The sequence below is a fragment of the Prionailurus bengalensis genome, chromosome D4, assembly GCF_016509475.1.
Source record: "Prionailurus bengalensis isolate Pbe53 chromosome D4, Fcat_Pben_1.1_paternal_pri, whole genome shotgun sequence".
NCBI lineage: Eukaryota > Metazoa > Chordata > Mammalia > Carnivora > Felidae > Prionailurus > Prionailurus bengalensis.
In genome coordinates, this window is record NC_057359.1 from 15,151,630 (window position 1) to 15,223,718 (window position 72,089).

At 39.2% G+C, this 72,089-nt stretch overlaps 1 protein-coding gene and 1 pseudogene across 1 annotated transcript; one reads left to right on the forward strand and one right to left on the reverse strand.

Annotated features, from left to right (window-relative positions):
- The first annotated feature begins 9,675 nt into the window (after window positions 1-9,675).
- Window positions 9,676-54,712, forward strand: LOC122475144 (annotated as a pseudogene).
- Window positions 54,713-66,599: 11,887 nt separating this feature from the next.
- Window positions 66,600-67,720, reverse strand: LOC122474604 (ATP synthase F(0) complex subunit C2, mitochondrial-like). Its single transcript, XM_043565570.1, has one exon. The coding sequence runs from the start codon at window positions 67,332-67,334 to the stop codon at window positions 66,708-66,710; it is 627 nt and encodes a 208-aa protein (XP_043421505.1). The 5' UTR covers window positions 67,335-67,720; the 3' UTR covers window positions 66,600-66,707.
- Window positions 67,721-72,089: the final 4,369 nt, after the last annotated feature.

Below are 72,089 nucleotides of genomic sequence, written 5' to 3' on the forward strand. Positions count from 1 at the left end.
CTTACCTGAGTTAGCAGGATTCTTGCTGCAAGTGTACTATGCTAAATGAAGACAGGGCTGAGGACAAGGCCCAGTCAAAAAGAAGGTTCAGAGAAGATGTGAAGAACATTTGTGCACTGTTTATGGAAATGCATACTGGTGCAGCTACTTTCAAAAACAGCGTGGAGGTTCTTCAAAAACTAAAAAGGAACCTATCATATGAACCAGTAATTCCACTATGAGGGATTTATTTACCCAAAGAGTATGAAAACACATCATTTGGAATGATATCTGCACCCCTATGTTTCATTGCAGTACTATTTATCGCAGACAAATTGTGGAATCGACCCAAGTGTCCATGGATGGATGACTAGATAAAGAAGATGTGGTATATATCCCAGTGGAATATTATTCATCCACAAAAAGAATGAAATCTTACCATTTGCAACAACATGTTGCAAAGCTAGAGGGTGTAACGCTAAGCAAAGTAAGTCAGAGACAAATATCCCATGATTTCACTCAAAGTCGAATTTCATGAGAAGCAAAACAAAGGAACAAAAGAAAAAGGAGACAAACCAGAACACAGAGTCTTAATACAGAGAACAAGCTGACAGTTACCAGAGGGGGGTGTGGGGGGATGGGTGAAACAGGTGCAGGGGATCAAGAGCACAGGTATCACTGTGAGCACTGTGTAATGTACAGACTTGTTGAATCACTACATTGCTGAAACGAACATAACATTGTATGTCAACGACACCAGAATTAATGTTTTCAATTTAATAGTAAAAAGAGAGAGAAGGTTCAGAGGAGACTAATTATCGTTTGGTCAAGGAGCGTCTTTCAATCATATGCTCAATTTCTTTAGGAACTGCTATTCTGTCCTCCACAGCTGCTGGCGCTGTTTCATATTCCCACCAGTGATGCACAGGAAGTTCCAATTTCCCCACAACCTTGACCACAGGTGTCATTTCCTGGGATTTTTTGTTCTGCACTTGTAACAGCAGCCCTAATGGGTGTGAAGTGATACCATACTGTTGTTTTGATTTTCATGTCTCTGACAATTAATGCTGTTGAGGATGTCTCTCCTGCTTTTTGGCCATTTGTGTGTCTTCTTTGGAGAAAGGTCTATCCAAGTCCTTTGTCCATCTTTTTCTCTTGGATTGTTGTTTTTGTTGAGTTGTAGACGTTTTTTAAATATATTCTGGATATTAATTCCTTGTCAGGCATGTGATTTGCAAGTATTTTCTCCCTTTAGTGAGTCCCATATAGTTAATTAGCTTCTCCCATACAGTTAATCAAAGTACTAAATTAACCAGAAAGTCACATTTCTAAACTACCTGAGAGATCATTGTATGTTAATATCTGTATTCTGGAGTTTTGAATATCAGATTCTAAAGTTTATCTGATGTGAACAGCTTCATATTGAATATTGCTGTGATGATGAAAACTTACTAGCCGATTGATTTTATTTCTTTGCCATGGTACCGCATGTTAGATATAGGATATATTAGGCTAATAAACAACATCACAGGCCAATATGTGTGATTGCAATTTATTTGTCAAGTCTGAAATGAGAAATTAAAAAGAAACTCATTAGGGCAGCCTTCATTTTCAACGTGTACAATTTTTATATGTAATTTTTTACCCTGGTAATATGAAATGTATCAGAATGAAAAATATTTTGCAGTGTTTGAAGGCAAATGCTTGTGCTTTGTGGAAATTGAGACCAAGGAAAAAGTTTATCCCACAGTGTGGGTGCAGAATATCCCACAGACCAAGCGTTGTCTATCTGAGGGCAAAATTAATTGTTCAATTCCTGCACAGAAAATTGGATTTTCTAGGAATGAAGTAGGTGCTGTTAAATTAAAATTTATATTTTATTACATTCTAGTGAAATATAGAAGAAAAAGTTCTTCCTTTCAGGGTGAATCATTATGAGTAAAGAAGTGTAGGAATTTGGTAATACTTGATGTTTTTAAGAAAAGAAAAGTTTCTTGTGTTGTGGGATAAGAACCCTCCTTTCTCCTTTCTATAAATCATCCGTTTTAAATGGATACATGATAAAATTCAACACATGATTTTATTTCTTTTTTAAAAAGTTATTTATTTATTTTGAGAGAGTGAGAGAGAGAGAGAGAGAGAGAAAGAGAGAGAGAGGGAGAGAGAGAGGGAGAGAGATTATGAGTGGGGAAGGGGAAGAGAGATTGGGAGAGAGAGAATCCCAAGCAGGCTCCATGCTGTCAGCACAGAGCCTGATGCGGGGCTCGAACTCAGGAACCATGAGATCATGAACTGAGCCAAAAAGAGTCTGACGCTTAACTGACTGAGCCACCCAGGTGCCCCTCAGCATGTGATTTTCAATACTGCATTTCTTCATGGCAACACTGTGAGAGTAGTCACAGTATTACTCATAATAGCAATCACAGCTATCATCAGTTAGAAGCTTACTATAAACCAGGCACGTGACACACACTTTTCTAATTACCGTAGCAAACTGTATATGAGAAAAGAAATGTAGGTTCAGGGGCGCCTGGGTGGCTCAGTCGGCTGAGCGTCCGACTTCGGCTCAGGTCATGATCTCACCATTTGGGAGTTCGAGCCCCGCGTCAGGCTCTGTGCTGACAGCTCGGAGCCTGGAGCCTGCTTTGGATTCTATGTCTCCCCCTCTCTCTGCCCCTCCCCTGCTCATGCTCTGTCTCTCTCTATCTCTCAATAATGAATAAACGTTTAAAAACATTAAAAAAAAAAGAAATGTAGGTTCAGAAAGGACAGGTGAGTTACTCAGCTAGGACCATGCTCTATTCCCTCGTCTCTAGCCTTTGACATTAGAAATCTTTTATTTCTTTTTGATGTCAGCATGTCTCCCACCTGTGCATAACTGGACAATTCCTTGATTACGTTTGCGCGTTCCCCTCCAGGACTTATGCCCTCAAAGACAAGGGATCCACTTTCCTCCCTGCTGCTGGGAGGTCATGTCAGAGTAGCTAGCTGGCCATGTCAGGGTTCATGCTACGTGTATCAGCCCCGTTTTCTGGGAAGGTTTGCAACCCACCAACTTGGTATCTTCGAGTAATGTTGAGGATTGTATCATTAGCAATCAGAATAACGCAAATAGGAGTAAAGCAGGCAAAAACAAGTAAATAAGTAGAGTAAGTACAGAAATGCACATACAGATTATAAAAGGTGACGTGTAAAAACATTATTAACAAATCAAAAGTAGATTTTGACATTTTGAAATTAACAGAATGACATACACACGCTGTAAACAAGTTTGATCAATGCAGCGAAGTATGAAGAAGTAAATATTTTCTCCAATTCCTTTAGGAACAGGTAAGAATATGCTTCCAGATACCATGTCTTTGTGAATATGTGTGCGTGCTTGGTTGTGTATGTATAATTTTATAGAGATAATTTCTTCCTAGTGCATGTGGTGTGGTGTCCAGTTTTGTACTAAGCAATATGGTGTAAACCTCTTCCATGGTTATAAATATTGAGTTACTACTACACCTTCTAGGGATGCAAAGTAGTCCTCATATGGAATGTTATACTGAAGGAAATTTAGGTGATTTCAGAATTTTCCCTGTCATCATGTGATTAGCATCTTTGTGCACACATTTTAAGTCCTTGGCTGATTATCTCTTTATGACAAATCCAAAGAAGTTGGCTGTCTGGGTCCAAGGATCGAAGCGTGATGTCGCAGTATGCAACCAGAAGCCACTCTGTTAGAAAAGTAGAAATGCGTTATTAGCTGCTTTGACTGCTTTGCCAAACTTTATACTCAAATACTTGTAATAAGTGATATATAAGCCCACTTTTGTATTTTCCTGTGGTACCTTATTGAATCGGTATAGGGTTTTAGTGAACAAAATGAGGCTCTCCTAAGGCTACACGGTCCTTTTTTGCTGATGACACTCGGTTGTCTAACACAGGCACCAACTACAACTGCTTTTGTGAGCCACAGCCATCAACTGGCCTCAGAGGTCCCCGATAGGCGTCCAGTCATCTACCAACAGGCTGCAAATACGTGCTCAACTAGGGCATCTCAGACTCTAAGAGGGATTGTTGGCTAATAAAATGATCTGCGGAATCCTTAGCTTCTGATCGCGGACTCAGTCAGATTGAAATACCAGGTTTTGGCACTACTAATATCCCATGTACGTCTCTCTAAGAAGGTGTCGTTCCAAGGAGTCTGGACTGGGTATCAAAATAGAAGTGTAGAGCTCATATTTTACTGCTTCTTTTTCCTATATCTGGTAGCCCTCAAATGGTTATCATGAAGTTAATTTTTCATCATTTCCTGTGCTGTTTCTTACCAGCAAGGAAACGGTTGGATCGTGGCAGAAGCAAAGAAACTCAAGCAGGCACCATCTGCTATATTTCATCCACAGATGGTTACCTTTAGTGTATCCACCAAATTCCATTGCATTTATCAAAATGGGTAGCAAGTCAATTTTATTCTATATTATATGTGCACCTAGAAAAGAGATTTAAGCTACTTTTCTGAGAAAGTGCCAATGTAGGTGGCCTATATTTGAGACTTCTTGGATACCTCATACTCACTGTCAAGAACACTGCTTGTGTGTGTGTAGGAGGGTATTTACGTGCATAGTGGCCGTGGGGTGGGCTTGGGTGCACGAAGGTGTGATCAGATGGAGGGACAATGTTAAAAAGTAATGTAAGTCTTCTGTATCGATACAGACATTTGTGCCTGTAGGATTGTGGCTTTTATGATTGTAATTTTGATAAGACAAAAAAAGAAGCCTTAAAGTTTCTAGTTTTTTAAGGAAGTTTTTAAATGTCACTTTCTCTAGAAAATATCTTCCTATTTTAAACTTTGAATGCGAGATGCGTAATCCTCCTGGGATGGTAGGAGTCCAGACCTGCCCAGCAGAGTTGACTTTAGGAAACAGTCACTTTATAAAAATGCTAAATATCCCTACATGGCCAGGACTGACCAAAAGATGATATGCTATTTGTCACAAATTCCCATGTAGTGGTTTTCGATTGGCTTCCCTGGAAAGATTTTGAATGGAAATTTCTACATAGAAGTCTTGCTGAGGAGAACTGCCCGAAGATGCATTTGCAAGGAAGGGAGGAAAAACAGATTCGGGCAGAAGAGGAGCTTGAATCATAATGTATGTGCAGCTGAACCAACGTCTCAGTGGATCCTCCTGGGAGTGATGGAGTAGGAATGAGACTTTGCAGCTGTCCTGAGCGAGTCAAAGCAGTAGGGTGTCTGTTTCTCGACACCAGTCAGTCACTAGCTGCAGCCTCCTGGAAGAGAGGGAAGCCCAGAGTTAGGGGATTTCCTGAAACCAAGGGCGAAATTGTCTGGAGAGCTATCATCCGCAGAAATTCCCCAGTGACTGCTGAGATGTGTGTGTTGACCCCGAAGAGCAGATCTGGGTGATACGGTAGCCACTACAACAATCAAGAAAGAGAAAAGAGAGCAAGCCAGAGCAGGTCTCATAGAATCAAGTGAGCCCTGAAGATTAAAGTGGCATTTTTCAGGTCCACAATGTGGAGCTTAAGGACGTACCAGGCCAAGGAAATGGTAAAAACTGGAGAGACAGGGGTAAACCTTTGGATGTGTGAAGAATTCTCTCATTCACACCACACATAGGTGTTGAGCCTCTCCTATCTTCTAGACAAAATCCTAACAGACAAAGAGAAAGCAGACATAACACGAAACGTAAGGGAGTAAACAGCAAAAGATGACACTGGAAAGACAGATGAAGTCACAGGTGGTATTGAAGGGCATGCACTCTGCAGGCCGACTGGAAGTTAAGGAAATAATACGATCACATTCATCTATCTGGAAGCTGATTGGACCATTGGAGTGGGACCTGGTTGGGGAGAGACTGGAGACAAGACCACTCCTCGTGAGTGAATTATACTCCCAGCCTGCTCTCCTTTTTTACAGCTGAGCCTTCTTTTCTGCGCAGTGAAATTATGGAGAGCCAAATATTTACCGTCTCAGCTTCTCTTATAGTAACGAGACTTAAGCAGATGTCTGCTTGTGGTTTCTGAGAAACTTACTGTTTCTTAAATGTTAGAATTGTACAGGTGTGGCTGACATGGTGGTTCTCCTTGTCGTTTTGAATATGGATGTGATGGCTACAGCTGCAGTAGCCTTATAGCAACCAAAAGAAAAAGACCAGAGTGGTAGAGATATCACCCCAACTCTCATGGAGTTGTTGAACCAGTGGAAGCAGCCACTTACCTTTAGGCAACTTGTTATATCAGAAATATAAATCCTCTTTATTTAAGCCATTCTAAAGTTCCTGTTGTTGTACTGGCTGCTAACTGCGGTCTTGGCTAATATAGAAAGCTGTCATAATAGTTGACAAGGATTGGGGCACCTGGGTGGCTCAATCGGTTGAGCATCCAACTTTGGCTCAGGTCATGACCTCACAGTTCCTGAGTTCGAGCCCTGCATCGGGCTCCATGCTGACAACTCGGAGCCTGGAGCCTGCTTCAGATTCTGTGTCTCCCTCTCTCGCTCCTCCTCCCCTGGCTCGTGCTCTCTCTCTCTCTCTCAAAAATAAATAAACATTAAAAAATAGTTGACAAAAGATTAAAAGGGACCAGATCTAGTTAATGGCAATTGGGAATAAAGATGCCAGGACAGTGAGAAATATATAGGTGGCCAAATTTGTAAGGCCAGGCCACTAGTTGTGGGGTATGAGAGAGTAAAGATTTAGGAATCATTTGGAGGTTCTGGCTTAGGAAGCCAGGTTCTAGGCTTACCTTCCACCATTTTATATCTCACTTCATTTCTTAACCATGCCAAGTTCTGTTAAATATCTCTACTTTTCAAATGTTTTTCTCTGCTTAGCATCTCTTCCCATTTATGCTTTAAATTTATGTCAAATATCACCATTTCCATGTGAAAGGGCGGGCCTACGCCAGCCGACTCCATCTTGTTCTGTGTCCTTCACCTTGACCACACCTCCTCCCCTTGAGTAAACCCTCCCTCACCTGCCGGACCCTTCCCCAGGACCCCTCCCCAGCCAATCGGCTGAGGCCATAGCCATTACCTCACCAACTGCCCCCAGGCCCCAATAAAACCTTTGTCCTTTTGAAACTCGCTCTTTCCCTGGTATCTCAGCGCTGCGTCGGTGCAGGTAGGGGATTGAGCTCGAGCTAGCTCGAATAAAGGCTCTTTGCTTTTGCATCGGACTCGGCTCCCTAGTGGTCTTTGGGGATCACAAATTCTGGGCATAACACATGAAGCGCCCCCTCCTCGTAATACCTAAGGGTATAACATTCCTTTTCTGTGAATAGAAGCTACCGTTTTCTGAATGATGACTGCGTACCAAGTATTAAGTGTTTTGCAGCTATTAAATACTTTTTATTCTTTTGACAAACCTCTAAGGGAAGTACTGTTTGAAGTCCTCATTTCACTGATAAGGGCTACTGAGGTAGAGAGAGATTTTTTAAGTGTTCCCATTTATGAGCCCATGAGATAACAGAGCTTGTATTTGAACCCCAGAAATACGGATTCAGAGACTCTGCTAAGCTGCTTCTCATAGGGAACATAATAAAAATAAATAGAATCTGAATGGCCTGATTATAATTCTTTGATCGTGGGGCAACGGTAATGATTGTGATATCGCATCGGCGGTGGGTTGACTAGTGGCCTTCACAGAGATATGTCCATACCCTAGAACTTGTGAATGTGACGTCATTTGGAAAAATGATCTTTGTAAATGTCATTAAGGATCTCAAGTTGAAATCACTCTGGTTATTCACCTGAGCCCTAAATCCAATGACAAGTGTCCTTGTAAAAGACACACAGAGGAAAAACTGAGAAAAACAGGGCCATGCAAAGACAGAGGCAGAGATTGGAGTGATGCAGCTATAAACCAAGGAGTACCTGGAGCCACCAGAAGCTGGACGAGGCGAAGCGAAATTCCCTCTTAGAGCCTTTAGGAGGAGCCAAGTCCTACTAACACATTGATTTCAGACACGTGGGCTCCAGACTACGCATTAACAAATATCTGTTGCTGTAAACCATCACATGTGTGGAAATTTGTGACAGGATTCCCAGGAAACTAACACACAACCCATGGCCATTTAGGGCAAGGGTGGATCTGATATCCTACAGCCTAATTTGGAGGAGAAGCCCTAGTATCCTAAGGGGTTTCCTCTTGCATTAGGAAGTCATAGCGGTAAAGGTTGGTGTCGTTAGCGGTAGAAGCGTCAGATTTCAGCTGTAGATTTCTCCAGGATAAGGTGGTATCATCAGAGGTAGGGGCACAAACACTAGAGCTGTACTAGTTGGGTTCAAATCTCTTTGTCCACCACTTGCACGCTGTTACCTTGAGCAAAGTTTGCAGCTTCTCTGTGCCTCAGCATTTGTCATCTGTCGAACAGAGAAAAAATAGCAGTTCCGCCTGATCTTGGTTATAAGAAGTAACTGAAATAATACAAAAAGATCTTTAAAATATCTATTTTTTTTGTAAGCTCACAAGGAACATTAACTGCCACAATTATTACTTTGGAATGGATTTTCCTCTCAACTAATGGAAATACAAGGTGATTCTCATTATCTTCTCCTAGCAAACCTTTCAATTAACACATTGTCAAGCAACTATTTTCAGTTGTCTATAATATGGGTACTTGCACAAGGAATTTGATACGACTACATAATATCTATACATTAATCCAATGTGGGGTTAATTATATTAGAGAAGATGATACTTCACAGAGAAACATTAGGAGCAAAAATATTTTGTTTTGTTTTTTCAGTAGCTAAGTATGAGATGATTAAAATCCAATTAATACAGCTTCTGCAAGAAGGTCAGAAAATTCGTATGGTTTGTTAGCCCTTGTCCAGTTATTTACTATATGACTTTTAGAGTTTAGATATTTAGAAATCTCTAATATTTTGTGAATGTCAATATGTAAGTCAGAGCCTGAAAGATACTCTTGAGGGAATATGTCAGGTTTAGCATTCAATTTGGGGGCTTGCTTTCTTCCCTGTGTGAGAAAGTACTGGCTACCAATGATCATTCTCGGACTTTTTTGTTAAAAGCTGACCTTGAGGGTCACCTGAGGTGACTCGGTTGAGCGTCTGACTTCGCCTCAGGTCGTGATCTCATGATTTGTGATATCGAGCCCACATCGAGCTCTGTGCTGACAGCTCAGAGCTTGGAGCCTGCTTCGGATTCTGTGTCTCCCTCTCTCTTTCTGCCTCTCCCCCACTCACTCTCTCTCTCTCTCTCTCTCTCTTTCTCAAAAATAAATAAACATTAAAAAACTGACCTCAAAAATAAGTGACCTTGAAACTTCTAATATTTACTTAGCCCAAAATTTCAAAGCTTAAAAAAAAAACTCTATTATGTATTAAGTTGCAGACATCTTGGCAGAAAGATGTCCCTAAACCACAGATTGTTTACCTTGTCACAGGTAGAAAAAGCAGGCTTTAGGTAGAAAAACTGGTCTTTATCCAGGTTCGGGAAAAATGCCTTAACAGGAATATTTTCTCCAACCAAAGTTACGAATATCATACTCATAAATTAACCGTTCTCGTTGTGGAAATACAAATCTGTCTGGTTGGTAAAGACTTCCAAGAGCCTTCCCAACCCACCTGAGAAAGAGAACCTACATTTCCTGGATTTTTTATTTCATTCATCTTCCCACCCTCACGATGGCACATTCTCCTGATTTCCAGAACCTCACAGCAAAGCAATGCTTCTGTTCCCTCCTCTTTCTTCCTCCCTGCCCCTTGCCTTTCTGCTACAAGTCTTCCAACCTACCCTGCTCATCACCAGCAATTTAAAAATGATTATTAGTCTTTCCATGCTCCCTGTCCTGCCCTGCTTTTTTCCAAGATTAATTTCTATCCTACCCTCTTACCAGAACCCATTGTTCCAGATGCAGCCCCTCTCCCATCACTTGCTGAACTTTCCAGGCTTCCGAGGCCCAAGTCTGCCTGCAGAGTCCTTCCCATCCCTCCCTCCCTCCAGCTCTCAAACGCCCTAATCCAGCTCTGGACCCCTCTCCACACAGGTCCACCCCTCACTCTCTCTTCCTGGAATGTTCTCCCCCAGGCTTTCCCAAGGCCTGGTGTTGTTGCTGTGACCAGAGTGTTCCTGTTTCCTAGGATACACCGGGTTTTCCTCAAAATCTTCTCTGTCTTTTGATTCCTCTGCCAGATACCTCACACTGATGGGCAAGATTTCTGGGCATAGGTGAGCCTTCGAAACTACACTGTAATTTGGCTGAATGGATTTGTTGATCTCCTTAGCGGGTTGTTTTCCCCTAAAAGAGGTCCTCAACCTAGAATGTCCTTTAGTCATCTTGAAGAGCTTTTTGGAATGCATCCACCCCAAGATGCATGGGACGTGGACATTGCTAGGGTTTAACAGCTCCTGAGGGAGGGCTCTTCTCTAAGGAGGTAGAGTTCACCTTGAACGTTTGATGGTGCAGTAGCCCAGCTTTAGGAGGCTTCACATCCCCTGTCCTCGTCCCTAGTTCACCCCAAAACAATAGGAACAGAATGTGCCTTCAGAGCTTTCCAAGAAAGTTGCAGGGAAAGTTGGCAATGTGTCTGGGCTTGGTAAACTGCTAAAAAGGACTTGATAAAAGAAACTAGAAGGGCCCAAGCTGAAAAAGAATTCAGGGTGATCACGGAACAGTTACTTACATTTTTCAATGAACTGTTAACTGCCCTGGAAACCGGCAACATAACATTGCTGGGCAGTTAACCCCGTGCATCACACCTGAACTTCTGCTCCCTCTTCCCTTCTAGCTTTGATTGCTGAAGGTTGGAGCTGGCCTTGGAAGCCTTCCAGTCCGAAGGGACCATTTTACAGATGAGAAAACTGAGGCCAAGAGAGATCATAATTTAACATGAGATTCACAGATCCATAAGGGAAGAAAGAGTGAAGAAACAGTCATCTTTCTGAGGGTCCAACGTTCTTCCAGGCACACCCACTTCTCACCATTTAGGAGTCTACTTTGGAAATGCTGCTGAAAATTGTCAAGGTAAGAAATTGCATTCGTAAAAAAAGCAAGTGCTAGAGGTAATCAGTGATTCACTGTTAAACTAAAAAAAAAAATGGGGAATAAATGGGAAAAGTGACTCTACCTCTCCAAGCCTCTCTGTAGCAGGATGATACATTACCTCCCAGAGGTACGAATTGGAAAAGACAGTGCGCATTTAGTACTTAGTTCCGGACCTGCCACAGGGAAAAGGACAATAAATGGTTGTAGAAACAGGAGAGGTTTTGCAAAATCAGCCCGTTGCAAAGCAGAAACACAATGAAGATCTCACTGCATTCTTTCTGAACGGAGACAAAAGGGGAGTTTTGCAAATTGTAGCTGCTGCATTGATTACAGACTCAGTTTTCTCTTCTTAGTTTAAACGCATATTTGGGTTCTTGTTCCCTCACCTCCACCCCCATTAAAAAGGAAGCTGATCTTGTGACGCCTGGATGGCTCAGTCAGTTAAGCATAGGATTCTTGATTTCAGCTCAGGTCACGATCTCACAGTTTGTGAGTTTGAGCCCCACACTGGGCTCCACACTGACAGCACGGAGCCTGCTTGAGAGTCTGTCTCTCCCTTTCTCTGCCCCTGCCCTGCTCATGCTCTCTCTCTCTCTCTCTCAAAATAAATACATAAAACTTATTTAAAAAATTAAAAAAAATAAGTTGAAGCGCGCCTGGGTTGCTCAATCGGTTGAGCGTCTGTCTTCAGCTCAGGTCATGATCTCACAATCTGAGTTTGAGCCCCGCGTTGGACTCTGTGCTGACAGCTCAGAGCCTGGAGCCTGGTTCAGATTCTGTGTCTCCCTCTCTCTCTGCCCCTCCCCCCACTCATGCTCTGTCTCTCTCACTATCAAAAAATGGATAAATGTTAAAAAAATTTTTTTTTAAAAAGAAGAAATCAAGTGCTGGCTTATTCAAAAATCGAAGAGAAATGGATATTAACACTGATCAGTGAGTATACTGCCCATCGGTGTTATTTGTCTCAGTAATTTGAGAAGTGTGAACAGTTTCACTGCTTTCTTTCCAGGGAAAGGGGGTTTGTATTCTCTAATTACCATAAAATGCAACAGCTAATTAGCCAATAAAAATATTCTGCATGTTGGAACGCCTGAGTGGCTCAGTCGGTTAAGCATCCAACTTCAGCTCAGGTCATGATTTGGTGGGTCATGATCAGGTTTGTGGGTTCGAGCCCCGCTTCCGGTGCTGTGCTGACAGCTCAGAGCCTGGAGCCTCCTTCAGCTTCTGTGTTTCCCTCTCTCTCTGCCGTTCCCCTCCTCACACTCTGCACCTCTCTCTGTCTCTCTCTCAAAAATAAATAAACATTAAAACAATATTCTGCATGTGTATGAAACTTTTCTTTCGTTAGGACTCTCTTGGTGGCAAATAACAGAAATCAATCTTAGCTGTTTAAGCAGGAAAGAATTGGACCCAAGGACAAGATCTTATGAAGGTACTAGAGGCAGGCAGTGGATGCAAGGTCATGAGGCCATTCGTGTTTTTAATTTTTCAGACCTGCTTTCACCAGTTTCTCAAAGCCTCCCAGTGGGTGAAAGGTCCCCAAATCTTATCTTTGGACTTGAAGTTTATAGATCTAGCTGCCCAAAGAGAGGGTGATCATTCACAGTGTCAGTTCCAAATTCCTAAGGAAAGTTCATCTTGGGTCAGTAGCCCATCCTTGGATCAATCACCCTTGTCTATGTGGCAGGTCACGGAGCAGAAAGATAGCTTCAGAAAACCACCTTTACAAGCAGGCTGGGAAGTCCAAGGATGGGCTATCTAACAACCAATTAGATATTCACTACATGACTTATAATTCACCAAGTACATTTTAATAATAATTTAATTTGGTTCTCAAAGGATGACAGATTCGCTCTGTATGAAATTCTCGATATCACTTTCCACTTCATCATTTTATTTTTGTTGATCTAATGAAATTTGGTTTTATATTTTTAGTGCCTGACCTGGAGTGGGAGAGGTTCAGTAAATGGTTGTTCAAAGAAAGTATGACTCATTCTGCGGGATACTTAGATGAGAAAACTGAGACACCCTTAGGTTAAGTGACAAGACAAAGGTCCCCCAGTCAATGAGTCAGCTCCTATAGTCTCCATCCCGTTCCCAATGACCGCACTGCCTTGTACATTGAATCGTCCTCTTCTTCTCTCATGTCAGTGACTGACATGGAAAGGTTCAGGCTGGTGGTGAGAAGAGGGACAAAGACGTAGCACATTTTACAAGAATTTGATTTTGCTCTCTTAGTGCATCAGTTAAGAATGTCTTTCAATGAACTACAAAGAGTCTGTACTCTTCCTTTAAATGTTTCAAGAAAGAAAGACTACTTAGTCTCTGCTTAGGATAGAAAAACTTAGGTTTATGCTCTTAACTCTTTAGTGCTTTCTTTCTGAAAATGATATCCAAGTGACATGGCAATCACTCCTGGGGAGGTGGCTACTTGTACCATAACTTTGGCAATGGTTTTGTTTTTGTAAGACCACCAGGGAGCAAGGGGAGAAAGCAGGTGTCTCCTCCTGGATCATGGTCCTTTCCCATCATAGGGAATCTTCTGCAGTATGGAAACTATCCTTACTTTACATTCATGGAAATGAGAAAGAAATATGGAGATGTCTTTCTCATCAAACTTGGCCTGGTGCCTGTCCTGGTAGTGAATGGGATGAAAATGGTGAGGCAGGCACTACCTCAAGGATGGACCGTGTTTTGCAGACCAACCCAACATGCATGCATGTTCTTTGCTGGCAGAAAGACAGAGTCTTTCATTTTCAATTATGGAGAGAGTTGGAGGCTTTATTAGAAAGTTGCCCCTAATGCTTTCTGAACTTTTACTAAAACAGAAAAAAAAAAAAAGTCCTCCACTGTCTTTGCTTACCCGAGGATCGGGTCATCAAGAAGTTTCTGAGCTGGTAAAAGTCTTTGCAGAGTTGACTTCCAAGAATGGCAGCTTTGCCCCCAGAAGTATTATCACACGTGCGGGGCCAATGTTCTCCGTGCCCTTTGCTTTGGCAGGAGATGTGACAGCAGTGATGTGATGAGGAGTTTCTTAGAATAGATAAAATGATCACTTACTCAAGATCTGCAGTGAAGTTAATCCTGCTGATTTCGTACGTTTCCATTACCTTCCACTATGAATTATAAATGCACCTCAGGAGGTTTATCAGGCCCTGGATCAGTCTATGGTACCACATGATCATCTTATTACATATGATAATGTAAGGATTTAAATTCATGCCAGGATGAGGGTTTTGGTGAAAAGTAAATGATAATGGTGAGATACACTGAGTACCCAGAAAGTTGTATGTATTCTTCCTTGGTTCTTCCACTATAATTTTTCTAAAGTGAACCTTACCCAAACTAGGAGTAAATGCGAGGTTTGGTCAGTGAGATCATAGGGGAGTATTACTTGGTTCTCATGTAGGGACCCTAAGAAGAGCTCTGAATTCTTTGAGAACTCAGAAAATTTTCCCAGTTGGGTGTATAAGGCGGAGACTTGAATTGTGAATCTATAATTGGCTGATAAATGATGCCCAACAATGGAGATGAGTTCCTTGGAGAAATGAAGTAATGATTTAGTTTCTCCCATTTTACATCTGAAACTATGAGGTCTCAGGGGCACCTGGGTGGCGCAGTCGGTTAAGTGTCCGACTTCAGCCAGGTCACGATCTCGCGGTCTGTGAGTTCGAGCCCCGCGTCAGGCTCTGGGCTGATGGCTCAGAGCCTGGAGCCTGTTTCCGATTCTGTGTCTCCCTCTCTCTCTGCCCCTCCCCCGTTCATGCTCTGTCTCTCTCTGTCCCAAAAATAAATAAACGTTGAAAAAAAAAATTAAAAAAAAAAACTATGAGGTCTCAGACTTAAAGTTATCAGCGTATTATTTCAGAAGGTGATTTAAATAGTCACAAAGATTATTCAACAGGAAGCTTCCAATTTACTCTTAAACCCTACTTGAGTTCCCTGACTACATACAAACAAATTTTGAGATTGTAATACAGGCAGAAGTGGATCTTTCTTATGAGCCAGTGAAATCTTTGTTGGCCCAATCTGATGGTCCACACAAGAGTAAGACATCTCTTAAAATACATATGCATTAGAAAGAATCCTAGTTCTCAGGGTCCGATTTGCTAAGATGAGGGCATCAGGGAAAAAAAAAAACATAAAAAGGCAGATAATTGAGTAAATGAAGAAGTGTGAAGAATAAAGTCCCCCTCCAGTTAAAAAAAGAGACAGAAAAAATAAATAACCAGAAAACAATCTGTTTCAAGGTACCAGCCGGAATTTTAGATCAGGTACAGTAAGTAAATGAATTTCTTAAGTTCATACATTTTTCTCTTCTTCCCTAATAGGCTTCAGCCCCATGTCTTTCTGTATGGTGATAACAGTTAACTCCTTACAATAAATAGATGTGAAAATCTCTTATTATAATTCATTGTCTAGCAATTTCTCTGAAGTAAGTTAACCTGTAATTTTTATAAGTGTGCTTCCAAACGTAGTACTTTTTAAAAAACTTTTTAAATGTTTTTATTTATTTTTGAGAGAGAGAGAAAGAGAGAGCACAAGTGGGGGAAGGGCAGAGAGAAAGCACAAGTGGAGGAGGGCCAGAGAGAGAGGGAGACACAGAATCCGAAGCAGGCTCCAGGCTCCGAGCTGTCACCACAGAGCTCCACGTTGGGCTCGAACTCACACACCGCGAGATCGTGACCTGAGCCGAAGTCGGATGCTTAACCAACTGAGCCACCCAGGCACCCCTGTTTTGTTTTTTGTAATGACTGAAATACGCTTCCAGGAGAAAATGGAGTTTGGTAACTTTTCTATTTTATACTCTCAAGATTGAGCGCTACCATTGACCAGCAAAATTGGTTGCAGGCCTAAAATGATGTACTTATATTCCTTATATTTCCTAAGCTAATTAGGTTCATTCAAGTTCTGTGGTGCTATCACCCTTCATGGGTGATGTGGAATGTAGTTGGAGGTAAATAATCATGCTAAGGTTTGACCCCTCAGGACGACATCCAAGCCATTGCCGATGCCCTGGTTAACGCATGCCACAATGACTGTGCTACCACCGAAACAGCCATCTTAACTGATGCTGAAATCATAAGCACTGTGAATGAGCTCTTTGGAGCTGCTAGGTAGGAGCATTTGTCAATATGGAAGGCAAATAAAGATTAATTGCGATTTTTTTGTCAACCACTGTTCACGGTTCAGAGCCCTTTTTCGATACTGGCCATTTCATATAGCTGATCTCACTGTGTAAACCATTTGGTATTATGCCTTTTTCCCAAGTCATTCAGAAAACTACGTGTTCTACTCAAGAGTAGAGACTTGAGTTAACATAATCCCCAGTTCTAGTGCATTATATCGTTCAGGCAACGCCTGGCTGTGTTTTCTGGTTGGTTATCTCATTTCCCCACCCCCCACTTCCAGGACTTTCCCCAACCCACTGGCATTTATTCTTAACCTGTGTAAAACGTTGTTTTTGTTTGTTTTACGCATTGTTTTATTTTTTGTAACGTTTATTCATTTTTGAGAGACAGAGAGTGCAAGTGGGGGAGGGGCAGAGAGAGACACACACACAGAGAATCTGAAGCAGGCTCCAGGCTCTGAGCTGTCAGACAAAGCCTGACGCGGGGCTTGAACTCGAAGTAAGGGCCAGCGGACTGAGCCACCCAGGCGCCCTGTTTTATGCATTCTTGTAGAATAGGCTTTCTATTGCCATGTATTACCATCTATTCTTATATTATCGTGACCTTTAATTTATGTAAGTGCCCTTTTATTTACATCTCAATCTATTTCTAACTTTTTCATGAAGCCCTATATTTCTGAGAGCCAATTATGATTGCCAGGTGTATTTCTCATGTGTTGTTTCTAATGGTTACATAATATTCCATGGCATGCACCCCCCACATTTTCTCCATCTGCTGTTTTGGGGATGGATACCTGCATCGTTTGCAAATTTCAGCCTGCACAGATAATGCTGATATTGAATATCTTGCTAATGCTAAAATGACCATCTTTATACATCAGTTTTTGCCTCCTTTTGAATTATAGCCTTATGCTAAGAAGCAAACTTTCTGGCTCATCTAATAAAATGAGTCTTGAGTTTTTTTATACAGAGTACCAAAATCCTTTTCAGAAGGATTGTACTAGTCTACACTGTTACCATACTACTATCATTCCTACATTTCATAGTTAGTTTTTAAAATCATTCTTACCTATCAAATTTCTTATAAGTTCTATTAGGTATTAGACTGCAGGAAGCAAATTCTCTTAACATTACAACAAAGAATACTAAAGATGTTTTAGCCGTTTAATTAAAAAAAATTTTAATGTTTATTTATTTTTGAGAGGGGGGAGAGGGGCAGCGAGAGAGGGAGACACAGAATCCGAAGCAGGCTCCAGGCTCTGAACTGTCAGCACAGAGCCCGATGAGGGGCTTGAACCCACAAACTGTGAGATCATGACCTGAGCCAAAGGGGGATACTTAACCAACTGAGCCACTCAGGCGCCCCTTAGCAGTTTAATTTTAGATGTAATATTCTTCAAATTCATTTCTTCCTTTCTTCTTTCTACCATACTTACTGGCAATTTGGTTTATTTTTTTCTAGGGTCTACACAATTATGTTCCTAAATATTCTTTGCAAACAGAAGCATTTGTTTTGATATGCATTATTTTTCATCATGCAAAGAGACTAGCTCCTCTTCCCCATATATATATACATATATATATATGTGTATATATATACACACACATATATATATACACACATATATATACATATATATGTGTATATATGTGTATAATTGTGTATACATATACATATATATACATATATATGTATGTATGTATATATAATTTTGATCTTGATTTAAATTTGATGGGTATATATGTATATACATATATATTTGATGGCTATATATATATATATATATATATACATGTGATCATGCTGTGCTTAGCATTTCTTCCGCTATCTGATGTTAAATATTAATGTTAGCATTTGTGAGGTCATAGCAATGCCTTCAACATATTAAATGCTCAATATGTTGCACAGGTACAAGAAAAAGAATAAATTACTAACTTGACAACAAGTGGAAGATGTATCAATCGATGAAAGAATGAAGATTTATAAAGAAGTCATATTATTATTACAGTAAGAAAAAGACATTAAACATTGTGAGTTGTGGGAGGCAGCTTAGGGGTGGGCTGTTTGAATTTATGGGATGTGTTGCAATGTTGTATTTTGCTTTCCTGTAGTACTAAGTGGATGCTGCTATGAATGGTTACTTCATCCCCAGGAAAACTTGCACCTTTGTCACGTAAGTCGTGACGAATAAGTCGCCAAAATTATTTCTTGGGATAAGATTTTTTTGGTTGTGCCTTTCCTAGGTATTAGTCTGGGGACAATGTACATTCTTTCTAATGACACTTCATTCCTTCTGTTTCTCTTGAAAAAAACTGGAAAGAAACTCAGTTTTTTCTCCTCCCTCCTAATGGGAAAGATGGAATATTAATATAAATTCATTCAGGGCAATCCGATTTCAAAACTGGGCTCACTAGGTGAGGTGTGAACCAAAGATGTCATGGGTTCATCCTCTGCATGGATATGACCAGATGATATTTCAAAATGCAGCCTAAATCCCCTCCCCGCCCCCTGCCCCAGAACATAGGTCATTATATGCAGGGATTTTTCTTCTCTCGGTTTTTGCTTGCTTTTTGTCTACCCCAGTATCAGGATCAATTCCTGGCACATAGTAGGCACTCAATAAATAGTCGTGAATAAAATGCAGTAGGAGGCTCACCCACATCAACTATTAATGGGCAGGCTGAGCTGAAGGTGCCTCACATGGTGTGAGAATGATGACGGGGTGCATGGACCCCTACTGTGTGCTGGGCACCGAATTGCAAAGTACCTCCTCTGAGTCTCAACAATAACTTTCAACCAAGCTAAACAAATTGCTTCCGATCATGTGTTCAGCAGATAGCAGAAGCAGGACTCACGTCCAACTGCTTAACTCTTGTTTAATGGACCTCAGATGCTCCATTTGGTCTGGGTTTGATGTTTCCAGTAAACTAGTAGAGATGCCTTCTTATGCATTCAGCGGGCTATATACACAGTGCCCTGTACAGCTTCTCCTTCTTCATGCAAGATCTCATCTCACTAACATCTCATGCCCAGAGCTGTTAGAGAGGCAGGTGATTTTATCCTGTGTACCTAAGTGCATCTTCACAATCTCTGTAACCAGCAAAACAGCAGAATATACATTGCATGGACTGTCCCGATGCAAAACTTATCACCAGTGAGATTGACACATCCATTCTGCAGACCCAGTGATCATACTGAATAAAACTAAGGATTTTACAAGTTAGTATAAGAAGACATACAGTCAGTATAAATTTAATGGCATTTATTCTCAGCACAACCTCAAGTATCCCAAGGGTTCTAGTATCCAAGCATTTATGACTATATTGAATATTAAGTAATGTTCAAACAAACTGAGTTAACACACAGGTGCTAATAAAGAAATACTGTTTGCAAGGAGGCACTTGTTTAAGCTAAATAAGTATGTAACTTAAGACTTGATATTAAGGGGAAAGTATTCATGTTTAAAGTAAAACAGAGGCCACAAACTCAAGCACCTACTGAGCAGTGGAAAACGCCCCAAATGAGAGATTTGCACTGGTTGAAGCATGGGGAAGAGGCCATCTGTTCTGTCTAATCCAGCCAGTAAATCATTGTTCCTATATTGCCTGCCCCTTTCATTACAAAACAGAACATGGAAATGCAGATTTTCATGTGGAATCTTCTGATTTTTTAAATGTTAGCAATAATGAATTGCATTTAAAGGATTATCAGAGCAAAAAGAAATTTATTGGAGGACTGAGTACGATTTGTAGGTCTCCAGATCTGTGGCCTCTGGTGCAGAGAGAAAACAATTGTTTTTCTCCTAGACAGAGGGGTGACATCTATGCAAAAAGAGGCCCATTACTTTGTAAAGTCAGGTGGGTCCCTCATCTATGGCTTAGGATGTATTGGGAAACATGCTAAAATTAGTTGTCGTAGACAAGCCAAATATGGTGCCTGGTAAGAAAAGGTAGAGGGAGGAGGGAGAACCATATACACAACAGTTTGGGAGCTTTGGGGGACCTCCTCACTCAGGGATGCTTTGGGAGACCTGACTCCCCTCTGTGATGATGTACGAAGGCCACATCCTAAACACGTTTGCACCCCAGTGAGAGAAATGGCTCACGGTCTCATCACTCTGGCTCATTTTTCTGAAAGCAAAGGAGATTGAGTGATAATTACTTTTTATTTATACCACAATTTTGGAATATTCTTGTGAGAATTTTGTGGAAGTCTTGACATAAAATTTTTAAAAATTGAAGTGAATGTTCAAATATTTTATTCACTAAGGACTCAAAAGTCATTTCAGTGAAAATTAAGCATAATTATACTAAATCTTCATGACAACTAAACTTCTCAATATACTAAAAGAAAAAAAAGACATTTATATCCATAATAATTATGTATTATATAATAATTATATATGTATAATTATGTATCTCCATAATTATATACATATTACACATGCATATATTATGTACATATACATAATGTGTATATAGAGAGATTATATAGCGAGATTATATACATTATATAAATTATATATATAGATAGATTACATACATACATATAGGTTTTTATATATATATATATACACACACACACACACACACACATATATATATAATCTATAAAGGATATGCCAAAACAAAACATTTCATGCAAAACAAAATTATTGTGGAGAAGTTGGCAGCAAAGGTAAAAGTTATAAAATGACTTCCTTTAAAATTTTTTTAAATGTTTGTTTATTTTTGAGAGAGACCAAGACAGAGTGCAAGTCGGGGAGGGGCACAGAGAGAGGGAGACACAGAATCCGAAGCAGGCTCCAGGCTCCGAGCTGTCAGCACAGAGCCCGATCCGGGACTCGAACCCACAAACCGTGAGATCATGACCTGAACCAAAGTCGGATGCTTAACCGACTGAGCCATCCAGGTGCCCCTAAAATGACTGCCTTCTAAAATTTTACTTTTGTCTATTTTATACAGAACTATTTGGGGTGATCCCAACTTATTTAGACCTCAAAGATTTCTAAAAACAAAAACAAAAACAAAGAATGACAGTCTTAAGGACAAAATGTTGATATTTGGAACAGAACTCTTGAGGCGTCTCAGAGAAAGTATTGCAGGAAATATTCATTTTTATTCATCGTTGCAATTTTATTCATCATTCATGCAATTCATCATTGCAGGGGATATTCCTTTTTACCACTAACGTTCTGCAGTGGCTTGAGCTGAAGAAATACCCTGGAGCTGAACTTGACTGGTCACCCAGGTGCAACTTAGCCATGAAGCCAAAACGTACCAACTCTAAATAGAATCTCATTTGGTTTGTGTTCTTAGGTTCTGAGACCGGGCGAAAGATTTCTTGTTGAGCTCAGAAAAATTGATGGGGTTCATATTCATTTGACAAGCAACTGAAAGATCGTCTCCAGCTAAACCATATGATTAGTTCCTGTTCTTGTCTATTATCCTAATGTAGGAAGTGGTTTTGTAAAGTGTGTGGCACAGCCTTGGTTCTAATAGAAGAGGTTTGTTTCATAAGAATAGGCTAAGAAAATAAGGAAGTGTATGTGATTCAGGGGTTCTTAAGCCCATGTCTCATGTGGTGTCCCACATGTCACCGAGTCACTGAGCAGGAAAGAAGGAAAAGATGAGTGGTGGGTTGAACGAATCTATCTTCTTTTATACCACAGCTTCCAACAGAGAAGTAGACTTATATATGTTTTAAATATAGGGTTCGAGTAAAGAGGTTCCTCAAAAAGGTAAAAATAGAACTGCCCTATGATCCAGCAATTGCCCTACTAACTATTTACCCAAAGGATACAAAAATACAGGTTCGCAGACGTACATGCGCCCCAATGTTCATAGCAGCATTATCAACAATAGCCAAGCTATGGAGAGAGCCCCAACGTCCACTGATTGATGACTGGATAAAGATGTGGTATATAAACTCAATGGAATATTACTCAGTCATCAAAAAGCATGAAATCGTGCCATTCGCAATGACATGGATGGAGCTAGAGTGTGTTATGCTAAGCGACATAAGTCAGTCAGAGAAAGAAAAATATCATCTGATATTCACATGTGGAATTTAAGAAACAAAACAGATGAACAAAAGGGAGAGGGAAAAAAGCCCTGAGAGACTCTTAAAGATAGAGAACAAACTGAGGGTTGCTGGAGGGGAGGTGGGGGGGGAATGGGTTAAATGGGTGATGGACATTAAGAAGGGCACTTGTTGTGATGAGCACTGGGTGCTGTGTGTAAGTGATGATTCACTGAATTCTACTCCTGAAGCCAATATAGGACTATATTTTAGCTAACTAGAATTTAAATGGAAACTTGAAAAATAAATAAATAAATGCAGGGTTCAGAATAAGAACAAGGTTCTGGTATTAAATACATTTGTTTTCAGTGGTCTAGGAAATAGATGCTTAAGAGGTCCAGAGAACGGAGCTAGAGTCACCTAGAACAGCAAAGAACATTTCATAGTGGTAACAAATGAGCTGTACTCTATTTAGAAAGGTAGTTGAGGCACCTGGGAGACTCAGTCAGTTAAGTGTCCAACTTTGGCTCAGGTCATGATCTTCCGGTTTCTGAGTTCGAGCGCCACGTCAGGCTCTGTGCTGACAGCTCGGAGCCCGGAGCCTGCTTTGGATTCTGTGTCTCCCTCTGTCTGCCCCTCCCCCTCTGACACTCGGTCTGTCTCTCTCTCTCAAAGATAAACAAAATTTTTAAAAATTAAAAAAAAAAGGTAAAGAAAAGGGTATTGGCTCTTATGACACTTCCATTCTGAGATGTGGGGAGTTGGGACTTCAACCTATGAATCAGGTGGGTGGGGGGAACATAACATGTTATGAGAAGAAAAAAAACGGAGAGCAATTAAAAAAATACTTTTTCAGTGTAGTATCCAGCTCTAAGTATGTGTCCCTTGAATTGAATTCGTTAGTGAGTTAAGGCATATAAGGAACACAAAACAGATAGTTTGAAAGACCATGTATTTCAGATTGAAGCTTTAAGGAGAGTTGTATTATAAAGGACTTGGAATCAAAGCTGAGAGATAAGAGCATATCTGAGGTCTAATGGAGATGGGGAGGGCCATGGGGAGGGGTGACTCTAGATAATGACCTCTCAGACCAGGACATAGCAATGGAAGCCGAGAAGTTAAAGAATTCAGAGACATTGAGAATTAGTGTCAGGACTGGGGCTTTCTTTCCAAATATACATAAATTCAGCATTATCCTTGGAAATAAACAAATCGGATTGCTTGTCCTATCTTGTAAAAGCTTTTGAAACTATTTATATTATCCCCATGACAGCGTGTCAAACCGAAACTATTCTTACATTTTTTTCAGTTAAAAAACTGTCAAATCTTCCTTATACTCAACAGTAATGGGTCTGACTACAACACTACAGGAATCTGTTTATCTGGCATTTTCATTAAAGAATTGTGTTTTTCTACCCTCATGTCTTTGCTGGTTTTTCTAAGCAGTAAGCAAATACGATTCTATAGGATTCTATACTTTTAACACATCATATTGTAAAAGGTTAATTCACTTTTACTGTGCTCCTAAGATGTAAGTAAATACTATTAATACTGTTACACTAAGGTATAATTAATACTATTAAGTTTTTGTATAATTCAGAAGTTTACATTTTATGTATTTTTAGAAACATACATAAAACAGGGAGAAGAAAGTTTAAAAGCAAAATAAGAATAACTTTTCTTGGTCATTTAATGTAAAGTAAATGAGTTACTTTTAATTATATGTATTTATCTGGAAGTAATAATACATTTTATGTAATGCAATCAGAAGTGACACAGTGTACCAAAATATTATATGAAATAACTTATATTAACATAAAGACTTTAAATAATTATCTGGAAACTACACATGGAATTCTTTATGACCATGGAGCAGTTGATAGTATAGGGATGTATTCATCCAAGATGAGCGAGGCCCCAAAAGTCATTATACAAAGTAAAAAGGCAGAATTATAAGAATTATATATCCAGCTACACAAAAATATATACAGATAACTTTGTGCCTTTCTTGTAGCCCCTTGGGGCTGTTTGTAACATTATGAAAATGAAGATCAGCCTGGAAACATTAGCCACTGCATAATGCAAGAGAGCATAGAATGTGTCTAGTTCCAAGTGGTTTTCAAAGGAGAAATCTTGCACCAAAGTTTATCAAGCCATTTATATGTTCCCGCATTACAATTCTTTAATTTTGTCCCCGTTAAGCCCATAATCAAGGTGTAATAGTAATCCACAAGTTAAGAAATCAGAACCATTTTGAGAGGCAGAAGGGTATTTTACTATCTACATAATTCTTTTTTTATTATTTTTAATGTTTATTTATTTTTGAGAGAGAGAGAGAGAGACAGAGCGTGAGTGGGGGAGGAGCAGAGAGAGAAGGAGACACAGAATCAGAAGCAGGCTCCAGGCTCCGAGCTGCCAGCACAGAGCCTGACGTGGGGCCTGAACCCACAAACTGTGAGATCATGACCTGAGCCGAAGCCGGATGCTCAACCGACTGAGCCACCCAGGCACCCCTATTATCTGCGTAATTCTTAATTGGGCTGTGAAATCTACAGGTGTTTCTGGGCCTCCAGCTATGTGGATACATGACTTGGTATTTCAAATTCACACAGGACTTCCCCCACAAACCCAAGATTCATACTTACCGACAAACATAAAAGCACCATACTATATACACCTTAAATCAGAAATGGCCAACAGAAGTTGTTTAATGGCCTAACAGGCTATGAAACAAATTTTCTGTAGGGAGTACACCATTGACTTTCTCTTAAGATAAGAATAAAAATGCAGGATGCAGGCAATTGATTTTCTATCGTATACATTTTTAACACTGAGAGAGCCAAAATAAATAAAAATCATAAAACTTTATAGGTCTTCTTCTTTGCTTCAAGCTGTTTATAGAGAATAGTTCACCTCAATTCAATATGACTATCTAAAGCCCCACCACACATACATATACAACATCCCATGACCTTTAGCCATTACCCCTGTGGACGAAAGCATGCTCAACAAATGAGTTTTCCAGCTAGGTGAGATGACCAAGTTCCAAAAGGTGTATTTTAATGAATCTTAATAAAAGTCTTTCTGGGTTTCTGATGTCTTAAAATGCATTTACTAAACAAACTTTATGTTTCCAGACTTTATAGTGACATTTATTTCTATAAGGTACTTACTGCCCCGGGCTGAAATCCTTTTATGCTGTCTTGGTCATATTTCCACCCTTGCCCCAATACCTGGTTTTACTCACCATCTAAAAAAAATTTTTTTCTTAGGTTTATTTTGTTTTTGAGAGAGAGAGAGAGAGAGAGAGAGAGAGTGAGAGAGAGTGTGTGAGTGGAAGGGAGGCGGGAAGAGAGAGGAAGACTCTGAGCTGTCAGCACAGAGCAGGGCCTGAACTCAGGAATGGTGAGATCATGACGTAGGCTGAAGTCGGAGGCTTAACCAGTTGATCCACCCAGGTGCCCCTATTCATCATTTTAATGCCAATCTCCCCAGCAAGTTCCACAAAACAAGTCTGCTTGTCTCCCCATTGTATCCACAGTGTCCAACTCTATTTTAGGCACTTAGTAGACAATCTGTACATGGTTTGCTCGATGAATGGCCCTTGCTAAAGTTCCTTTCAGTGAAAGGAAATGTCTGATATTTTCTACTATGGATATTATTTCTGGCTCCTCTGCTCATAGTTCGCTTCCACCCATAGCCTACGTCTCCTCCGTCTGGAAATCTGTTCAACCTTGTCACACTTGTTTAAGCTCTAAGATGCAGGTCTCATCAATTAAGTCCTTTTTTTCTTACATTTCTATGGCCATAGACTCCAGCTGGAAATTAGCCCCCTATCTCTTTCCCCAGAACCAGTGTCAAAGTATGTCCTACACATTTAGGAAACTCTCCAAGAGTAACAACTCAAATCTGTTCCAAAAAGTCACCGTGTTTCTTTCACTCTAACCTCTTTGTCTTGTCAATGCACATGGGTCTCAGCAGCTATGTCATTGACTTACCAGAAACATAGGTTTTCTAATGGCGTCTGTCACATCTCCTGCACACTCTGATGGAGAGAAGCTGTCACTACTTTCTCCCTGTCATGTTTACACCCAAGGATGAGTGTTGGGATTTACCTAATTTTCAGTGGCACAACTGAGAGTTACTGGTATTTTTAAAGCTTACTTGAAGGTTTGGGGATATTGGAAAGGCCTACCCTCCCCCCACCCAAAATCATGTCCTGTCACCTGTTGCCTAAGCCCAGTCTGTGCCCAGGATCTCATCCTGAACCAATTTCCTGTTCTCTTTGCTTACCATGGACAGGTGCCATTCCATTCTCCCTTAGCCCAACCCCCTTTAGACTGTTCACTCCAGCTTTTGCACACTCTGAGGCTCGTATAAAAGAAGCAAACTAGCCTTCTCTCAGTCCTAGAGAGAGGGGCTTTATCTTCTGAAGCTTGCCCCAGGCATAATTTCTGAATCTACACTTCCTACCCTAGGATTAACCCCTGCCAAGGATGACTAAAGTGCCATGTTTATTTCACTCAGGGCCTATCTTAGGTGCCGCAGAAGAAAGCTGGTCATATGATCTCAAGAGATAGTCACATTGCTGCTCTCCAAAACCTGAGGTATTTATTCTCATTTTTGCTATCATGTTTTGCCAAAATTAGTGAAACGAGCATTCATCTTGATTGTTTCTACTTCTCTCAAGCTCCTGCTGTTTCACTGCCAAGGCAAATGTTTTAACAGTCTTTGAACATTTGTACTGGGCAATGTAGTAGTCATTTTTAAATTATCAATTTAACACAAACCATGGAATAGGCATTGATAGTATCTTTTTGCAGAAAATGAGGCTCAGAAAGATGAAGTCGTATATTTAAGATCGTTCTGCTGGTAAGAATTTAATCCAAGATGAAAATCTATACCAAACTCAATTCAAAGCTTGCATAGTTTCCATGGTGGTAGTAGTTTCAAGAGAACACTCCTTAATTCACGTGAAATCTTGGCAGCTCTTAATATATAAAATTGTTTCTAGTTGAAAAAGGATCACGAGCTTAGAACTTGGCCTCTTTGTCTCCCATCGTACCCCTCTTAGTGCCAGAAATCTAGGGGCGATATATATCAGCAGGATGGATCTAGGGAAATCGTCTAAGTACATTTGAAATAATTGAAATACATTCCAAAGTTACATCGTTCAGAAAATCCATTTCAGGGAGATCAAAGTCCTAAACGCAAACAAAACAAGCCACACGCTGAAGTGTTTAGAAGAAAGTATTTTTATAAAAATAAGAAAAACATTCTTAAACCAGGTACAGAAAATGCAATCCATAAGAAAATGATTACTTCATTTACTACATTGAAATTTAGAATTTCTGCTCCACAAACGCTCAATAAACAAAAAGTAATAACAAAACAAACAAACAAACAAACAAACAAACAAAAAACAAGCCACAGAGTGGGAAATAATATCAGCAACACATGTAACAGACAGGCGATTAGTATCCAGAATCAAAAAGAATGTATTCAAATCAATATGAAAAAGATCATCAGTACCCCCCCACCCCCCAAAAATGAGCAAACCAAATGAGTAGGAGGAAAAGAAAAATGGAAAAGGAAAAGCCAAGAAGCATGAGAAATCAAGAATCTCCGTAATAATCGGTAAAGTGCACATTAAAGGACCCTAAACTACCATTTCTCGCTTAGTAGACAGGTCACAATTTACAAGCCTGACAGTATAAAACAGTGGATCTTGGAGAAATGAGGACTGGCATTCCTTCTTGTGTGGGGTGTGAGGGTACAACCAATATGAAATCTGGAAGTTTTTAATAGACTTGAAGTTGCACTTACTCGATATTCAGCAATTTCATTAGAGCAACGGTCACACACACCCACGTACCGGCCACCCCAGCTTGCTTTCTTCTGTTACTGAAAAACTGGAAACAACTTAATGCTTATTAATGAGATGCTTGACAAATGTACTTAGGTTGTCGTCATATAATGGAAACAATAGTATAAACCTGCATACTCGTGTTCCATGAATCGTGCGTGGGGATAATAAACACAAAATTCGGTACCTTGTGGATTGTGTGTGTACGTTTTTATTGATTGTGTTGTTTGTTGTTATATGGGGAGAGTAAGATGTGATGTAGATCGAATGCTAAGAAAAATCATATTTTTTTTTCCTATTTCAGCTTAGGCTCATGCTCTGGGTAGAGTATCACATTTATTTGAGATTTTAAATTCTCTCTACTTCTGTGAACTCATGTAAAGAGTGAAGAAAGGTTTAAAGATGGCAGATATGTATCATAAAATTCATGGATTTGCTCTGGAGAGTGGGGGACTTTTCAGACTCTCCGACTAGACAAATGAACTTTGAGTTACAACACAAGATTATAGAAGTTTGGCATTAATTAAATTTAAAAAAATCTGGCAACTGAGAATAAGGAAATAAACAAAAAACTGTCCATATAAAACCTTACAAGTCAAGGATCATTCCACTGATTGATTAAGAAGCTCTCCATACCTACAGAACACTTTGGTTTGTTTTTAATGAGTGTTTTCAGGTGCCTATTCTAAGCCAGGCACTTTAGATGCCAGGCATAAAACAGATGACTAAAATACATTCCCGACTTCCCAAAACTCTTTAAGGTAGAGTCAAGTATTGATAATCATGTAGATATGTGTGCATAAACACAGTTATATATACATATTTCAATTGTTCTAAGACTGGTCATAAAAATTCAAGCTTCCTCTTCTCCCTTCTCATGCAAATAAGTTGGGTGTGTGTTTAAAAATTCCTTTGCAATTTTCTTTTTGTAAAAAGTCCATGACAAGATGAATGTTCTTTTCCGATCAAATGCATTTGTACAGTTTGGTCAATTTACTTCTTTGCACAGCTGGTCACTCTCCTAAGGAGTCTTTACTCTTTCGTACCTCTGCACTAACTTGACCTATTTTCTACTATATTTTCTAGCATCCCAGACTTTGTGGTCCTCACTGGGTCTCAGGGTGTCTCTAAGTGTTCTGCTTCTGTTTTGACCTCCATCTATCTGTTGAGAGTTGCCAAGACGTTTTGCCATCTCAGAGGAGGTGAGACCAGGCGGCTTAGAATCCAGTACCTCGGGAAGAGAGTTTTGACACCTTTGGAAGGCAGAACTTTGGCTATCATCTTAGCAGTGCTTAGCTTAGTGTCTGGAATGTAAAGTCATTTAGCATGTACTCAGATGAATCATTCCCAAAGTATTTATTGGCTATACACTTCATTGGGCCTTCATAGGCTATGGGGAAGTATTGTGTGAGAAGGCTTTCCAAAATTAAAATTGCTCTGGGCAGTGAAGTGATTTATAAGGTGATCTCTCTTTAGTTAACAATAATCTTACTCTATGTATTTCAGAAAACTGAGACATGGAGCCTAGTATGTGAAAACTATTCTTTGGAGCAGGAACAGTAATTGTCTTTAATTTTGAATTAAGAATTGTTTTTCTCAAGCTATTGGGCAAGATAATGTGAGTCCAATTACTATATACCTGGGAAGCTCCTGTTTGTGTTTTTGGTTAAAAATGTTTATAGGGGCCACTGGGTGGCTCAGTCGGTTAAGTGTCCGACTTTGGCTCAGGTCATGATCTCGCGGTCTATGAGTTCAAGCCCTGCCTCGGGCTCTGTGCTGACAGCTCAGAGCCTGGAACCTGCTTTGGATTCTGTGTCTCCCTCTCTCTCTTTCCCTCCCCTGCTCATGCTCTGTCTCTCTCTGTCTCTCACTAATAAATAAACACTAAAAAAAATTTAAAAATGTTATAAACTAGTCCTTCCATTTAAAGAAAGTGCACTCGCTCTGTTCTCTTCCTCCCCGTTTTCTGCTCTATACTACAAACACGAATTTGCTGGGAAACTTTTTACTAAACTATAACATACATACAGAAAAGCACACTAAGGATAAATTTAAGGTTTGATGAGTGTTTAAAAACTGACCACCACCAGCATCTCAGAGCCCTCCATCATTTCATGCCTCCTCTTACAGGTTCCGATCTCTGTACCCCAATGGTAACCATTATCCCAGCCTCAAACGGGATTGTTTGGTTTGTCTGTTTTTTACTTATAAATAGGGGAATCAAACAGCATGTACTTTTTTGGGCTTGACTTCTTTGTATCACCCTGTGCTTTCAAGACTTACCCAAGTAGTGCATAGTTTTATTCTACTCACTCTTATTGTTATAGTGTTCCATTAGGTGAATACACCATACCTGACGAATTTTTTTCTGCTCATAGGAGCCACTTGGGTAGTTTTTAGTTTGACTTTATTATGATCAGTGCTGCTATGAACATTTTAGTGTACATTTTTTGGTGAACATATGTATACCTTTCTGTTGGCAACACAGATGTAGAACTGGAATTGCTGAGTCATAAAACCTTCATGTGTTTGCCTCTGGAACTTCCAACCAGGTTTTCGGCTTGATTGTTGTCAATCTGTACCTCCGCCAGCAAGGTGAAAGAGTTCTCTGATTTTTCCACATCCTCTTCAACAATTGCTGTTTTCTGTATTTTTGTTTTAGCCACAGTGATGGCAAACATACCCTAATTAAAGAGGCAGATGGTCAGAACCATCCCTGGTCTGTTACCTTAAATGAACTTGATTTTGGCAATGTGAGCTGGTCCATTCTCTCTTAATGAAATGAATCTAGGGCAGATTGAGTGCATTCATCCACTGAAGTCCTTCAAAAGTGAATGATCTTCCAACCCTCTGCTACCTCCCCTCAAATACAAATGATCTGGGGTCACCGTTACCATGGCCTCCTGAGAAAGTAGTTTTTGCCAACACTACCTTTTTCTAGTTTCCTTGGAAAGAGATGTTACAGGATTTATGCCACTAATAAAAAAAAAAAATCTCTGCCTTCAAAATATATCTCAGCTATTGCAATGTCTGTGTTTTGTTCATAATTCCAGGATAGTGTGGAACTAGTTATTTGTACCTGTCGATCTTGTGGAATAAGTCTTTTATATTTTTCGGAATGTTACTTTTCACCTCAAAAGTTGGGACCGAAAAACAAAATGTTCTCTCTATTGATTCACATTTCTAAAACTCCTTCTTGGTCAAAAGTATAAGTCTGTTGTCCTTCCAAACTTTTGTCTTTCAGAAAGGAAAAGAAAATCAAGGAGAGAACGTTTTCAGATCCTACTAATTATTTTTCATGGCCTCTGTGCTTCTTTTGCTCTATTTCACCCCATATATTTTCCTGTTTAGCATGCACTTATTTTCTAACGTTTATTTATTTTTGAGATAGAGAGAGAGACAGAGCATGAACGGGGGAGGAGCAGAGAGAGAGGGAGACACAGAATCGGAAGCAGGCTCCAGGCTCTGAGCCATCAGCCCAGAGCCCGACGCGGGGCTCAAACTCACGGACCGCGAGATCGCGAGATTGTGACCTGAGCTGAAGTCGGACGCTTAACCGACTGAGCCACCCAGGCGCCCCACATGCACTTATTTTCAAGTAAAGACTTGGATTCGTTTTCATATTTTTCCTGAAAGTACCATTTCATTAGAAATGTATTCTTTTGGTGATAGAAGCTTAAGTCTTAACTCGGAAATTCTTCCAATAATTTGTTTGAGAAAGTTTGAAATTTCTTTTTCTGTCACATAGACAATGAGGGGACCCTATGAATTCCACAGTGAATTTTAAATGTAATGTTCCTTCAATAACTAGTCTCTGAAGACAATAGAAACTTTTCCACACATGATTTATAAATAGATCTTTGAATCCTCTCTTCATTTTGTTTATGGTATCTCTTACCATAAAAATGTGTAATTTTTAAATAGCCAAATATATCTAGCATTTCCTTTATGATTTTTGAGATTCCTGTCATACTTAGGAAAGCCTAAATTCCCCACCTCAAATTTATATAAATAGCCTCCTACAGATCCTCCCAATATTAAAAAAAAAAAAAAAGAAAAAAAAGGGCTCTAGTTCTGTTTCTTTCTGGATAATCAATCACATTAGCACCATTTATGAGATTAGCCACTCCTTTCTAAGTTAGATAAAACCACATATATATTCATCTTTCTGAGGATGCTCAACCATACGTGACTAATATATTTATGTATTTCTATGCCAGTATCATACACTGTTGACTTCAGTGACTTTATAGGTATCCTAGTATCCAGAAGTCTTCCACTTTGCTTTCTTAAATTTTTTTTAACGTTTATTTATTTTTGAGACAGAGAGAGACAGCGAATGAACGGGGGAGGGTCAGAGAGAGAGGGAGACACAGAATCCAAAACAGGCTCCAGGCCCTGAGCCATCAGTGCAGAGCCCAACAGGGAGCTCGAACTCATGGACCTCGAGATCATGACCTGGGCCAAAGTCAGACGCTTAACCGACTGAGCCAGCCAGGTGCCCCCACTTTGCTTTCTTAATTGTTCTTATTCGATATTCATAAATTTCTTGACTACTTTTACAGATCTATTCTTCTACATATATCCCAGAAGCATTCCATGTGATTCCATAGAAAATCTCATTGAGATTCTAATTTGAACTACATAGCATTTATCTATTAATTTCGGAAGTACTGACATTTCTATAGCTCATTGTTATTCAGGTTATTTTATGTACCTCATTTGGATTTCACAATTTAGGTTTTATGTCTTATACTATTCTTGCTATATTTAGGTCTAAGAATGCCATTGTTTTGTCTCCATTGTAAATGGGTATATTTTTTTCCACTTTAGTTTCAAACATTATTGTTAAGACAGAGAAAAAGCTAGTGATTTTCATAAAGTGTCCAATTAGAGTCAATCTCAGGACTCTTTCAGGAGCTACTGGGAAGTGGTCCTCACTTTCCCTCCTGAGCAAGAGATTTTGACAAAACATCTTGTCTTAATAAACCTAAAAATCAACTCATCATGTGGGCAAACAGAATGTAGAGACGGAGGCATAGTAGACCCTAGGTCTATTATTTGATTTTCTGGAACAAGCAATATCTGAAGCCATTATCCTTGGTCCTTTTCAATTACTCAACCCAATAAACTTCCCCTATTTCCATTTGGTTTTAGCAGGGTTAAGTGGGTCTTATTTACCTTTGCTTATCAAATACAGTGGATACGGAAATTTGAACTTGACCTCTTCCAGAAAACTCTGATGTTGGAATCTTCAGGAAAATACCAAGCTACACTCTACTGCTACCATGAGAAAAATAACTTAATGGAGTAGAGTCGAACAAAACACAGTTGCTGAAATCTCATTCAAGATGTATAGGATAAAACCAAAATTGCTTCATTAGAAAGTTGAGTTTTAAGAGATAGAGATACAGTCAAAGGTATGAAGGGCTGCCAAATACAAAACTGTAAAAATAAAGCAAATTGGTTGTATGGAAGGATGATGAAGGGCACTTATATTCTAGTACCTGTGTGATATAAATTTGTATATGAATATTTTGTAATTAATGGAGAGGTGAGAAATTCACTTGACCATATCTACTTCATTCAAGGCAATTTAATTAATTTAAAAAACCAAACACTAATTATAATATGAATAGCATAATTAAGTTCTTTCATTCAAAGAAAATACAGCTTGAACCCACAATGATGTTATGGAGTTTCTTTTACATCCATCTTGTTTATCCAGCTGACTGGTTTCTTCATTATTGGCCTTCTGACAAATCATTGCACAACTCTGATTTTGTTTGTTGTTTCAGCTTTAAAGGAACATTCAGACTAACCAACGGCTTTCAAATATTTGATCACATTTGATCACTTTGCTTCCTGTTAGAAACAGGTTGAGACTCCAATAGGATTGAAACTGACCATTTATGACTCAGGGTTTCAAAACATAATTTCTTTATCATTTGCTAAGTTACCTCTGTGTTATTTCATTTCCCTCCACACATTGATTTGGGTGTGATTATGACCCACCCATGGCAGGAGCATCACAGGAAAAAAAAAAAAAATCTAGACAAAGATCTTGCTTTCATGAAACTTAGATTTCAAAAAAGAAAGAACAAATCAACAAATATGCAAATAAAATAAATATGTAAATAAGCCATATAAAGTATGTCAAGGAGTGGTGAGCCCTGCGAAGTAATGCAGGGGAAGGAGGATAGAGAAAGGGTGGGGATGCCCTTCCACGTGACAGTGAGGGAAGCCCCCTCTTATGAGGTGACTTTAATGCAGAGGGTTGTAGGGAACTAGGGACTCAATGGATATCTTGGGGATGCACATTCCAGACAAGTAAAGAAACCCTGAGTCAAGAATATGCTCAGGTGTATAAAGGAGTAGTGAGAATGCCTGGAGGGAGGGAACAGTGTGAGGATGCCCGAGAGACAGAAGACAGGTGCTAAGGGCTCGATCACGTGGGACACATTTGTTTTTAAAAGTTTGTTCTGTTTCTGCATAAGAGACTGTAGAAGGTGAAGTGTAAAGGGCTATTACATACTTGTGGTGTCTTTCCTGATTGGATCGGGGCCCCCAAATGTGGGGCGACCATCTGGTGAAAGCCAGTAGCACAGTCAGTGAATTCACCTGAGGCAGGACAAAAGAAATAAAAGCTTATTGAACACATCCCAAGGGAGCGGGAGGGTGGCTGGGCAGTGTAGCAAAGGAGAGACTGCGACAAGGGGCAGTGAATGGGGCTGCATTTAAAGGGAGAAGGTGCGGAGGTATGGCAAGGTATGGAATTTTCCCTTTCTTGGTAACTGTGCCTGGTGGTAAATAGCCCATTGGTCAGTTAGGGCCTGTGGATTTTTTTTTTTAATTTTTTTTCAACGTTTTTATTTATTTTTGAGGCAGAGAGAGACAGAGCTTGAACGGGGGAGGGGCAGAGAGAGAGGGAGACACAGAATCGGAAACAAGCTCCAGGCTCCGAGCCATCAGCCCAGAGCCTGACATGGGGCTCGAACTCCCGGACCGCGAGATCGTGACCTGGCTGAAGTCGGGCGCTTAACCTACTGTGCCACCCAGGCGCCCCAGGGCCTGTGGATATTTTGAGGTGGGGCACCTGATGGAGCCGTCTGTATTCAGCCGGGGGGTCGCCATGGATTCTTCTGCCTTGATCAAGTTTCTATCACTCAAGCCTGTTGTCTAAAAGCAGAGTCTCCAATACTTTCCAGATAGTAAGATGAGAAGTGACATTGAATTTTTGCTGTGTGGAGGTCATTAATTAGATGATTAGATTAGATTAGATTAGATTAGCATAGGCAAAATAAATTTTATGTTTTGACAGAAAATTATGCAATTACCATAGCATGTTCTTCTGGGTTTTCAGATTCTAGGGCAAAACCAGTGAAGTGGCTATTATAACACAGCATAGTTCCTGCGTGGATCAGGGAACTCCAAGTAGAAAGAGGTCAAACTCTGAATATATTTTGAAAATAGGTGCAGAGAATTTGCTGGATGTGAAACAGAGGGCTCTTATCACTCAGTGTTTCATCAGAAAAGATATGGCACATTAAAGTAAGATCATCAGAAGTGTGTTTAATAAAGGAATTATTTAGAAAGGTGTCAGCAGGGTGTAGGCGGACCCAAGGGATAGGTGCGAGCAAATAAAGAAAAGACATGGTTAATCAGTCTTGGAAGTTCAAAGTCCGGTATAAAAACCTATGTTAAGTGGAATTGTAACAAACCAACCAACCGTAAGGACAATACCCGGCCCAGAGCTGCCCCATACCAATATAGAGAAGGGAATCAATGCTTTCACCTAATGCTATCCCCTCCCTTCTATTTTCAGCAAAGGCTCCCCATTGATTGAAACCAATCATGGCAAAACACGGGGCAAGACATTGAGCGTCTTCTCATGTGCCCGTTGGCCATCTGGATGCCTTCTTTAGAAAAGTGTCTATTCATGTTTTCTGCCCATTTCTTCACTGGATTATTTGTTTTTCGGGTGTGGAGTTTGGTGAGTTCTTTATAGATTTTGGATACTAGCTCTTTGTCTGATATGTCATTTGCAAATATCTTTTCCCATTCCGTTGGTTGCCTTTTAGTTTTGTTCATTGTTTCCTTTGCAATGCGGAAGCTTTTTATCTTCATAAGGTCCCAATAGTTCATTTTTGCTTTTAATTCCCTTGCCTTTGGGATGTGTCAAGTAAGAAATTGCTGCAGCTGAGGTCAGAGAGGTTTTTTCCTGCTTTCTCCTCTAGGGTTTTGATGGTTTCCTGTTATGTTTTCACTCTTATGTGGATCCTGAAAAACTTAACAGAAGACCATGGGGGAGGGGAAGGAAAAAAAAAAGTTAGAGAGGGAGAGAGCCAAAGCATAAGAGACTCCTAAAACCTGAGAATAAACTAAGGGTTGATGGGGGGTGGAGGGGAGGGTGGGTGATGGGCATTGAGGAGGGCACCTGTTGGGATGAGCACTGGGTGTTGTATGGAAACCAATTTGACACACACACACACACACACACACACGTAGGGCAAGAGAGAACTTTGATTTAGTTCCTACAGGTCAGCTTTCATTGTCATGAATCAGGGTGTTGAAGGGTGGAGAATGAGCCTGGCAGGCACATGGGAGACACGTGAATGACTGCAGACTTGGCTAGAGGGCCTAGAACTGCATGATGATGGAGTGTGTGTGTGTGTGTGTGTGTGTGTGTGTGCATGTGTTTTGAAAAGGGGTTAGATTAAAAGAAATCAAAGTTCAGTTTCAGTTAACACAGTTTTATTTGGCAATTTGACAGTAGATGTGAATTTTTAAAAATGTATGTCAGGAGTACCCAGGAGTAGATGGGACTGAAGGTATAATATTAGGAATTTTAAGAGTATAGTTGGTTTATAAACCCTTGGAACTGGATGAAGTCACCTAGGCAATGAGTATTGATGGAGAAGAGCTTATAAAAGCAAAGGTGACAGCAAATACATTTTTTTTTCAAAAAGGAGGGACTCATTAGTTATGTCAAAAGCTGTTCACAGTTGAAGTGGGATGATTACTGAACAGTGATATTAAATTTTTCCATGTAGAAGTCATTAATGACCTTGATAAGATTAGTGTAGAAAAAAATGTGTTTCCGAGGAACACTGGGCATTTTATGGCAACATTTCTGGGTGATCAGACCCTAGCTCAGTTCATTCTTTGGGCTATTTTTGTAACTCTTTGCAACCATAGGTAAGTGATAAGGAAATTCTGGCCAGTCTGATAGGGTTCAGTTGACATTTTCTGTCTGGTTTGCTGGTGACTTAATTGGCTGTGGAAAAACCACAGTTTGGTCTCCATTATGCAATTCATTTCAACATTACTTTACTCCATACAAATTTGTGCTGTTTTGACTTTTCCTTTGAACTGGCTATAACACCTGCCTGGTTCTCTCCTATTATACGAATAAAAGAAATTCTTTCGTGCATGTTCCTTTTATATCTGTGTGAGAGTCATAAGTTTACCTTCTTCTGAAAAGTATCTTGGAACGTTAGTTTTGCCGTAGCAATGTGGACCAAAGAAAATGAAAAACAGGGTCAAGATAGTTGGTTTGATATTTAACAAAATCTTCTTTGGTAAAGCACATTGACAATTTTCAACAGAATTCACCAATCAGCTTTTTGAAGTATGGTAGGAATATAGATACTTAAATAATAAGAAAGCAATCTAGAAGAGGGGTGAATGAGTACTCGGTGTGCCTTGGGACAGGAAGCAAAGCAGGGCACCAGAGGTGAATAGGAGGTAGGACCCTGAGGGGGACTGAGGACTCCCTCCAATAATGCTGGGATTCTTCAAAGAGCCAAATCTCAGGGGGGAATCTTGCCTTCCCTTAAAAACAGAGATAGTGAAAGTACTTGTCTATTTTGGCTCTAGCTCTAGTTGAGGCAGAATAAAAGAAGAAACATTACTGGGTGGCTCAGTTAAGCCTCCGACTTCAGCTCAAGTCATGATCTCACAGTTCATGAGTTCAAACCCCGCGTGGGGCTCTCCGCTGTCAGCATAGAACCCGGTTCAGATCCTCTTGTCCCCCCCTCTCTCTGCCCGTCTGCCACTCGTTCTCTCTCTCTCTCAAGATAAATAAATAAACTTTAAAAAAAGAAGAAGAAACATTACTCACTGAGAATTCCTAACCACAAGCTAGCATGCACCATGGATATTTGAGGAACTCAAATAAGGCAGATTTGGAGAGAACCTAGTGAGCTAAAGGAGTCAGCCGTGTGACCGAAGACAGATTCCTGTCTGGGTTCTTGCCTGTCGCCTCCTTGCTACCTTAACACAGAACATTGCAAAGGATGACTCCTCGATTTCACTGGATAACTCAGCTGTAAGGACGTCTCTCGATTCACCCTGGCTTACAAAAGCCCAAATATGATTGATTTGCTACAGTGCACGCAGACAGGTAACAAGGATATTACAACCTACAGATTCCGTCCTTCAGTTCACAAGATTTGGTTTGTTACATAATAATGACATTTACTTGAATTTTTACTTTGCCATTTGATCCTCAAATTAATCTTTACCCAGGCAAGCACAAACTAGTACCTCAGTTATATTATTTCCCAACTTCTACAAGAGTGCCCTTCCCTGGTAACCTGAAACACCCGATAAAGGAGGGCAAGGTCCGTCACTGACACACCATCCAATTGTGGGCGAGTGCTGGGAGTGCCCTAAGCCTCCATCAGTGGCCTGGACTTTATCATCTTACTACAATCATTATTTCATTACTTGATTCCCAAAATCTGAAACCAGAAGGAGGAAGGAAACTTAAATTACAAATGTCGCCACTCATTTATTTAGAAATCACATCATTCTACATATTCGGATGCTTTATGTTCTTTTGCAATCTTTCTAAACCCTTTATACTAGCTGCATCCTTTAGGGAGTTAACGAGATGAAATCCTCTCTTGCCTCTCATGGGCAGGTGAGAATAGGGTGAAAAGGTCTTGCCAGGTATAATAAGCAAATGAATGTCGCTTTGATAAGAAACCAATGGAGATATGTTTACTTTTTATAAATGCCTTGTCAAATATTCATATATGTTTAAATTAAAGATACTGTTGTCCTGAAAATGACAAGTAACCATTCCTCAGCAAGCCGGGAGCATCATGGGTCACAGACAGATGACAGTTTAATGAGCAGGTGTTTGTTGGAGACAAACCCGGGTCAGGGATGAAATGGCTATTAGTTTATCAGAAACCAAACTTTATTAGTTTCTTGGAAATGTATGACTGTGTTAATTGGTTGAGAAATTTTAAAGTTGTTTGTTTGTTTGTTTGCTTTTTACCTGTCAGGGTATTCTTACTTAACATCATGTTACAGGCATTTGGGAGGCTCAGTCGATTAAACCACTGGCTCTTTCTTGATTTTGGCCCACGTCATGGTTTCATGGTTTGTGAGTTCGAGCCCCATGTTGGGCTCTGCTCTGACGGTGGAGAGCCTGCTTGCAATTCTCTTTCTCCCTCTCTCTCTGCTGCTCCCTCTCTCCAAATAAATAAACTTAAAAAAATTAAAAATAATAAAATAAAATCTTCTCAAATTGACATTTTATTGTTTTCATTCTCTATTTCAGTCCGAGAAATAAGTTGAGACATAAGCATTTTTAGCCTCCTTCGCATTGCATTTATTACGTGCAACTGGGAATCTCTAAAGTTGCATTGACTTTGTATTTACAAAGTGGCCACGGGAAAAAAAAAAAAAAACACCCGAGAGGAAGAATACTGAATAGAAAGATTACCAGGCATATTGCATTCTAGCATTTCCTCACAACAGCACTCACCCCATTTCAAACAGTGCCCTTTTTCACGAAATGATTGAAAATATAATCTAGTTTAAAGCTAGCATCACTAACAAGTACTCAATGCTCGACCCCCGGTATTTGATCAGTCTTGGGTTTTTGTTTCGTTTTGTTTTGTTTTGTTTTGGTAAGCAGGAGGAAGGGGACCCAGCCAACTTTGACGGAGGTTGGAATAAGCATACTCTTGCGCCATCTACTGGCTGTTGGTTTACAGTACCCCAAATTATAAGAAACTAAAACCCCAAACCTGAATCTTTCCCCAAACCTTTCATTTACCTTCTTCCCTTTCCTCCTTCCTGTTGCTTTTCCATTCATTTCTCTTTATTTCCCTTTACCTATTAGAAATACTCTGACTTTCTCGGGGCTCCTGGGTGACTCAGCTGGTTGAGCGTCTGACTCTTGATGTCTGCTCAGGTGATGATCCCGTGGTTGTGGGATCCAGACCCCCATCCGGCTCTGTGCTGAGCATGCTTGGAATTCTTTGTCTTTTCCTCTCTCTCTGCCCACCCCTTCACTTGCACTCTCCTCTCTCTCTCTCTCTAAATAATAAACCTGAAAAAAAAGAAATATTCTGACTTTCTCAATATAATTCTCATACATGAGAGTCTAAAACAAGCACTTTTATGACATGTGGGCAGGCTGACGATGAGGAAAAAAGAGGTCCATGTCAGGTCATGTGTCTTCACCTTAAACCTGATGACTCATGGCTAATTGAATTCAGGAGGGAATTATTTTATATATAAAATATTATTAATATTTCATATGAATGTTAAGTATTTCCACACCTGGACCTCACTGAATCCCGACTTGTCCACTAATGAGCTGTGAGTCTGCACAGCTTCCCAAGTCCCTCTATTCTCACTTGGAAAAAGGCAGTGCGAATATCATACAACTCACAGTAATGCTGTGAGAACAGATGATACATAGGTACCTGAATTCTTTGGCAGAGCACTTTCTCATGCAGTAAATAGATGTGCAATAAATGCTTTCTGATATTATTACACCTCTGAGTACACAGTCTATGTTTTTATTCATCTCTAAAGCCTTAGTGGCAGAGAAGGGGGTTTACGCATGGTAGGAACTTAATAAATGCTTTTTTAATTAAACATTTAGAAAAAATTTAAATTAAAAATTTAGAAAAAATGAAGTTATTAGCAAATAAAGGATTACTATTTCCATTCTTCGAATTCAAATATTTTTTCTTAAAAAAGATGTTTGAAAATATTTAATCAGTATTTCCTGTCTCGATAGATGGCAAAAAATGCATTATATATATAATATAGTAGAAAAAAATCATTATTACCTATGTTTACAGTGTTTTCACCACAGTTCCAAGTTTATGATTTAAGAATAATGGTGATAGGGACACCTAGTTGGCTCGGTTGATTAAGCGTCTGACTTCGGCTCAGGTCATGGGCTCACAGTTGTTCATGAGTTCAAGCCCCACACTGGGCTCTGCGCTGACAGAGCAAGGCTTCTTTGGATCCTCTGTCTCCCTCTCTTTCTGCCCCTCCCCTGTGCACATGTGTTCTCTCCCTCTCAAAAATAAATAAACATTTTTAAAAATAATGGTCATAGCTAAGATGTATTGGGCATGCACTCTCAACCGGGCACACCCCTAAAATCTTTCCACTTGTCATCTTACGACAATCCTATGATGTAGGTACTCTTTTACCCTCATTCTAACAGGCAAATATTTTAACACACAGAAGTTAATTAACTCATTCAAAGTCACGGTTAGTTAGGTGGGCTATCTAGCTTTCAAATGCACGTTTTAGTTTTTTAAAGTTTATTTATATTGTAAGAGACAGAGAGAGTGCATGCATATGGGGGTTGGGGAGGGGCTGAGAGATGAAAGAGAGAATCTCAAGCAGGCTTTGTGCTGTCAGCACATATCCCAGAGCCCATCATGGGGTTCGATCTCACAAATTGTGAGATCATGATGTGAGCTGAAATCAAGAGTCTAACGCTTAACTGACCGAGCCACCCAGGCACCCCCAAATGCACATTTTAGATTCAGTTTGTGTATGTTTTTATTCCTATGGCATTATAATATCAAGATACTTGACAATTGAGATAACTGAAATCAAATTTCAACCACCCATTCATGTGCCCTTGACAATCCTTGAAGATCCTTCCAGTTCAGTTGGATAATCCTGCTTTGACTTCAAGTGTTGTTGGTTTCTTAGTTTTGTTTTCTTTTGTTTTACTTTATTTATTATGATAGCTCAGTTTGCCCATTAACTTTGTTTCATAGTCATCATAAAGGATAAAACATAAATATAATAAGACTTGGTTTTGTCTTTGCCTCAACTTGGATCAAATTTATAAAGTGCAGAAAGCGCCCTTGTGATGATGTTCCAGAGACTGGGAAGGATGGGGTATGCAGGGACCCCATCAAAATAAAAAGCTTCTAAAAGGCAAAGGAAACAATCAGCAAACTAAAAGGTAACCGACGGAATGGGAGAAGATAGTTGCAAATGACATATCAGATAAAGGGCTGCTATCCAAAAATCTATAAAGAACTTATCAAACTCAACGTCCAAAAAACAAATAATCCAGTGAAGAAATGGGCAAAAGACATGAATAGACACTTCTCCAAAGAAGACATCCAGATGGCCAACCAACACATGGAAAAAAAGGCTCAAAATCACTCATCATCAAGGAAATACAAATCAAAACCACCATGAGATACCACCTCACACCTGTCAGAATGGCTAACATTAACAACTCAGGCAACGACAGATGTTGGCGAGGATGTGGAGAAAGAGGATCTCTTTTGCACTGCTGGTGGGAATGCAAACTGGTACAGCCTCTCAGGAAAACAGAATGGAGGTTCTTCAAAAAATTAAAAATAGAACTACCCTACAACCCAGCAATTGCACTACTAGGTATTTATCCAAGGGATACAAGTATGCCGTTTTGAAGGGATACATGCACCCCAATATTTATAGTAGCACTATCAACAATAGCCAAAGTACGGAAAGAGCCCAAATGTCCACTGATGGATGAATGGATAAAGATGTGGTATGTATATATATATACACATATATATATATATATATACACACACACATATATATATATACACACACACACATATATATATATATATACACACATATATATATATATATAGTTACCATTTGCAACTACGTGGATGGAATTAGCGGGTATTATGCTAAGCGAAATTAGTCAGAGAAAGACAAATATCACATGACTTCACTCATATGAGAACTTCAAGATACAAAACAGATGAACATAAGGGAAGAGAAGCAAAAATAACATAAAAACAGGGAGGGGGACAAACATAAGAGACTCTTAAATATGGAGAACAAATAAAAGGTTACTAGAGGGGTTGTGGGAGGGGGGGATGGGCTAAATGGGTAAGGGGCATCAAGGAATTACTCCTGAAATCATTGTTGAACTATATGCTAACTAACTTGGATGTATATTTAAAAAAATAAATTAATTAAATTAAATGGTAAAAAATAATAAATAAATAAATAAACAAACAAACAAACATTAAAAAATGCTAGAAAGAAAGAAAGAAAGAAAGATCCTTCCCCCCTCAGTATTCAGCACAGAAAGTTACAAAATAGCATTTATTTCAGTGTTGAAGAGTTTGGGTGTTATATTCCAAATATCTAAAATTAACATCTGGCACAGCACTTAGAATTAGTTGAACAGATTAATGAAGCATTCCCAAATCTCCACCAAGCTGCAGAAGTTACTTGGGATATGTCTCTCGTGTCTGATGGTGACTCACCAGACATGCTTTTGAGTTTTATGTATATGCTTAACCCGATGTTATTAACAATTCTGCTTATTACGGACTACACCATCTCATTCTAGTCCAAATTAAGAAGAGTTTGACCTGGTTTACACTTAATATTGAGAGGGGGAATTCTTTACTGTTTTATCCTTCCAGTTTTCCATTAGCTCCTTTACTATTTCTTCTGCAGCTTTATGGGCCATCTATTTTGAGTGGTGTCTTTAGATATTTGTCCCATTCTAAAGGAGAACAGGATTAATGTAAGATATATCTAAGAGTATACTTAAACTCATTTAAATAACTTTCAGATGATGACTCAAAAGAAACAAACAAATCCAAAATCAAAGGCATTTAATGTCATAAAAAAAACCCTGTTATTATAGTCAGTAAATTACTCAGATTCAAAAAACAATATTTTTTTCCTCAAAGTGGCTATTTTGAAATGATTAAAGTAGACACTCTATAATAGAACAAAAACACATGTGGCATGATCCTTCTAGGGCAATGGAAGTTAAATCTTTCCCTTGTGTGGCAAAATTACTACTTTATTGTGCTCAGAAAAATAAACACTCAAGAGAAGTATAGAAATAGAGTCAATAAACTTGAATAAATCCAACGTATTGCCTTGTATGGTAGACTGGATTCTAAAATAACTCCTAAGATACCTGACCCTAAATATATGCCCTGTATAATTTCCTACGCTTGAGTGTAGGCAAGACTGTGAAAATAAGGTATCACTCCCATGATTATGTTACATTTTACAGCAAAAGGAGTTTTCAGATATAATTAAGGTCCATAATCAGGTGACTTTGAGTTGAGTAAGGGGGAGATTATCTTGTGTAAGCCAGCCCTAATGAGATGAACCATCCAAAAGATGGACTGGGGCTCTCCTAGGAATAAGAGAGATTCTTATATAGACCTTCAGGAAGCAGACTCCATATTGTGAAAGGTCTGTGAGAGGGTCACATGGGAAGTGACCAGCTTCTAGTAGTTGAGCTCAGCTCCCTGATAACAGCTGGCAAGAAAATAAGAGTGTCAGTCCTACAACCATAAAGAACCCGGATTTCTGCCAATAGCTACAGGGATTTGGAAGAGGATCCCAAACTCTAGAAAGGACCACATCCTGACCAACATCTTGATTACAACTATATTGGATCCTGGACAGAGATCCAACTAGGTTACACTCATGAATCATAGAAACAGACATTCACCGCTTGTTGTTTTAAGCCATTGAATTTGTAGTAATTTGTTTTAAAGCAATAGAAAATCAATATGCCTTGTATTTCAGTTCAATTTTTAAAAACCCAGGGTCTATGACTCTTCATGTAAACCCAATTAAGTTTGCATGTAAGTTTGATGAGAGAAGAAACCCTATTCTTTTTTCTCAGAACAGCATTGACCCAGCAATTCTACTCGTATGTATTTATTGAAAAGAAATAAGAACATATGTCTATACAAAGATATATTCATAAAAACCACTTTTAAATAATAGCCTAACAACAGGTGAATACAGAAACAAATTGTGGCCTATCCATACAGCCGAAACACTGTAGGATAGAAAGGAATGACCTGAAATTAAACAAATATGGGTGATTCTTCAAAATATCATGCTGAGTAAAAAAGGGAAAAATCTAAATATAAAATAGGAGCTACTGAATAATTCATTTACATGAAATTCCAGACTAGGCCTATATAACCACAAGATCAATGGTTCTTTGGAGAAGGGAATGGAATGATGAAATGTTTGTATCTTGATCTGGTATTTGTTACACAGCATATACATTTGTTAAAACTCAGTGAACTACACACTTAAAGGGGTCACTTGAATAGAAAAAAAGTTCATCTTACTGAAGAGTTCATTTTAGTGAAATTATACCACAAGAAAGCTGATTAACAAATCAGCATCTGGTACGTAGTAAAATATTCAACAAATATTTGTGAATTAACCTAAAGTCAGTTTTATTCTTTAAATAACTCACAACTTTAGGAAAAACCTATTTTTCATAAGAGTGCCACATGGGCCAGTTTGTAAACAGAGTCAGAACACATATTACGGAATTGGCTACTGCAGAATGAATACCACAAATCATTTTACCTGTCAGTAATTGTAGGACGCCTGCAACAGGGTGTTTAGGGAATTTGCCATTTTTTAAAAAAATTTTTTAATTAAAAAAAATATTTTTATTTATTTTTGAGACAGAGAGAGACAGAGCATGAGCAGGGAAGGGGCAGAGAGAGAGGGAGACACAGAATCTGAAACAGGCTCCAGGCTCTGAGCTGTCAGCACAGAGCCCGACGCGGGGCTCGAACTCACAGACTGTGAGATCATGACCTGACCTGAAGTCGGACGCTAAACCAACTGAGCCACCCAAGCACCTTGGGAGTTTGCTATTTCTAATATAATCCAGTGTTCATTTCTCTAGGTCTTGAGGAATCAACCAAGTTTTAGTCGTCATAAAATTTCTGAAAAGATGTGCCACGAATTCATCAACAGCACAGTTTAGAAAGTCATAAAGACTTTGAAGATCATAACAGTACATTTTCATATTGGAATTAATGCAATCCGAGTAACAGGTAACATCCCATTAAGTGAAACCGCTTTAAAAGTTTGGGGCCCAATTATTCCTTAGAAAATAATACTTTTGCGTCTTTAGATTTATTAGGATAGGGTGTTCCTTTACTAGTCATGAGCTTAAATTGTCAGATTTTTTAAAATCCCAACACTGAGTAAGTTAAGATTCAAAAATAAAATAAAATAAAATAAAATAAAATAAAATAAAATAAAATAAAATAAAAATAAAGTAAGATAGTTGTAGGAAACTTGGCAATGCATATTAAAAGGCAGAGGAATATCCTTGAGCTCTCACACTATTCGTCCTCTCTTTGCTTTGCTTTCAGATATCTCATGAAATATCTTCTTTATGCAAATGAAAGTCTTCTTTATGCAAATCTCCAGTGAGGTAGGATTTGTTAGAAGCTAGACTCCACATCAAAAGCAATCATTTTATCACCTAGAGAATGATATAAAAAATAAAATTCAGGAATTGTGTCTCATAAATTCATAACTCTTCAAAGTGTTTTCCATGATCCACTGGTCCATCCTTACAAAATCCTGATGAAACCAAGTGTTTTTCTACCTGCGAATATCTGTTTTCTTGTGCTCATATACCTCAGCATCATTTTGTGAGGGGATAACAGATTCTTTGCCGGGCATCTGAGACTTCACAGTATATAATGTGGACCTGCTACAACTGATTAGCTTGTTTTTGACAGAAGATTTGAAATGTCTGCTTAACCACTATTCAAATTCTCTTCCACCATCAGACACATGGATGAAGTTTAAATGGTCATTAGGCTGGGAAGTTATGAGAAGAATTCAAGAGTCAGGGAAATCATTGGATCAGATGTCATTTGAAGTTCATTATGACTCTGAGATTCAAGGCTTCTGTGACATTTTTATTCTCCCAGCCCAGGGTGCATGGAACACCGACTATGTTTTATAGTTACATGGCAGTTAAACGTCGGTTTGTAAATTTTAAAATAAATTCAAATAAGTGAGCTGGGACCATGTTTGTTTCATGCTACACTCCAGTGTTCGCATCTCTCAGTGCTGCAGAAACACCAGTTCAGCCCATGTAACTTGAGGGAACTTCTGCGTTTTGTTCTGATTTAGTTATGTACTGTTGTAACACAATTTTTATTCTCTGACTTATTTTTTAGCGAATTATTACTCGCATTTTGGAAATAGTCAAGATCGTTTCTCAAATTTTATGTTTCCGAGGTTCAAGGCTGAAAAAAAGTTTGCATGCTAAAACTGTCTGCATTTTCTGTTACGACATGAGTTTTGAAAATACATGTAGACATATGTTTTAACAAAAAAATTCCATTGTTTTATTCCAGCATATGCCTGCTGTTGAGATTTTTCATTAAATGTTTCATCATGGATGTTTTCTCTATGCTCCAACCATTTATTATTTTTTTAAGTTATTTATTTTGAGAGAGGGAGAGAGCATGCGCGTGTGTGAGTGGGTGAGGGGCAGAAAGACAGAGGGGGACAGAGGATCCAAAGTGGGCTCTGTGCTGACAGCAGAGAGCCCTGATGCAGAGCTCAAACTCACAAACTGTGAGATCATGTCCTGAGCCGAAACCGGATGCCTAATGGATTGAGCCACCCAGGAGGCCCCATGCTCCCACCATTTAAATTATTCAGATTCTAGACCTCACCACTCCTGTATTTAGGTAATCTGCGTAATATACAGCAACGCCTGAGAGCAAACTTCATCACTAACCTGGCACTAACCTGTTCAATTTTAATCTTTAACCACTGGGGCGGGGGGGAGGGGGGGGGAGGCAGGCACAAAATTCAAAACAGAATCACGACATTTAAATGTTTATTAAGACACTGATATTAACAGTAGGATCCTTTATACTTTAAAGATACAATTGATAGGGGCCATTATAACTCCACATCTGTTTTCAGTAAGTTGTCAAGATTTAAAGTAACAATCCATCAAAATTTTCTTGCCCTTAGCATTTGAAAGATAATTAGCTGCTTTAATTAAAGGCCAGTGAGGGATATACAGCATGCACCCCACACAGAAATCAAACCCGTGATTATCCCAATGTTCTAATCAACTGTGCTACACACATGAACTACAGCCTTGATGATGGTAAGGCACACAAGAGAAAGTCTATATTAAACTGTCACCATGTTACTTTACCAGGTACTGAGCATCTTTCAAATAAAGACATTAGCAATGCTTTACTCCTATGAAAGATAAGAAATATTCATATTTGATTCATTTTTTTCTTGCCATAAATTGAATTCAGGTTTGGGAAGGCAAACAGAGGGCTGCCTGCCTGCACATCTGTTAATGTTTCCTTGCAATACCTGTCTGTTCTGAAGAGATGGGCAGAAATAAGAGGTACCTGAAAAGCACCAGATGAGAAGTTCAGGGACTCCAGCTCAGCATTCACTAGCTATAAGTCACATAAACTCCTTGCTCCTAGAACAGAATGAGAGCGTTGTATAAACCGTGCCCTGGAGGGCTAGATTCTCCAGGATTTTCCAATATTTGTCCCTCTAGACTTCCAACTGCTCTATCCCAGCATCCACAAGCCATCTCTGTATTTTTCATCATAATTCTGAGACACTCTTCCACCATATTCTTTCCCTGGACTTTGACTATCCACAAATATCATGAAAGTAAAACACAGGCCACCCCGACCAACCACTAAGTTATCTGCTTGTCTTCTAAAGATAAAATTATTCTCCCATAAAGAAACATAACTAATTATGTTTAATTAATGATCTAAATGTTAGAGAAACATCACTATATCACCATTAATTTTAGTGGCATAGATTCTTAAATGTTCTACAACAGAAGATTGTCAGCCATTATTTTTGCAGCCAGTGGGGAGTCATATTTTTGTTTATCCTTTAAGTCACAATTTACCTTTACAGTTGATATTTTGTTCCAGTAAGATTAAATGATTTTAGCCAACTGTCCTCATGTTTAATTTGCTATGATGCTATTGAAACATCAGCGCTTTAAAGAAGTATGGAGTAAGAATATGGGTTTGGGGGGATAAAAGTATGTTAAAATAAAATTCATGTTTATAATTGCATACTTTAATGTAATTCTTGTCCTAAAATTAATTCTCTTCCAAGCTTTGCAAAGTCCAAAGTTAGGCGTTTCTCAGAACATTTTCATGAGTTTCTTGAGCTTTGAATTTAGTTTAGTAACTCTTTCATTTGAAGTCATCTTGAAATATTTCCTATGGAATCCCTGGTAATTCATCAGTCACTAGGAAGTTTAAGAATTAACAAATATTTAATCCATTTCAAGATGCATTTTGGGGATGCTGCATGCATTTTCAGAAATACTATTCTGTTCCAACGTGATTATTTTTCACAATACTTTTTCCTCTCTTAGAGTTATTTTCCTGTTCTCTCTTGTATCAGAGATAAGTACCCACAGTTCTGGGATTGGAAACATTCTTTCTCTGTAACATCCATGACAAATCTCTGCCACACTATTCATTCACTACCACATGAGGTCTTGGGAACCGAACAGTTAAGATCAGGAGGTTGGATACTGTTTACAGACAGGAATCTCGTAAACAATGAGGTAAATCAGAGGTCATGATGGTAAGACTAAAATAAACATTTGTTACATTGAAGTGAATTTAAAAATGTAAATATAGCAAGGGAATTAATGGCAGTCTGTGAAACAACGAATGATTCTATTGCACCACTGAAAATCAATAAGTAATTAGTAATTGAAGATTGGTTTATAATCCTTATAATTGAGGGAAAAAGGTTCTCATGAGGAAAAGATTGCAAGCGAATTGTCCTCCAGTTTTTCTGGACTCTTACAGGATAATCTTGATGAAAGAGGTGACCGTCTCTGGCTTGGCCTTCTCCATCATTCTGACTGTGTCCAGTGCAACCGGAAATAGAAATAATTGTGTGTTTCTTTTTCTTTTCTTTTTTTTTTAAGGCAAAATGCAGTGTTCTGTTTTTGAACAAGGCATCTTATTAAAATTTAAAAAAGGAGTTTTTTTTAAAGTTTTTTCTTTTTTAAAAAGATCTGTTTGAGCTATATGTTTCTTGCTTACTTGTTTACCAATTTTTTTCTAAATAAAAAAATGAGAGATGATATCTTTCATGTGAAACATGAACATGTTGTCTTAGTTTTAAAATGTTTTTTTAAATGTTTATTTATTTTTTGAGAGAGAGAGAGAGTGTGAGCGGGGGAGGGGCAGAGAGAGAGAGGGAAACACAGAATCCGAAGCAGGCTCCAGGCTCCGAGCTGTCAGCACAGAGCCTGATGCGGGGCTTGAACTCACAAGCTGTGAGATCATGACCTGAGCCTGTAAGCTACCAGCTATGGGAAAGAAAATAAAATCTAAAAAAAATAGTCCTGGGAAATGAAATCCTTATTTCTGCCTAGGAAAGCATGTGTGTTTCTGTGTGTGTGTGTATGTGTGTGTGTGGGTGGGTGTGCGTGTGCGTGGGTGTCAGTGTGCGTGGGATGGGGAACGTGGGCAGGTATTAGCTCAACCTGTGACAATGCAGCCTGAGGCAGGAGCAGTTTCTTACCCTCAGACGAAGAACATTCTAAGTGTTCTAAGCCAAGTGAGAAGCCAAAACCCAGTAAGAAAGAGGTGACAGGACTGATGGCTAAAATTGGCCAACCATGTGTGGAATTGCTTCAGGACTGGGTCTCTTCCAGGAAAAACAAATGTTAAGGACCCAGACATGGAGCCCGAGAGAGACGAGTAGAGGACTGTAACCTGTGAGTCAGCATCTGAGTGTGGCTTTTGCTGTCCGTAGTCAGTTATGACAGCCATAACTCAGCATGGGAGGGGGTGTCAGCCATGTCAAAAATCCAAAACAGCAGATTATTTATCTAAGAACGTGCATATATAAGAGGGGTGGTTGAGGAGTGAGTATCTATAAACTAACACAGTTGTTCCTTAACACACAAAATATAACATATATTATCTATCTATCTATCCATACGTATCACAAATACACACACTATTTTATGTGTGTGTGTAAAATTATTTTAGGTTTCAGAGTTGTTGCTTTTAAAATACTACTCGAAACTCTTATGAATATGATGATAGTCTTGTCTTATTTCTTTTAAAGTCTTTCCCTCTACAGTTTTGCCTTAAGTCAGGCCTAAAGCATTATCACCCAAGATGGGGTTTTGTCTAGTTATAACCAATGATTTGGTAAAACTCTAAATTGGAAGATACATGTCTGACTATTTCCCACAAAAGCCAGGAAGAACCGATCTCAGCTTTCAAACGTATGGAGTCACTTATCTTGGGAATGTGCTTTACCTTACAGGTAGAACCTATATCTCAACATGACATTGTGAAGTGATTTTTTAAAGAGCTTTCAGAGGGGAAAAAATAGACCTGTAAAAGAAAATGGCATGTATGCATTTGTGTATTCATGAAACAAATGCCTTCAAATATATTCCTCATGGATGTCAAGTAACATGATGGTTTCAGTTTTTTAATCTGCCTTCTTGTATTACAAATGCAAATATCAGAAGGATATTTACCCAAAGGGTGACCAGATTAACATGGCTAAAAATGATTTTAGTTATCCTAAAGCCATGAGAAAGGATTACATTTCCAAGCTTGTTTATACTCTCTCATTCTGCTTCTATAAGCAAAATCCCAGGATATTATCTTCCCTGGGGACACTGTTGCATTTGGATGGCCATGCGCAAGTTTCAAATTTTCCTGGACTTTTTCCAGCTCCACTATGATTTCTTGCAGTTCATTGGCAGCTGAAATAAGATGAAGAATATAAGCAATTATCACAAAAATATTCATTATCGCAATGAATGTTCCATTAATGAAGCATTCTAGAAAAATGCAATGGTGGTAGTGTCTGACCGTTTACATCCTAGTAAGGGGGAAGAGAAGCAAAACACCAAACATATACATTAACGTGGCTAAAGGTCGTAATAAACACCAGTAAAGAAGTAAATAGGGTGCTATGATAATGAATTACTGGGGATTTATGGTTCAAGAAGGGTGGGTTAGGGAAGACTTCTCAGAGGAGGTGTTTTTATTTTAAATTTGTAAAATTTTATTTTTTTTAATGTTTATTTTTGAGAGAGGGAGAGAGAGAGCACAAGCAGGGAACGGGCAGAGAGAGAGAGAGAGGATCCGAGTCCGATGCAGGGCTCGAACTCACGAACCTTGAGATTATGACCTGAGCGGGAGTCTGACGCTTAACTGACGGAGTCACCCACGTGCTTCCAGAGGAGAAGGTTTTTGAAGTGAATCTTGAAGAATGAGAAGCTGACCATGTTGAGCATGAGAAGCTTGGAGGTCCTGGTACACAAGGGGCTCCATCACTTTCTGTTCCTTAGTTCACGGTTTTCCTAGTCTGGCTTGGCTGCTCTACTATCCCACAGCATGACTCATACTTCTTATGCTCTAGTACTGAGCTCAGGCATTTATGTGCTAGGAAGTTATTCCTGAATCTGTTTTTGTTTTTCTTTTCCAAGATGTGCTAGGTCCCCTTTCTTGGTGCTTCCTTAAAAATCCACAAATACCTTTCTTTTTAAAAAAATTTTTTTAATTGTGTATTTATTCTTGAGACAGAGACAGAGAATGAACAGGGGAGGGGCAGAGAGAGAGGGGGACACAGAATCAGAAGCAGGCTCCAGACTCTGAGCTGTCAGCACAGAGCCCGATGCGGGGCTTGAACCCACGACCCGTGAGATCATGACCTGAGCCGAAGTCGGATGCCCAACCGACTGAGCCACCCAGGCACCCCAACAAATACCTTTCTTAACACACTTCCATTACTGCACTCAAATTATGTGTCCTTATGCCTACACCCTGCCTCATTCCTCTTTATAATCCCAGAAGCTAGCACTTTGCTTCATCAATTGCTGTTGGAAAAATAAGGAGTTATTATTCACTAAAACTGCAAATTAAACTTAAAAAATTTTTTTTAATGTTTTTTTTTTTATTTATTTTTGAAGGAGAGAGACAGAGACAGAGAATGAGTGGGGGAGGAGCAGAAGGAGAGGGAGACACAGACTCTGAAGCAGGCTCCAGGTTCTGAGCTGTCAGCACAGAGCCCGACATGGGGCTCGAACTCACAGACCATGAGATCATGACCTGAGCCGAAGTCAGATGCTCTACCGACTGAGCTCCCCAGGCGCCCCTGCAAATTAAACTTTTGAGCAAATTAGACTTTTGAGCCATAGCAAGGAGCCAATATACAAGCTTCTCACTGCAACTCTGCTGGCCTCACACCACGAATAGTAAAGTACGCTTTTTTTTAAACCTACCTTTTCTCTCTCCTATTTCTCTTGTTTGTTTGTTTGTTTGGGGAAGGGTATTTTTCTTTTCTTCCATAAGTTAGTCATTTTTGTTCCTCAGAGCCTACTTGCCTTGGAAGAAGGCCGAAGCAGAACAAGGATTTTTCATTGCTCAAACATTTTTGTTGTCTTTGTATATCTATGCAAATGATAGAGAAAGATACTTTAACATCGATTATGGGCTCAGAAATTTAAAATATTTTTAATGTTTATTTCTGAGACAGACAGAGAGAGAGCACGAGTGGGGCTGGGGCAGAGAGAGGGGGACAGAGGATCCAAAGCAGGCTCTGCACTGACATCACAGACCCCAGCCCAGGGCTCGAACCCGTGAACTGCGAGATCGTCACCTGAGGCGAAGTTGGACGCTCAACCAACTGAGCCACCCAGGGGCCCCATTCTCAGGAATTTGAAAGTGGATTTCTAGGGACTAATATTAATATCATGTCTGCATGCTAGAATATAAATTGAGTGAATTATTAACACAGGGATGAACAATTCAGATATAGCATTTGGTCCAATTAATAGTGACCAAAATGAGCTGTCAAATCACCCCATGATCTGGAGGTGAGGTTGAAGGTTTTAATTCAAGTGTGGCTATGTGGATATATAAATTTACCCTACACTATCAACTTTACATAAGTATTACTCACCCACTATCTCTGTGGTAGGCAGAATAAGGCATCCCAAACATGTTCTCCCACTGGATGTCTTAAACCCCAAAAACCTGTGAATAAGTTAAGGTTACATGGCAAAAGGAGACTGAAATTCCAGATAGAATTAAGGTTGCTAATCAGCTGATCGTAAATTAAGGGGATTCTTGTGGATTAGGGAGGTGGGTTTCATGTAATCACAAAGGTCCTTAAAAGTGGAAGAGGGAGACAGAACACAGTCAGGGACAGGGATGTGACAAGGAAGAGGCGTTGGAAAGATACTATGTTGCTGGCTTCAAAGCTGGAGGGAGAGGTCCACAAACCAAGGCATAGGAGCAGCTCTAGAAGCTGCCAAAGGTAGGACACAGAGTGTCCCCGAAAGCCTCTAGAAAGGATGCCAGTCTACTGACACTTTGATTTGAGCCAGTGAGACCTGTGTGCCTGACCTCCTAATTCTCCCATCAGGTATCTCTGCGGTGAGTTCTTTGTCACACAACATGGGACTGTCTCAGAGTGTGAAGAAGTTTCAGAAGTGAGCTCTGGCTACAAAGTCTTTGTTTCCTCTTCCGGGAGACCAAACAGCAACACGACACTTGAAGAAATATAGAATTCTATAAATGACCTACAACTGCTGTTTCTGGCTTTTAAAAATACAAGTGCATGATTAAAACAGTAGCTTTCTGCAAACAAGAAAAAAAAAGTTGGAATAAAGTCATGGCAGTCGCATGAAGCGTCACTCTTTAGCACTAGGGTAAGAATCTTGGAGGCTGAGAAAGTACTAGAATGTATCCACTGCATGTTTTAGTTTGCCTCAAGAGTCTTGCTGCAAACAGTTTTGAACCATTTCTCTTCTCAACTGAGAATGAAAATAGCAGAGGAAGAAGAGAAGAACGCGTAATGGGGTCAAGGCCACCCATTTCTTATTGTGCTGCTGTTGGGAACAGAGGAGCAGCTGAGAGCACTGGTCTCCTGCCTCCCACGTGCTCGGGCGCAGGTGGTGAGTCACCATCTGCCCCAATGGTAATCAACGCCAGCCTCAAACTAAATGGCAACGCAACGGCCAGTTGTGGCCAGTTCTGGACTTAATTAATATGCTCACATATCAGCCTCAGAAAGGTAACCTTTCGGCTTCAAAAGTCTAATCTGAGTAGCTTAAAAACAGAGCTTGAACAGAAGGTAACCTTAAACACAAACCCCCACTAGGGTCTGCACACAGGCATTTTTGTTTTGGCGATCTTTCCTGCTCTTTTGAGGATTACGGGGATTTTGCAGATCATGCTTTATTTAGTATTTCTCCGTAACTCCCTGTAAATGAGGAGAATGATAAATTTAGTGATAGAGAGGGCTCAAATACTGGAAGACAGAAAGGATCAAGGTCTTAAAGAAAGAGCAGTTAAGTGCCCTTGCATGGGCCTATCTCCCACTGAATTCCGTATCACGGGCACCACTGATTTTTACATTTTTCATATTACAATATCTGATTTTCATAATATTTCTATTAGCACTTTGAACTTACTTAAAAACATCAGCAGGAAACTAGAAATAGAGCTATCACTTTCCTAAGGAGCAGGTCAGCTACAGTGCCTAAGCAGTCATAGAGTTAAAACTCACATTTCCAAGTTCCCTTAAAGGAACAATTAAAACTCACTTCTACTTGTTTGACGTGTTTCATACCTTGAAGACTTCAGAGATCAGTGTGAATTGATGTGAACGTTTATTTCTCTCCACTAGAATATAATCTCCACGAAGGAAGAGATTTTGCCTGCTTGAGTCACTGCTGTATCCTTAGCACTCAGCATCCCACTGAATGTCGAAGAGCTCAGTAAATTAAAAAGAGTCTGGAACAGTTAGAAACCATTAAGAGTATGAAAAAAAAAATAGCTGCACTTAAGCTTAATGCAGATGTTTATCCCTGAGTACTTCTTACCTGGTTGAAATTAAAATCTAGGCTTAGTGCTTGACATGTAGATTTACCTGGTTGTTATTTTTTTAATGTTTATTTAGTTTTGTTTGTTTTTTTTTTTTTTAGAGAGAGAGAGAGAGGGGCACAGTGTGAGCAGGGGAGGGGCAGAGAGAGAGGGAGACACAGAATTTGAAGCAGGCTCCAGGCTCTGAGCTGTCAGTACAGAGCCCGACGCGGGGCTCGAACTCACAAAGCATGAGATCATGACGTGGCACTCAACTGACTGAGCCACTCAGGCACCCCTATGTGGTTGTTATTAAATTAGTCCACCTGGAGTGCACTCCTGCTTTTCACAGAAAGAGGATGCCTTTCAATTATATCAACTTACTTGCCATATATATGTAGGGCAGGAGTGAAGATGTGAATAAGTGGTGTTTTTGTACGTGTGCATGCCTATGTGTGGTGTGTATGTGTATGTATTTGTCTAAATATGCATAGTGTCCTCTACATTTTTGGTCAGTAGGGGGAGCTGTCACCTGTCCCTGCAGCGTGACTTTGTAGGTTCATTTCGTGCAAGGACCTGTACCTCAGTGGTAACTTCTACCAAAATAAAAACTAGGTTTTGATTGGGAAATATGCCAATCGGCCAATCAGACAAATTGAGATGCATGAATGAGTAACGTAAGACACTTTATAGCACACATTACAATTTTGTAACAGCGAGTCAGTTATAATACTAAGTAATAAGTTGGAATAATGGTAAATCATTAGCACTTATGGACCACAACATTACTATGGTACATATATACTAAGGTATATAATATGGTATACCATAAACACATATGGTATAATATGTTTATCATTATATACTCTTCTTTTCTCATAAACTCCATGTGCTTGGTTATTTGTTTGTATTTATGTTGTACGTGGTACATATCCTTATCATCTGCAGAAATTTGGAGAAACATAGAAAAATTAAAAAGTACAAAGAGAAAAGTCCATAAGACACAAAACCAACTTTTCAAAACGTAGCACCCCATTTTCAGTATTTCTCTCAAAAATTTTTATCATCTACTATGTATAGGCTCTTATCAGACATTATCTTATTTAATTCCTAAGAATCATGTTCACCCTCAGTTCTATTAACCACATATTCCGGTGAAGGAATCACTACTCAGAGAAGGTAGGAGACTTCTTAAGACTCACATGACTAAGAAGTGGTTAATCTGACATTTCAGCCTTAATCTCTCAACTGCCGTTCCCATGTAATTATTAATTATCTTCTCCTGAATTACTCCCTTATTCAGCTTTTCTCCCTGTCTCTGGCATGTCAAGTATATGAGATTATTCTCTCTTCACCTAGAAGTTTCCTCTTCCTCGTTCCCATGCTCTGCACTTGAGAACAAAATCTTGCTTAATTTCACCACATACTAAAGGCACTGATGTCACTCAACCTGTGATCTTTATGTTAAGAAGTCTAAGGAGAGCCTGCTGTTCTGCTCTGCTCTGGCTGGCCTGGCCTACAGCAGAATGTTCTGGGAACCTGGAGTGGTCAGTGGTCTTGTCACCCAACTAGAACACTGGGAAACTGACAGAGGCTGAGACTCATCAAGAAGCTGAGTAGGGAACAATAAGCCGAATCTGTCTACACTGTGGCTTTGTTAATGGCACTGATTCTGCATTTACTGCAACATCTAACACAAAATGCCTTATGATTGCATTTGGAGGTATAAGGAAAGATTCTCTAGATCCAAATCTCTTATTAATCAAGATTCCCATCAGTATATGCTACTACAAAAGCTAAGGTGGGTCCTCCATATCAATACTGTTATCAAAATGGAAGTTGAATGATTAAGTAATTTCATTTAATTTTTGGAAACTGCACATGAAATTCATTTTATAAGAAACATGAACCAGAAGCATAAGCTCTGTTTAAATGAAGTTATGATTCATACATTTTTTTGTTTTGTGTATTGAGATAGTTATTTGACAAAGACTCATTATTTGATAATGAACTTGCCCTAAAGATTCTATTATCTATATTGGCAACTTTTACACTTTGATTCTGCTTTTTATAGGTGGATTCTTGTCTTCATTTAAACATGTTACGTCCAAATTTTTACCATGTTGATTTTGTTGAAGAACTCTTGTTTAATCTGACCCCTGTTGTGTCCAACAGGTTGAATGACTAGCTCCTTAAAAATGGTTAAATATCATTACATTAATTCTATTATTTATTTAAAACTGCACAAACATCTCTAACCACCCTTCCCTCTGGCCCTCCCCATGACTGGATTGTTAGTCTTTCCTTTAAAGGACTGGGACTGTGGGGCGCCTGGGTCATTCATTAGGTTAAGAGAGTGACTCCCAGTTTTGGCTCAGGTCATGATCTCAAGGTTCGTGAGTTCGAGCTGCTCGGCGAGTTTTTTGCTAAAGGTGAGGAGCCTGTTTGGGATTACCTCTCTCCCTCTCTCTCTGCCCCTCCCCTGCTTGCACGTGAGCTCTCTCTCTCAAGATAAATAAATAAACTTAAAAATAAATAAGTAAAGGGCTGCAGTGTAATACAGAGTGGGCAGGAATGTGACACTGGGAATTGGAAGCATGAGTATCTAATCTGACATATTGTGTCAATAATGCTTTGAGATCTTGGGTGAGGCTTGAATTCAGATTAGATCATTCCTAAGGTCCCACGAGGCAGTGCAGCACACTGTTTAAGATCACGTTGCTCAGAGGCGGCTGGTTTAAGTTCAAATCCCAGCTCCTACACTTAGCTGTGTAACCTTGGGCACATTGCTTACAGCTTCTGTTTCCTCATCTATCAAATGGGGATAAAAATAGCACCTAATTCACAAGCTTGACAGCCGTACCTGGCTCAAAATAAGAACTATATTTGTACTTGTCATTTTTATCTAATTTGAGTAAAATATTTAGAAATTTGTAAGATTCTGAGGAGCTCAGATATTCTTTGAGCACTATTACATGTTGTCTGTTATACCAGATTCAAGGGCTATATCCATGAACAAAACAAAGATTCCTGCCTCACGTTTTTACTTATACCAATATGTTATAAATATAGTCTCCTTCAAATTCCAGCTTATGAAAAAAATTATTTGCTAGTTCAAGGTCTTTGATTTTTAATCTTAGTTACTAATTTTGATGTCTAGTTACAGAAATTGGTTACATCTCTTAACCCAATGCTCTTTTTTTTTTTAATTTTTTTCAACATTTATTTATTTTTTGGGACAGAGAGAGACAGAGCATGAACGGGGGAGGGGCAGAGAGAGAGGGAGACACAGAATCGGAAACAGGCTCCAGGCTCTGAGCCATCAGCCCAGAGCCCGACGCGCGGCTCGAACTCACGGACCGCGAGATCGTGACCTGGCTGAAGTCGGACACTTAACCGACTGCGCCACCCAGGCGCCCCTACCTCACTTCATACCATTTTGAAGTCCAATGCAGTGTCTGAGACACATCAAAGGCTTAGTTAATGAATGTTTCCTATGTTGTAAAAAATTGCTTATGTCTCACGATGTCTTCTATTCCTTACATTTTTTTTTTGAAATTTATGTTCTGCCACCACTTCAACAATTCTGTGATTCACCTTTGAATACAGTCCTAAAATTCTACTGAAACATACACCTGGTTTTATTTTTATTTTTTTATATATTTTTTATCTTGGACCCAACAACATTGCTAAATACATTTACAAATCATAATAGGTGGCATAGTTAAGGGGGGGGGTGAATTTTAGTGTTCACTGTCATGTCAACTGCATTTTATAATGTTTTATCTCTTCCTCTGCAATTTATATGCCTTTCATTTATTTACTTGGGACCTCTGACAATGTTGAATAACGGTGGTGATAATGGACACCTTTGTTCCACGTCTTGTTCATTTCAGGGAAAACTTTCCATATTTTGCTATTATGTCTGGTTGCTGTGGTGTTTCCTTACATAAAATTTATTATATTAAATAACCTCTCTTCTACTTCTACTTTGTTGAGAGGTTTTCTGTGTCGTGGGTGTATGTAAAGTTTATAAAATTACATCTGCATCTATTTGTGATAATTTTTCTCTCTCATTTTGTTAATTTAGTGAATTAGAGTGTTATGTTGGATTCCAGGAATAACCCCAAATTTGTTATGATAGATAACATCCTTTTTTTTTTTATCTCTGCATTCAATTTGCCTGCATTTTGTTTGTGATTTTTGCATACATATTCAGAAAAGAGATGGGCCTATATTCATTTCCTGTAGTCTTTCTTCTTGGGTTTTAATATCAAAATTAGAATAACCTCATAAAATAAGTTGGGACATATATCCTCTTTTTCCAAGCCATGCAAGAGTTTTGATACATTGTTGCTCACTATATTCTCAAATATTGCAGCACCCCCTCTCTCTTCTCTGGAACTCTTATTTCACATATGTTAGACCTCTTCACCATGTCACTTATGTATGTTTTCACACTTTTTTTCCCATCCATTTTACCCCCTTGGGATATTTTTGTTTGGCCTGTCTCCCAGTTCCTGTCTCTTTTCTTCATTTGTAAAAATCTGTTATTAAAGTACTATTGATTTCTTAATCTTAGCTATTTTTTTTGTTCTAAGATATTCACTTGACTATTTTTCTGGTTTCTAGTATTCTATTGAGAATCTCTGCCATCTAATTTCTTAGACTATTATTCTCACCTATTTTAAATTTCAACATCCAAAACTTCTGTGTCTCTCTATTGTCTAGCTTTTTTCTTTTGGTTTTTAGTTACTTGGTCTTGTACCCTAGTATATCTGGTTATTAAAGGCTGGAAATTTAGTATGATACATTTAGGTGACAATTTAAGTCTCTTGATGATATTGCCTCCGTGGTGGATTTATTTGGCCATTGGCAGGCTATTAGGGTTAGAGATGACTACCTCGTTCCAACCAAAGATTGACATGATATAAAGCTTCACTTTGGCCTCCATGATCTCTTTCCAGTTCACCTCTATTCCTCAGAAATTGCTCTTGGAAATAAGAATTCAAGCTAACAGGCAAGGAAGTTTACGAGAGTTCTCTTTCCTAAGAGTCCCCAAACTGTATCTCATCACTCCTCTCCTTCAGCCCCATAAGACAAACAGATAAAATATCTCCTTGGTATCTTGACCTCTCCATTGCTGCTTGTGAATTTGCAAAGAGGAACTGAATATATCTGTTCTCTTTTCTCTCCAAGGTCTTGGCCCTCGTTTTTTTGCTATTTATATGGTTCCTTCAAAGACTCTCCTATTTCTCAGAAGTTGTCCATACTCCTCTATTCCACCTTAATGTCACTGTAATTCCCAGGATGTGGATGCCCTTCTTCAGCTCACTTCAGGTTGTTTAGGTAATCCACCGATTGTGGAGTGCCCTTTTCCAAAACACTAGTCTAAACTTGCAATTGATAATTTATATCTGTGAGCCTTTCACCATTAAGAATCTAGAAGATGATTCACAAGAAACATGACACGAGGGAGAGAGTAAAGGGACAGGGGCTTTTTTTTAATTTTGAAACTTTTGCTTTAATTTGAATGTATGAATGAAAATTCCTATTACTATATTTCTAAAAATAAGATAATTAGCATTTATTTTTGTTCCACTGTCCACATATAAGACAGTGAAAGCACTGTTAAGATAGCTTAAAATGCTTAAATCTTATAAACACTGCACCCTTATAAATATTTTTTCTTTTACTGATGTGTCTCCAAATCTCTGTCCAGAGAAGTAGAATTACTAGTTATTGCTACGAATCAACTATGTGTTGTACAATGAGCTTTTTTCACTTACCATCCTACTATAAACATTTTTATTTATTGATACATGCTTCACAAATTTTAATTCAAAATATTTCTATTGTAAATAAGGTATATGTATACAAACATACATATTTACACTTTTTTACTTTTTTCTTTGAATATATTCTAAAGTTTGAGAAGCAAATAATAATAATAATAGTTAAATAAAGAGTCTTTGAAGTATTAAAAACCTGTGCCCCATTCCTAGCTCTACAACATTCAATCAGTTTGACTTCAGGCAAATGATTATTCCTTACAGGGTACATTTTCCACATTTGTAAATTGGTGAAAGCAATACCTACTGACTGCTGAGTGTCAGTATGAGGATTAAATGGGCTAATGGAAAATTAAACATATATATATATATATATATATATATATATATATATGGAACGTTTTGGTGGTTATGGGCATGTTTATGGCATAGATTGTGGTGATACTTGCACAAGTATATACTTATACCCAAACGTTGTGGGCATTAACTATATACCATTTTTTGTATGTCAATCATACCTCAATAAAGTAGTTAAAAATTTTTTTAAATAAAATCTATTTGTCACCATTTATTAAGCCATTCATTAAAAAGTAGCTATTATTATCATTATCAATAATAAATAGATTATGTTCATTTTTTTTGAAAACAGATTATGTTTTGTTGACTAATGTCAGTATAACACCTCTTTGTATGTGATTTATTCCTATTCTTATCACCCTTAGATTATATCAATTATTGCCATCTTTAGATTTTATCAATACAGCAACAAAAGCTGTTATTCGAATACTCCCTGTAATGATAAGGAAATTGAAAACATTCTTCATTGTGCTAGAATTAGTAGAAAGAATAGGCTATTTGTATGTTATTTATCTTGCTTTGGGGTGTGTTTTATCAAACTTGTTCTACAAGTTAATACAAATATTTGCATGTTGTGTAATAAAAATACCTTTTCCACAGTTGTAGTCTTTTCTTTCTATCCAATGAGCCACCTGAAAAAACTCAGCTTTCTGTTGATGCCAAATCCATTCACCCAGGGTACTCCCAGTTCTTGCACTTCAAAAGAGACAAGTGCACTCAGGTGGAAAACATTCATGGGAAGGTATCTGGAAGTGATCAAGGTCTAACTTCAAACCAACCCTAAATGAGAGATGTGGTAACAAATCCCACACAGTAATGAAGACAAAAATACATACTCCTGCAATGAACACTTCCTTACTATGGCTCAAGACTTCAATGTCTCAGATGAAAGATGCTCATAGCCATTGAGCAGGGACAGATGAAAGCAATTCTACCAGAACAGTGCATAGAAAAAAATGCTGTTGCCTTTAACCTTTTGCGTTATTTCAAACATGCCTGAAAGCACATTTAGTTAGTGAGTGGTATGGGCTATGTTGACTTCACTCTGTTTGTTGGAAACACCTCAGGCTTTCGGATCTCCATCATCCAGGTGGAAATACAAAAAGTGTGAGGCATGACCCAAGCTAAACTCAATCTGTGCCTATAGAACTTTCAGCTTTTTTCCCCCTGTTGTTAAAGATCTCAGAATTATAAAATACACTAGCTACTTCATGCTACCAATAATGTTCTTGACATACAACTTTCCCCTCTGTTATTCTCCAAGAGGCATTCATTCTGAGAATCAAAGAGCCTGATTTTTTTAGTAGTGCAAATATAAGCTAAATTGCTTAAATCAGTACTGTTTTGCGAAAAGATTTTTATCTGGGGAGGAGAGTGGATTAAAGGGATAAGTCATGCCTCGGGGCCCAGATATACCCTCTGTTCCCTGACTCTGATTTTGACCTGGCAATATCTGAATAGTGAGACTATTGACAGGTAAATCATAAACAGCTAAAAATAGTGCTCTCTCTGGTATATCCCTAGAAATCAAACTTGAAATAGATGATGTTGAACGACACAGAAGCCTTTCTACTGTCTTCTCGAGGCCACTCTACATTCTCTGCACCCTCTTTCTTTGTCATAAGCTGTAAGGACCAAGATAATGTTACTCCCATCTCAAGGACCTGCCACTGTAAGGTGTCAGAGATACTCTTCAACCATGAAAGAAAGGGAAGGGAAGTAACAAATGCCAACAGAGGCCCATTTTCAGATCTCTTGTCAAGTGAGAAAATGACCTCTCTATTGCTAAGCTCTTGTTAGGCAAATTTTATCTTCCTCGTACGTGGAAGTGTTCCTCACTGAAACTCATCTCCTGATCCCAGCCTGTTATTTTGACAATTTTCATTAATGATCAACCGTGTGGATCCATCACCATTTGGTGTTGTCTTATCAGCTTGGTATAGTGCAATGATGTCTGGTCAACTATATTTTTATAGAAAATTAAAATCTTGTTAAAAGTCAGAAAAGCTGGTAAAGTTGATCACTCTTTGACCCATTTCAGCCTTTTATTACTTTTAGAAAAGTCATTTCTTATGGACAGAAAGAGAGATTCTTTAATTTTTACTGAATTCTCTCCAAAAGAAGACTTCCATTCACAACACATAACCAAACATTTCAAACCCTGTTTGCCTACTGGGGCACCTGGGTGGCTCAGTTGGTTAAGCATCTGACTCTTGATTTCAGCTCAGGTTCATGATTTCATGGTTTGAGGATTTGTGCCCTGTATCAGGCTCCAGGCTAACAGTGTGGAGCCTGCTTAGGACTCTCTCTCTCTCTTTCTTTCTCTCTCTCTCTCTCTCTCTCTCTCACTTCTCTGCCCCTCCCTCACTGGCATGCCCACTCTCTCCAAATAAATAAACTTAAAAACAAAATCTTCCTTGCCTCCCATTCAATTGCTACCGAGAACTACACATCACGGTACAGCAAATTAGTCCCAATCTTCTCCCTCAGCTTCTAAAACCTTCAATCTCTTCTTTCAGCCCAGCACAAACTCTTGCCTCTCTTGTGCCCACCATTTTATCCTTCCTTTTCAACAAATAACTCCTGGCCCTGAGCAATGAAAAGTAGTTGAGGTAGGTTTCAGCTTACTATTCTTACCGCTTCATTTCTCATTCATAATTCCAGGTTGCACAACCAAGCCTCACATTATGGAGCCAAAGAAAAAGTACCCCTGGCATGTGAGAAATGTAAGAGATGCTGAATATTCACCTGTCATTTTTTTTCCCTGTAGCATCGCAAAGGGTAAGTTTTTCAAAAGACTAATATGTTTAAAAGTAATTATTAAAGAAATATAAACAAGGAGAGAGGTATTTTATTATCACTGTGTAACACAACTATTGTCCACATTCTTCTATAAAAGATGACTTTAAGTCTTCTCTCTTACGTTGCCTTGGGTGTTGAAAATTCTTAGGTTTGTAATAGTCCTATAAATTTAAAGTAGCACTCTTCTTTGGCTTAAAAAGGAAAGTATTTGGCAATTTAGCAATTCTCTCTGTTAATACTGTTAATCTAGGTTTAGCTGTAGCTAACCGTCCATTGAATGAATAGGAAAAAGTGGCTTTCTTAGTCATAAGCCAGACTTCATACATCTTGACTAAAACCAAAGCATCCAAAACTCAAAGCAAAATTATAAGTGATTTCTCTGACTGCACATTTCCAGATTATGAGGTCTGACTCTCCTGTAGGCAAGGATGTCTGTCTCCCATTAAGCAATTTCAAACTATGTGCAATTTATGTTTAAACTAAAATCTGTAGTTATTAGAAATAGTTTTATAGCCTTACTTGTCCTGGGAATATCTAACATGAATTGTTTCTAATCTTAGAGAGGGTTAGGCCCTTTTTACTTCTAAATATTTGAAAACACATCTAAAGTTAATATATTAAAAAAATACTAACAATTTTTTTTTATATAAGGAGATTAGGAGTCCACAGTTCTATAATCTATATCCTGTTCAATTACAAAATACACTTGAACATATTTTTGATGTGTCAGAAAAGGCAATAGGACGACTTATTTTAATAAAAAGACCTGAATGTCTCTTCACTCAGTGTTTTTTATTCTTTTCTGTGAGAAAACAGCCGCTCAGATCTTCTGTGAAAACATCTACCGGCCATCAGTTAAAAACCATGTTACCCAGATTCTTATGGATCCTGAAGGAACAGTGGGGAAAAAATGATTAGGGGTAAGATAAAAACTGTTCTTGGGAGAACTACCTCTTTCATTGCATTTAAAATGAATGGCTGCTTCTAAACTGGATAGACATATTTCTAGTCCCATAACATTATCCCTGTTCATGTGATGTTGTGACTTTGAGTTATAGCACTCCTATGTCAACAACAATAGGATTCTAGAAAATAGTTCCACAGAACCCCCTCCATTGGAATACTTGGTTCTGAAGAGTTTATCTTCCCTGGGGCATCAGTAAAGATAAGCTGGGCTATGTTAGTGGAAACAAACTCCCAATCTCAAGATTTAGCACGTACAACTTTACTTCCTCTCTTGCCCACACGAAGCCATCTATGGGTCTGACAGTTGCCTAGGGCAGTTACCTTCCAATTACTTGAGGATAAGATTCTTTAAATTTTTTTTTTATAGTTCTACCATTTGGAACTGCAGTCATACAGCAGAGGGAGAAAAAGCTTGAAGAACCCCATACTGACTCTCACCCCCAATGCTTCATCCCAGAGGTGACACACCATTTTTGCTCATAACCCACTGGCCCAAAGGAGTCTCAATGGAGACTGGGATATGTAGGAAAGCATATGCAATATTTGACAAAGTCTATGGTCTGTGCCTCAGTACACATGCCACTTTGGAGCCTCCCTCCACAGTGAAAGGTCCAGCTATTCCCCAGCTCTCTTTTTGTCCTGACACAGCCACCCTGGAAACCAAGGATTTTCAATGGCGGAGCTATAAAATAGGAAAAGCCTGGATATCTGAGGGATCAGTGGATGAACACTGCTCTAGTGAGCTATCAAATTATATATTACTTGGATGACCAAGAAATCAACTATTATATATTAAGCTCGTAAGTTTTCTGGGGTCATTTTCCCCCCTTATTAATACAGTGTTTATTTGTCTTCCTTCTTCAAACCCTGAGCCAACCACTTTCCCCCAGGCTGCCTGGGAACATACGGGCAGACGAGACTTTGGAGAAAGACCCAGAGAGGTGGAGATGACTCTGTCAATGACAAAAAGGATGAGAAAGGCCACCATCAGGCAAAAGAGCCCCATTGTCTCCAAGAGGGCAAAACCCAGAATGGCATAGGAGAAGAGCTTTAGCTTCAGAGAGGGGATCCTGGCGTAACCAATGATGAGGCTCCCCAAAATAGTCCCAATTCTAGCCCCAGAGACAGCCACCCCTACCTTGGAAGCCCCAGCCCCAGTGAACTTGGCTGCTGTGTCCATGTCATTTAAAATGGTGCTGGTTGAGAAGCTATGACTGGGAATAAGTGAGGTCAGGAGATTTGGGTCTGCCAGGCTGATGAGGCTCTCATCGGTCAGTGTCTCTGGTGATTTTAGCATGGTGCTCCTGACGAAGAAGGGGGTGGAAACAAACTTTGCACAGGTATACATTTTCAGTGCAGAGAAGACAGAGAAGGGTTCAGGGGTTATTTTGTTACAAACTACCATATAGCCTGTCTTACCCCGAATAATTCAATTAGGTTGCAGGTGTCTTCTGTCTTCCTTGGCCAATCCAGATCACCAAATTTGCTACAAATTCTCCCATTTCTATCTTCGAATCACCCCCTCAGTTTTATCAGAAACTATTTCTACAGCCTTGGCCCTGTACGGATTCTCAGCTTTGTCCTGGCACTTCTGGGTTCAATGGTCTCTGATGTTTTGATTTATACGTAGGAATGTGTTTCTTGCCTTGTTTTGTTTTGTATGCTCAAATGAAGCAAGAAAATATTTTAACCTATAATTCTATATGCAACTCTAAATAAAAATATAGCGGTGTGATTAGATCTCATTAGAACTGTTCATGCTAGATAAATATGACAACCTGGGAAGGTTTATGCCTGATTAATTTAGACTGTTTAATTTCTCTAGAATTATTGCTGTTCATGAGTTGAGAGCTCATGAATGGAAATTTTTAGGAAGGTAATATATTTGAATCGGTGGCTTTGTAGGTGTGTTAAAATAGCAGAGATCCCTTTTTTATAATGAGCATTAAATTTAGGATTCATGTACATTTTGGATTAGTTTCATTGTAGTAAGCAATTAATCATGGCTTACCCTGTCCATATTCTTCATTGCTTTTAATAGCTTTAGTCACATAGGGTGGATGAGATTGCATTTCATCAGGAACATTTCCAGCAAGAGAGTGTCAGGGACAATGACTACCTATGTCATGGCTCTAAAGACTATCTTTTTAGGTAATCTTGGGCATCTGGAGAGATTCACTGGATTTCTTGGAGTCGCCAAGATTCTACCAACAGATTAATTTTTTCTTATGTGTAAAGAAAACCAAATGCTTAAGTTTGGAACTTTTCCAGAAATAGCCAGTCTGATTATAACTTTATTTTGAATATTTGCATTAAATTTAATAAACAGGTATCAAGGGCCTATTTTGTTCAAATCATTACTCTTTGGGGGATGGCATGGGTAAGGTAATAAGTTAGGCCTTTCCTTTCATGTACTCACATTATTTTTTTAATCTGTTTTCTTTTTTTTTCTTTTTTGTTCTTATTTGTTTTGTTTTGTTTTCCATTTTTATCATGTTATCTGTTAACTACATTTAAACACAGAGTTACGAGAGCACATTCTTTAGAGCGATTAAGTAAGATAGTAGAAAACATGTCATAAGGAAGGGAAATTTTAAGGTACCATAATCCTTATTCAGTTGAATACACAGGTTTTACAATCTGGGTAGTCACTGGGACACCATATAATGAAATAATATTTCCTTTCCCACATTTTCACAGTGAGTCAGTCATGTCATATAACCTTGCGCTTAATCTCTGGTTGCAGGTCAGGGCGGGGGTGCTTTTTCTTTCTTACTCTGGACACTGCTTCAGCTTTAGAGCAGCACCTTTGTATGATGACTGGGTCAGGACAGCCTGGGGGATAGAGGGTGAGACAGTCTAAAACATATCCTGGTTAATTCCTCATTTGAATCATCCCACTTGTTGGTTTTCTGAGATAGGTGAGTAGGAAAGTATTTTTCCAGAACGTACTCAACCAAATAATGTGAGACTCAAGGTCCTGCTAACATCAGAGTGCATTTTCTTTTTTTTTTTCTTCAATTTTTTTTTAACGTTTATTTATTTTTGAGACAGAGAGAGACAGAGCATGTACGGGGGAGGGTCAGAGAGAGAGAGGGAGACACAGAATCCGAAACAGGCTCCAGGCTCTGAGCCATCAGCACAGAGCCCGAGGCGGGGCTCGAACTCACAAACCGTGAGATCATGACCTGAGCCGAAGTCGGCCGCTTAACCGACTGAGCCACCCAGGCGCCCCCAAAGTGCATTTTCTAACACTTCCCCATATTAAATCAAAATTACACACCGGATTTTCACTTTCATGTAACTGAACCCAGAGATAATGTTTATGAGGTATAACTTATTCCAATTCATCACTGTATATTTATTTCATACTCTGATAAAATTACTGGATTTTTCTCACACCAATATAGGCATCAACAATATTTTTACATGTATTATAAGATTCCATGTCCTTAATATTCCTTTATTATCCCTAACTTTTTCTTCAAGTACTTATTTATTTCACCCGGAGTTATGCATTTAAAAAAATTAATAAACTCTGACAAGATCTCATGAAATGACAGGTGGGGCAGAAATATAATAATTAAGGTCAAATAAACAGCTAACTTTGGCATAAAGGTTATTCTTTTCAATTGCTGAGACAACTTGAGTTGTTTTGTAAATATACCAAATAGAAATACCTTTCTTTAGTGAGAAGAACATTAAGCTTCATTGGGCTATGCTTTTGTATGAATAGCATATCAGCCAGGATGCCAGCAGAATAAAGGACAACATACTCAAACTGGAGAGTTTTTTTTTAATTTTTTTTAACGTTTATTTATTTTTGAGACAGAGAGAGACAGAACATGAACAGGGGAGGGTCAGAGAGAGAGGGAGACACAGAATTCGAAACAGGCTCCGGGCTCTGAGCTGTCAGCACAGAGCCCGACATGGGGCTCGAACTCACAGACCATGAGATCGTGAGCTGAGCCGAAGTCAGACGCTTGACCGACTGAGCCACCCAGGCGCCCCTCAAACCGGAGAGTTAATGCGATTTTAATAGAGAAGCTTTGGGTTTTTTTTTTAAAGGTATAAAAAAAAGGTCATGATCAGCTCAGGTCATGATCTCACGGTTCCTGGTTCGTGGGTTTAAGCCCCGTGTCGGGCTCTGTGCTGACAGCTCAGAGCCTGGAACCTGCTTCGGATACTGTGTCTCTGTCTCTCTCTGCCCCTCCCTCACTTGTGTGCTCTTTCTCTCTCAAAAATAAGGAAAGATTAAAAAAATAAAAGGTATAAGAGGTGAGGCTTTAGGAAGACAGTGAGGGATAGTGGTGCTTCCTGGGACTGTTAACAAACAAGGAGCTATTTTTCCCCCTGGGTCAGAGGGACAGGGGAGAGAATAGTTATGAGAACCCAGACAGAACAGCTGTATGGAGAAGACATTCAACAATGACTTCCAAATCTCCTGATAGCGTTTTCCTTTGACCTAACTCTACAGGAGGCTACAGGGAAAGGGAGCCAGTGAGGAAGCCTCTGTGTACCAATTTCCCAGAACACAGAGCAGGATGAAAAAAGATAGAACGCCAATCTGGGGAAGGAGGCAAAAGATATATCTAGCACAACTAGTTTTCAAAAATAAGTTTAAATGGCAGCCTTGCTTTTCGGGTAAGCTGGACTCCATCTGTCCCTCTTGTCATCAAGTTTTTTATTTTGTCCCTAGGAAAAAAGAAACACATTTTCATAGTTGGCAGGAGGCCCTTAAGGAGTAAAACAAATCAGAGAAGGGGTGAAATAGCGTTTATCTCCTATAGAGCTTGCTGGATTCGTCTTGAGATACCATGGAAAAGTCAGTGAGATAGATGAGAAACCATGGGAATGCTAAGACTTCGTAGAGCCCAGGTGACAAAATGAAGAGTGGAGATAGGTTATTCTCCCCATCTTTGCATGGAATCCAAGAGGGTTCTGGCAATCCCAAGATTGGAAGATTTTTGAAACATCTGGAAACAGTACTCTGGGCACTACTATTGAACTCATAGAAAAGTGACAACGTGGGTGGGAGGGAGGGGTGGGTGGGCGACGGGTATTGGGGAGGGCACCTGTTGGGATGAGCACTGGGTGTTGTATGGACACCAATTTGACAATAAATTTCGTATTAAAAAAAATTTTAAATAAAAAAATAAATAATAATAGTAAAAAAAAAAAGGAAAGTGAGGGTGATAAACTCTATCTCGTATTTGTTGGGAGGATTAAATGAGAACCCCCCCCCCAAAGAAAAAAAAAGAAAAGAAAAGTGACAATGGTGTGGCTTCTCCAGATGGCTTCGTGGGCAGTGAAATAAACCACTAATGAGGACTGGTGGGAAAAAAAAGACCAGTGCAAACGTGCTGGTGTGCTTGTAATGGTTAACAACCAGCTCTCCAGGGGTGAGAAAAATGCAAGGCTCGCAGTATTTACCCCCCATAGCCAATGTCAGGCTACCATCATAAATTCGCCGAACACGGATTTGAGAAGAGATATGCACAGTTGACTCTTGTGAGCTCGTGGGAACGCACCCTGGCACAACACTGGTCACAGACCCCATATCCCGATTGTAGCTGAAAACTGACTTAAGATGCATGTGAGGCACGTCAGATGACCTGAAACTTTCACGGTCATTATATTCCACCAACCAAGTGGATGGACTGTTGTCATTGTCCATGGGACGATCGTCTTTAGGATTAGGAAGACAGTATTTCCTACCTTTAGGAATAGTGGGATGTTTCTAGTATTCTTTTCCCTATGGTCTGAGGTCAGTGAAATCTGAGATGCCTGGGCCTGTCATAATTAAAACAATTCCTGAAGGCATACGGAAGACCTTTGTGTGTGGAATAAGCAGGAGTACAAGTAGGGTGGAGCGATACCATGTCTAACATGAGGTCACGTGGGTCTTATTCACACATTTCCTTTGCTGCTGTGCAACTATCAGTGTTTCTTCCAGTTTGACAGGGTTATTTCCCTCTCAAGCCTGCTCTAGTGATTCTTTCTTCCTGACTTAACATCATTGTTTCCTTGGCTGAGGATTTTCCCAAGGTACCATGTGAGCGCTTATGTCTGCTTTGACTCAGCAGTGACTTCTGAATTTGCATGGGTGAAGCAACATGATTTACTCGAGTCTCATCTTCTATTTCCTGGCCCTGCCATT

Excerpts from the sequence above, each read along its gene's own strand:
- LOC122474604 (XM_043565570.1), bottom strand. The coding sequence starts at position 67,334 with ATGGTAGTTTGTAACAAAATAACCCCTGAACCCTTCTCTGTCTTCTCT.